Source organism: Pteropus medius, unplaced genomic scaffold (assembly GCF_902729225.1).
Source record: "Pteropus medius unplaced genomic scaffold, Ma_sr-lr_union100, whole genome shotgun sequence".
Lineage (NCBI taxonomy): Eukaryota > Metazoa > Chordata > Mammalia > Chiroptera > Pteropodidae > Pteropus > Pteropus medius.
The window spans coordinates 13585487-13657575 of record NW_024351543.1 but is presented as its reverse complement, the minus strand read 5'-3'; the positions used below and the strand labels follow the sequence as shown (position 1 = coordinate 13657575).

The following is a 72089-nucleotide window of genomic DNA, read 5'->3' as shown; positions in this document are numbered from 1 at the left end:
AGTGCTTTGGAGACATCCTGCCATATTCTCTTTCTGTTTCTCCTCAGCATGGAAATGTGTAGTCTTCAATTGTCTCACTATAGTCCTCAGTGCCCAGTTGTATAACCATCTTCCCCACTTCTGCTCACCACCATCTCCAAAAGACACAGATGGCCAAAGTATGCAAGATAATGCAATTCCAAGCTCAAACAAACAAAAAGACAGTGAATTCATTTGCTTAATTGTTTTTTCTTTGGGTTGTAAGAGTGAATTTTTATTTATTCAATAATTGTTGAGTGCCTGTATGTATACATAAATACTTTGCCTTTAGAAGCAGCTTCACTGTTAAGGCGTCTCTTCAGGTGTGTGGGATAGCCAGCTTTCAAGATGGCCTTCCAGTGATATTCACCTCATGGTATTCCCACCTTTATGTAGTTCCCTCCCATATTGTATCAGGGTTGGTTTGTAAATATGGCAGAAGTGATGGTATGTGACTACCAAGGCTAAGTTATAAAAAGCATTGTGGCTCTGCCTGGCAACCCACAGGAACTGTAAGATAATCAATGCTCATTGTTTTAAGCCGTTAAATTTTGGGGTAAATTGTCATGTAGCAATAGTTAACTATTCAATATGGTGTGTGAGGCCAGAATTAATTCATCTGAAGCTTTAAAATTGTTTAATGTACCAAAATGATTCACAACAATATAAATAACAAATTTATAGTTGTTTATCACAAAATTGGTTTAGCAAGCTACATAGCTATTGAAAGCATAATTTACTTTCTCTAATTGCCAAAGTTACTATGAGAATATGATTTCCTGCAATAATCAACACATAGGAAGTATACAATTAAGTAAAATATGCTAACTTTATAGGAAAAATTACTTAAAATTTTAAAAACGGTAATAAACAGAGCCTAGTAATAATAGACACTAAGAAGCTTCTTAAAGCAGTTAATGGTAAATATAAAAGAATCTCAAAAAACTGATTTTCAATTTTTCAAAATTTAAAAATCAATTTTCTTCTCTTAATAATAGCTATCATTTATTAAGTCCTTACAATAGATTTGTGAGGAAAATATTATTATTCCCAAATTTTAGCTTAGGAAACTGAGGCTTGGATAACTTAAATAACTTGTTTAAAGTCACTGGATAGTAGGTAACCAAGCTAACACTTGAACTCAGTTTTGCCTGTCTCCTTATCCTATACTTTTCCCATTATAACAGGACATTTTACTAAAATTAGTTTTAAATTTTGATATGTGTTGAATGTTATTTAGGCTGCCACTACACATGAAAAAATGAGTAGACTTATCAGATACTTATAATGTGGGTTTAAAAAAGTCCTACTCTTAATTGAAAAGAAAATGATGGGCTTCTAAATTACTCAAATTGTCCCTATCTCGTAACCATTCCTTTCGCTGGTTAACTGTTTATCTTCTTGTTTATCACACATAATCATAAAACTGATAAAAACAAAGGCTAAAACAAAGAGTAATTATTCCCTAGTTAACATTTAGTTGATAAAGATATTCTTATTATATAACATATATAACATATGACCCATAACATCACCTATACATAACAAGAAATCATTCCTCAGCTAATATTTAGTTGATATACTCTTGTTACCTGCCTTTTAAAAAAATAGCAGATATGATATTTTGATGCTTGGTAATCTATACACAAGGAAACTTCAGATTTGGCCATCTTATCCATGACATACTGATATGCATTAATATTTTCTCTTGCTTTAAAAAATTTTCAACTCAGAGTATAGTAAAACAACCAATGCCTCTTCTGTAAGTATTTTTGTGAGTAAAATTATCTATTTAATAAATACAGCATGTTCATAATATATATTTTGTGATTCTACTTCTACAAAGAATTTCTGTCTATATAAAATTGCTCTATATGACAAAAACACCTAGATGACGTGCTCTACTAAAATACTTTGTTTTTTGCTCATAAATTTGGCTTCCATTTTCTCTCAATGTATTGTACAGTCTTCTGTGTATCTTCCCACATTACTTCTTTTAGGACAAGCCCAAATTTCAGTTTTTTTTTACATCAATCACAAGTGAATACTCTGAAGCACAATTCTAAGCTGTGATATTAATGCAGTTTAGATAAACAAAAACATTTTCACAGTTTGAGACCATAAAATGCAACTTGAGAGTCTTTTTGTTGAATAATTAAAATGTACATATAACATGAAACTCCTTCTCTTCTTTCTGTCCTCTCTCCCTCCACATTTAGCACTATCTACACCAATCCATCCCTTACTTCCAGCCTCAGTAGCTGTTGTTCCTTTCTGTTCAACACATTGATCTGTGTACTTGGCCTCACCTGTCCCATCTCTGTGGACTTTCGTTCATCAATTATCCCTTTCATTCCTTTGGTCTCATTCTCTCCCTCTCTGTTAGCTTATAGCCTGTTGTTTATAATTAAGCTAAAATTCCTAAATTAATAGTAAAACCAAGTTATCCAACCTGAAAAAACCAAAGACCTTTCTGCAAAAATTAATTCAAGAAGCAGTAGAAAACATTAGTGGGTTAATTAATAGAATTTGAGAAAGATTATAAAGAAATAATCATTAATGATAGTAACTATATTGGCCTGCTAAATATCTAACTATATATTTAAGTTCCATGCTAAACCTTTTATAAATTATCTTATTAAATTCTCAACATGAGATAGGTATTATTATTAAAACTATTTTACAGAGAAGGAAATTAAGTATAAAGAAGTAAAATAAGTTGCCTGGGTTGTTATAGCTTTATTTATTTTACTTACTGTGAAAGAGCTGGGGTAAGGACCCAAGTTTGTTTGATCCTTTTAAGCGTGTTTCCTCACTTGACCCAGCCCATTAAATGAGTAATAACATACACACCTTTAAGGAATGAGAAATTCCTCTGTGTATCTTATGTACATAGGAAATAATAAATAGCTTCCCAATTTTCTTGGTAAAACTAGTTTAATCTTCCAAACCTATATATACGTGCAAATATCCTAAAATTTAGCAAATTGAATCCAGGATCATATTAAATGATTAATGCTGTCTGACTCAATAGAATTTATTCTGGGAAAAATGGATATAAATCACATACCTAGCCTATAAAGAAAGTGGTAATTTCCATCAACAAATATTTTCATTTGACACCATACACAGAGGCTCACACTTATATGCACAAAACCCCCTCTTGACATACTAACACCCATTCTCTCCCCTTACCAGAGAGTTGATATTCTTGTCATTTTTACTTTCCATCCTCACATATTCTCTAGATTCCACTTAGATCAGGCTTTTACTCCACCAAAATTGCTCTTGAAAGTTACCTTGACGATATCACATTTAATGGTCAATTTTCATTCTAAAGGCACTTGGCATGCTTGATCATTCTTTTCTTTTTAATACATTTTCTCCACTCGGCTTCCAATACACCACTCCCTTTTGGTTCTCCTCCAATGGTTCTGGCTCCCCCTTCTATCTCCTTTGCTGGATCCTCTTCATTTTCTTGATCTGTAAAGGTTTGGAGGGATCCTGCGCTCAGATATTAGAGTTCTTCTTTTCTCTGTCTACCTCATGATCTCATCTAGCCCTAGTTTTTTTTTATTTTAAAATTAGTTTTTATTTTATTGAAGTAATACACACACATTTTGAAAAGTAAAATAGTACTTGCTTGTGAGATAACAGAATATATATGTATATGTGTATATATATATATAATGTCTCTGTCCTGGTTCCTGGCACAGAGCTACTAAAACCTTTGTACTTTTCTAAGTGGTAAGAGCACAAAGAACATCTTTTTGTTCCTTGAGGTGACTGAGTGGGCTCCTAGATGGCTGCTGGTTCGGAGGTGGTCACCAGAAAGACCAAGTCATGATTAGAAGCTTGGAATTCTCAGCTTAATCCCTCATCCTCCAGGAAGGAGAGAGGAGCTAAAAACAGAGTTAATATTTGATGCCTATCAAGGGAAGTAAAAGCAAAAATAAATGAATGGGACTACATCAAACTAAAAAGTTCTGCAGAGCAAAAGAAACCATCAACGAGGTAAAGAGACAACCATCCAAATGGGAAAATATATTTGCGAGCAATGCCTCCGATAAGTGCCTAATATCCAAAATATACAAAGAACTCATACAACTCAATAACAACAAAAAAACAAACGATCCAGTAAAAAAATGGGCAGAGGACCTGAACAGACACTTCTCCCTAGAGGACATACAAATGGCCAACAAATATATGAAAAGATGCTCAATGTCGCTAGCTATTAGGGAAATGCAAATCAAAACCACAATGAGATATCATCTCATACCTGTTAGAATAGCTATAATCAACAGGACAAGTAATAACAGATGCTGGAGAGGACGCGGAGAAAAAGGAACCCTTATACACTGCTGGTAGGACTGCAAATTGGTACAGCCACTATGGAAAACAGTGTGGAGGTTCCTTAACAAACTAAGAATTGATCTATCATATGATCCAGCAATCCCTCTACTGGGTATCTACCCCAGAGACTTGAAAACCCATATCCGAAAAGATATTTGCATACTGATGTTCATAGCAGCATTATTCACAGTGGTAAGGACATGGAAGCAACCAAAGTGTCTTACGACAGATGATTGGCTAAAGAAGCTGTGGTACATATACACAATGGAATATTACTCAGCCATAAGAAGAGATGAAATACTGCCATTTGCGACAACATGGATGGACCTCGAGATAATCATGCTAAGCGAAATCAGCCAGACAGAAAAAGTTGAAAATCACATGGTATCACTTATATGTGGGATATAAACCTAAAAGCAACAAAGGAACAAGACAAACAGAGACTCATGGACATGGACAATGGACTAGTGGTTACCGGAGGCTGCGGGGAGAGGAGAGGGAGAAGCGGGGAGATAGATGGGGTAAAAGGGGTCAAATATGTGCTGACAGAAAGAAATCTAACTATGGGAAGTGAACACACAGTTTAAATATTATATGCCTTACTGTTAAAATGTACAGCTGAAACTTATTGGGTTTCGTTAACCAATGTTACCATAAAAATAAATAAACAAATTGATTCTTATGGGGGAAGACTCCTTAAAAATCCTAATGATTATGAGAGCTTCCAGGTTGTCAACCACATCTACACCAGGAGGGTAACACACTGGAATTCCACGGAGACAGAAGCACCCATATTTGGGCCCCTACCAGACCTTGCTATATGTATCTTCTCATGTGGCTGCTCATCTGTATCCATTGTCATCTTTTAATAAATTAATAAGTGTGTTTCCCTGATTTCTGTGAGCTGCTCTAGCAAATTAATCAAATCCAAGAAGGTGTCATTGGAACCTCTGATATATAGCACATTGGTCAGAAGCACAGGTGATAACTTGAGTTTGTGACTGAAGTCTGAAGTTAGGAGGAGGGGACAGTCTCATGGGACTGATACCATAATCTGTGAGGTCTGACACTATCTTCAGGTAGGTGGTACCAGTCTTAAGTTAAATTGTAGGACACCCAGCTGGTGTTGCAGACTTGTTGTTGTGGGGAAAATCCTTCACACATGTGGTGACTACAAGTGTCAGGAGTGAAGTGTTTCTGTGAAGGTAAATGAGACATACTGGAAAGAAAGACACAGTAGAGAAGTGGGGTTTTCCCTACAGAAAAAGGAAAAAAAAAACGAGGTTTTTTTTTTTCCTTTTTTTTGGTACTTAAAAGCCTGATGACAAAATACAGTATTTCTCTTTCCCATTCCTTCTTAATTTTTTCCTTTCCTCCCCTATAAAGGCAACTAATTTTCACTCTTTTAGCTATCTCCTCTGGCTTTTAAGTCAACAAAATGCACATGCTATATTTAGATATTATCTATCAACTTCATATTATGGTAGATGATAATTTATTCTTACAGTGCCATTCCCTTTCCTACTACCCATCATCTTCTGATTACACTTATATTACGAGATTTAGTCAAATCAATATTTGTATTATTGTATATGCAAATGTAATTCTCAGCTGAGCGTTGTGTTTTATGATTATGTTTTCAACCTATCTTCCAGTTTGTTATCTGCTTGTTAACCCATTCACTTACAAATTTGGTTTATAGTATTTTTCCGTTATTAGATCCTTGGTTCTTTTTTAAATGTTATGTTGCTTTTTATAGTTTCCAGTTTCTTTTTGAAATTTTCAAATGTGGCATTTGCATCCTTTAACATAATAAAAGTACTTGTTTTACTATTTGTTTGATAATTCCAACATCTGAAGCCCTCCAGGGCTGTGTCTGATGTCAGTTTTTTCTATTGATTCTTGCCCATGTTATCTTGACTCTTGTGTGTCTATTCACATTTGATTGTGTCAAACAATGCATTTCAAAAATTAGTTATATAAATTGTTTAAGACTCAGGATGATGATATCTCCCTCCAGAAGGATTTGTATTTGCTTCTGTCAGGCTCCTGGGTCTACTAGTAATCTAGGATCACTTTAATTTCAGAACTTTAGATTTTGGGCTAACTACATAATTCAAAGCTGGTGACAGTCTGTGTGAAGGCTGGTTTACTGTTAATTTACTCTTATGTCTAGAGTGTAGTTCTTTGAGATCCTAGTCCAAAGCAGAAAATTGTTTGCCCAGGTGCCCGACCCTCAGGGGCTCTGAACTTCAACTTTTGTTCTCTAGTTCTGGGAAGCTTTTAAAAGCACAATCTCTCAGCCACCTCTTTTAGACTAGTAAATGCCCAGGACAAAAGTGACCTGAATACTATGCTTACCTTTCAGACTCCATCCTCTCCTGCATCTTGCCTTAGTCTCATGTTAGGTCTTTCATGCTTTAAGAAATTTATTTAAATATTCTATCCAGCTGTTTTGTCTTTGGGGGTAGGGTTGGTTTGAATGACCCAGTTCTGCTACTGCCAGAAGCTAACGTCCTTATTTGGTTTCCTTTCTCAGTTTTTGTTTTCTTTTAATATGTCGATTGCCTTGAAATCTATTAGTTTCAATGTTTTGGGAAATATCTCTTTTCCACTCCTTCTTTCTCTGTTGGTTGCTCTCTAGGCCTTTTGTACAACCCAAATTCTCGGACTTTCTTTTGATATCACTTAAAATTTTTTCTTCTGCATTAAATTCCCTGGGTCCTGATCTGTATTTAAATATTTAAATATTCCCTATTTTCACAAAGCTACTCTACTAGCTTCATCAAGTTAAAAGTAAGTTACATTAGCAGAAACATGGTGAGGACAACACTTGACACGCCTGTCTCTTGAGTCACACTGCCTCAATCAGGACTGTCTTTCAGTTGTTATCTGGACATTGTGACTTCACCATCAACATGGACATTCTCTTACTTTGCTGTCTTGTGTTGAAATCTGCTATTTTCTGTAATCCATGTCTTCCTTTTTCTCAGAGTACTCCCTCATTTTAGTGAAAACAAAGTGATTGGGTGATGTACTAAATAGAATGTGCCCCCCCAAAGATTCAAATCTCTAAAATTTGTGAATGTTTCACATTCTAATCTCTGAAACTTGTGAATATTTCCTAAATGGCAAAAGAAACTGCAGAAGTGATTAAAAGGACCTCAAAATAGGGAGATTATTCTGGATTATCCTGCTGGGCCCAATGTAATCACAAGGATCCTTAAATGTGGAAGAGACAGAGTCAGAAGAGGAGTTCTGATGTGAGGAAGACTGACAGTCATTGCTATCTCTGAAGATGAAGGAAGGGGCCATGAGCCAAGGAATGCAAGCAGTCTCAGGAAGCCAGGAAAAGACGAGGAAACTGATTTTCCTCTAGTGCCTCTGGAAGGACACAGACCTACCAATGACTTGATTTAGGAATTCTGACCTCTAGAGCTGCAAGAGAATAAATTTGGATTGTTTTAAGCTACTAAGTTTGTGGTAATTTGTTATAGCAAATTATTTTTGGAAAACCAAAAGGTAGTGATTTTTTCAGATCTTACAAGTATTAAAGTGTTTAAATTCAATCTTCTCACTAATTGATATTTTGGCTGATTATACCATTCAAGGTGGGAAGACATTTCCCTTCAAAACATTGACAACACTGTTCCATGTTTTCTTCCTGCAAATGTTGAGAAGTACAGTAATTTTTATTATGATTCTTCATATGTAACCTTTTCTTTTTCTTCTCTGGAGACTAGAGCATCATCTTTTTCTCTAATGATCTGTTATTTCACAATACTTGGGTCTTTAAGAGTATAAAATTCTGTGCGTTAGAAAGCTGGTGCTTTAAAATTCCATAAATAAAATTGAAAAGCAAACAACAAACTAGAGTAAATATCTGCAACGTTTGCAATAAGGGGTTATTATCCTTATAATAGAAAACACTCCTACAAATCAATATGAAGAATAAGTTTTCCAAAAGAAAAATTAAAAACAGTAATTCACGAAATACAAAAATGGCTAAGAAACACATGAAAAAATCCATAGCCTCAGTAAAAGTAAAATAAATGCAAATTAAAATTGTGAGAAACTATTTTTCACTTTTCCAATTGGTGAAGATTAAAAAAACAAATAGCCAATGTTGGTTAAGGTTTTAGCACTTTTTACGTTGTTGATAGAAATGTAAAGTCATACATCTATTTCAGATGAGGTACAATTTTGTCAGATTGAAAACTTTAAAAAATGCTCATGCCCTTTAACATTCACTTTTGAAATTTATTCTAAGGAAATATGAATGTGAATAACGATTTAATACCATCTTGGCCATGTTGTAATATTGAGAAAATGGAAGCAGCCCACATACGCAACAATATAAAACATGAAAATCACTCCTATGGCAATAGGAAGTTTTAGCAGAACATAGTAGTAAAGTTATAGTATAAAAAGTGATCAGTATTGGTAAGAAGTTGACTCATGGGTAAGTGAAATGAGAATTACTACCATTTAAAACTGGCAGCTGCATCTCTGTTAGTGGAGGTCCCCCCAAAACCCTTTGTTCTTGAAGGAGGTTTCCTTTTAATTAGGTAAATGTTAAGGCAAGCAAGGGAAAGGTGTAGCCGGACACTTTGGGAGCTGTCAACACTGCTCTCTTCACCATGATCTTTGGTACACAAGTGATGGGAGAATAGTCAGCAAATTTTCCCAGACTAAGGAGCTTTCTGGGAAGAAAGTTATTGAGACCCTGACCACTTTCTTCAGGAGGGTCAGTGTTACTACATCGCCTCTGATGCACTGAAGCGGCCCTGACCTGAGATGGCAGCAAAATACACCAGGGCTGATGAGGGAGAAAGGAGAGAAGAGAGAAGAGCCTGGATTGTTTATCTGGGCTTAACATCACTGGTTGGGAGTATAAGTTTCTAACTCGGTCTTTATAAATTTCACTCTAGCATCACAGGTGTATTCTAGAAAAAATAGCCCTTGGCGTTTGTAACTTTGTAACTGCAGACTGCCCGAACATTTACGTTTTAATAGCTCCATCTTGTGAAGTCTTGATATAGCATATCTTCTGTGTTTTAACAGTGACATCTTGTGGGGGCAGAGGGAGAGACTAGGAGTCTATGAGGACTGTAAAAGTTTTCCATCTCCCATTTTTTCGTTTTTCATTTTTTTCATTTTTCCAGTTTTACTTATATAATTGACAAATGAAATTGTAATATAAGGTATACAACATGATACTTGATATACATATACATTATGAAAAGATTCCCACCATCCAGTTAACACACCCTTTTTTTGTCTTGTGAGAACACTTAAGTTCTATTCTCTTAGTTAATTTCAATTATACAATACAGTATTTTAAACTATAGTTACCATGTTATCATTAGATTCTCTATTCGTTTTGTAACTGAAAGTTTGTACTCTTTTACCAACTTCTCCCTAATTCCCCTACCCTAAGATCCTGGCAATCACCACTCTACTCTGTTTCTACTAGTTTGGCTTTTTTTCAGATTCCACATCTAAGTGATACCATGCAGGCAGTATTTGTCTTTTCCTGTCTGGCTTATATAATTCAGCATAAGGCCCTCTGGGTTCATCCATGTTGTTACAAATGGCAGAATTACCTTCTTTTTATGACTGAATAATAATCCATTATATAGCTATATCTCTATATAGATAATCACATTTTATTTATTCATTGGTCACTTAGGTCATTTCCATACCTTGGCTATTGCGAATAATCCTGCAATGAACATAGGGTTACAGATATCTCCTTGAGATGATTTCATTTTCATATGGTAGGTCCATTTTTAATTTCCTGAAGAACCTCCACCAGTTTACATTCCCACCAACAGTGTACAAGGGCTCCCTTTTCTCCATATTCTAGCATTTGATGTCTCTTCTTTTTGACAATAGTTATTATAACAAGTGTGAGGCAATATCTCATTTTGGTTTTGATTGTACTTCTCTGATGATTAGTGAGAACTTTTTCATGTATCTGTTGGCCATTTGTATGTCTTCTTTGGAAAAAATGTCTATTCAGGTTCTTTACTCATTTTCTAATGTTTTCTTTAGGGTGGGCTCTTGAGTTGTAAGAGTTCCTTACGTATTTTGGATAGTAACTCCTTATTGGATAAGTGTTTGCAAATATTTTCTCCCATTTCATAGGTTGCCATTTCAGTTTGTTGATGGTTTCTTTGCTGTGTTGAAGCTTTTAGTTTGATGTAGTCCACTTGTTTATTATTGCTTTTGTTGCCTTTGCTCTTGGTGTCAAATCCCCCCTCCCCTCCCAAAAGAAATCAAGGACAATGTGAAGGTTCTTACCCCCTATGTTTTCTTCTAGGAGTTTTGTGGTTTCAGGTCTTACATTAGTTTTGAATCCATTTTGACATGTTTGTGTATAGTGTAAGAAAGGAGTCCAGTTTCATTTTTTCACATGTGGATATCCGTTTTTCCCAGTACCATTTACTGAAGAGAGTATCTTTTCTCCATTATATATTCTTGGCTCTTTTGTCAAAAATTAATTTACCATTTATTCATGGGTTTATTTCTGGACTCTCTATTTAGTTCTATTGATCTATGTACCTGTTTTTGTGAAATACCACACTGTTTTGATTGCTATAGCTTTGTAATATAGTTTGAAATCAGGGAGAATAATATCTCCAGCTTTGTTCTTTCTCCAAATTGTTTTGGCTATTTAGAGTCTTTTGTGGTTCCAAACAAATATTATAATAGTTTTTTTCTATTTCTGTGAAAATTCCATTAGAATTTTGATAGGGATTGCATTGAATCTATAGATGGCTCTGGGTAGTATAAACATTTTCACGATACTAACTCTTCCAATCTTTGTAGCTTGTTCAATTTCTTTCATTAATGTTTTATAGTTTTCAGTGTTCTTTCACCTACTTGGTTAAATTTATTCCTAAGAAGTTTACTATTTTTGATGTTATTAAAAATGAGATTGTTTTCTTAATTTCTATGATAATTCATTGTTACTGTATAGAAATGCAACTGCTTTGGTATATTAATTTTGTATTTTGCAGCTTTACCGAATTCATCTATCTTCTCATTGTTAAAACCAGTTGTAAGCAAGATCGATCCTTTGGACTTTTCCTGAGCCTATGTGGAAGGACACAAATATACAGGACAAATGATGTATTGTATGACTTTCTCCTTAGTTTAATTTAAAAGTCCTCAAGAAATTCAACCCTTTTTATATTCCAGTTCCTAATTTTTCTCCCCTATTCCTAGGCAATTATTTCCATTGGTTCAATCAGTGAGGGTAATGATGGGTCCAAAAGAACTAAGGATTATCAGGGAGGAAAATCTATAGATTTAATATCCTTTAAAATATTACACTGAGAATAGAGTCTAAAAACATATTTTATGAAGTTTCAATACACAGATGGAAAATCGATGTTATTATAAGCAAGTTTGGAAGCAGTAAAACTCCTCCTTGGAATGTATCACTAGTGCTCTCCAATATTCAGTTCTTCCTTCCCAGGCATACAGAAAACTACGCTTCCCAGTTCCACTGCAGTTTGATGGGTTAGGTGAAAGGACTAGCCAGTGAAATGTGAGTAGATGTGAGAAGGTTAAGGTTGTGAAAACTTGCTGTGTGGTGCTACAGATTCTCTCTTCCCCTTTGAATGTGGAGTCTCAGGTTGAAATGGCTGAGGTACAAAATCAAACTAGTCTGGATCACTGAGACAGTGCTTAGAGGACAGCTACTCTGTCCCTTTAGACTTTGGGTGAGCAAGATACAAATGTTTATTATGTTAAGACACTGAGAGTTTGGAACTTTATCATCAGAGCACAAGCTAGCCTATCCTAATATACCATCCTCCTTTGGCCACTGTTATTTTGATAGTAGAAATCTAACTTTTTTTTTTACAAGTAATGAAATTCAATTACTTATTCAAATATATTTCCTGAGTTCTTATAATGTACCAAGTATTGGAGATATAACGGTATATAGAACACAATTTTTGTCTTCAAGGAATTTATATTCTAGAAGAGAATTCAGAAAAAAATTAAATCAATGAACAAATTACTTGCAAGTTAGGATAAGTATTATGAAGGAAATAAACAATGGCTGAGCTAGATATTAACACATGGGGAATCTACTGTAGATGGTATAATGGGGAGCAGATATTTCAACTGAGATATGAAGGGAGAAAGTATTCTAGGTCATATGAGGAAAGAAAGATCTTAGTGAGTTTGAAAAACTGAAATAAGACTGATGTGACTGTGCAGTAATAAATGAGGAAGTGGCAAAATATTAAGTTGAAGAGCTATGCAGAGATAGACCATGCTATGTTAAGTAGTTTTGATTTTTTTTAGGTTCTATCACATAGGATCACCTTAACCTTCTTTTGATTGATGCCACAAAACTAACCACATCTATGTTCATTTCCTTTTCCCCTCCATCTGCCTCAACAAATGACATATTTCTCATCTTTCTGACAGTTAAGCCCTCTCCTTGTACCCTTCCTGCTCTGGTTACCCCTTCCTTTCCTCTTACTATGCACTTTGCTTCTTTGGTTATCTTCAGATCTTCTGAATCTTCATTCTCTCTGCTACCTTCTGTCTTTGTAAATGCTGAATCTGATACTATATTTCTTGATAGCTTCTGACCTATTTCTTTTTGTATTCTTTTATAGTTCCAGGGCTTAAAAATAATTTGTAAGTCGACTATCAGTTCTCAAATAAGATCCCTTCTTGGAGCTCTAACCTCACACAACTGTCAATTTAATGACTCCACTTGAATGTTTGGGTATAAACAGTCTCCGTTCCCTGCTCCCATATGTGGATTATCCATCAGTTCTCTTTATAGTATCAGTAAACCACTCCGCCAACCACTCAGATGTTCAGGCTTGAATGCCAGGAGCATCCTTGATCACTCCCTTTTCTTCACCTTCCTATTGTTTTTCAGCATATTCTTCAATATTTAATTAAAAAATATATCAACTTGGCTCACTCCTGCTAATGTTAGCTTTCATGAACTCTTGCCTGGATTTCTGAAATGGTCTTATGATATGCCTCCCAGCTTCCATCTTGCTTTCTTCTAATGCATCTCTACACAGCAGCCAGAATAGCTATTTTATTTTAACCTAGAATATTTTAATTAAATTAAAATTTTAAAAAATTGTGGTAAAATAACATTTTATAACAAAAGTAATATGTATGCTGTAAAAAACTACATAAAAAGATGGGCAAAAATATAGAAAATAAAAATAAACATTTCTACTTCCAAAGATTACAATTGCTAACATCTTTGGGTGTAACCCTTCTAGATCTTTCTTCATAGTACATAAAAGCATGTAAGTGCATTTTTTTACCAAAATGAGATGTTGTAACAAATATACTGTTCAGTGACTTGCTTTTTTCACTTAATAATTTCTGCCTTCCATGGCAATACATTTTCTTCTTATAGTCAATCCATTTATATTCAAATTTCCTCAATTCTTGAAAATGCATTTTGTAGGTGGCCTATTCAAACCAGGATTCAATCATAGAGTAGTGGCTTTTTTCATAACAATAAATTGAAGAGATGGGGCTAGTTAGCTTGCAGGATGTTTCACCTTCTGGACATTTACTTGTGGCCTTGGATGCACAGGGTGGACTTTTAAAAGTAATTGTATAATACCGCTATTATCAAAATGCCACTTACATTTTCCTTTGTTTTATTCTACAATACCAATTCTTTAACATGGCATACAAGGTTCTGAATGATCTGATGTCTGCTTACTCTTCCAACTTTATTTCATTCCATTCTTTACTTGTTTTTAAGTTTTTGTCACACCATTTACTTCAAGTCTCTGAACATGGGAAGTGCTGCCTCCTAGGGCCTTTGCACCTGCCGCCTCTTGCTCTGGAAGGCTCTCCCTTGCCACTCTTCCCTTCTTCTAATGTTAAGCATTTTCTCTAACTGAAAGTCACTTTACGTTTACGTTCTCAGAAAAGACTTCTCTAATTATCCCGTTTAAATTAGGTTCTTGCAAGAAACTCTTAATATCTCACATTCCAAGAACTGTTTTTTCTATCATGATGCTTTTTATAGTATCTGCGTTCTTACCTGAAGTATAAAGTGCACAATGGTAGGGACCTTGCCTTCTAAGCTTTCTGTAAACTCAGTACTTGTACACAGCAGTCCTCTGAATAAACTACCACAGGTCACAATAACGCTGAGGTTGTAAGGTCTTGCACATGTCACCGCAAACTGTGGCGGCGGGCAGTAATAGGAGTACCTCACCGAGTTGTTCCGGTGGAGGAATGGTTATTTTTACAGGAAAGCGTCTGTCCATTCGTCGCAGCAGTAAGAAGGAAGGTGAATATTCCGCATGCCGAGGAAGCCAGGAGCTCACCGCTCGGCCCAGGCCCAGCTGGGCCCAGGTGTGCTGAGCCACCGCCCGGACTTCCTCACGTGACTGCGGGCTGCGCGCCGACGGCGCCTGCGCGGGAGCTCCCGGAAGTTGCCGGACCCGAAGCGCAGGCCGAGCGCGCGCGTCCGTCAGCCCGTAGGTCCGCCAGTCCGCCAACCCGGTTCTCCAAGCTCCTCGGCCTCTTCGCTGTCCCGCAGATTATTTGGCTGGAACGGCCACCGAGGTGCTTGCCATGGCGACGTTCATCTCGGTACAGTTGAAAAAGACCTCGGAAGTGGACCTAGCCAAGCCACTGGTGAAATTCATCCAGCAGACGTACCCGAGCGGCGGGGACGAGCAGGCCCAGTACTGCCGCGCGGCCGAGGAGCTCAGTAAGCTGCGCCGCGCCGCTCTCGGTCGCCCCCTGGACAAGCACGAGGGCGCGCTGGAGACGCTCTTGAGGTGGGCCTGGGGCCGGGCCCGGGGACGGTTTTTGCAGCCTGCTGCCTTACTTCCTTCCTTCGCCTTTCCGTTCCCTCCCTTACCCACTCGGCCCTGTCCCGGCCGCCCCGCCCTGGCCTGGCCAGGCGCGTAGGTGTGGTCTACTGCATTCCTTCCTAGTGAGCTGAGCCGCGCCTCTCACCACCGCTGACTGCCTGCTTGTCCTGCCGGCTCGCCACAGCCCTTGATCCGCCTGGGCTTGGTTGATCAGATACCTGGGAGGAACGGTCTGCCACGTACTGATCTCTCGTGCCACATTTGTGCAGAACTAGTTTTTTTCACTTTTTTTAGTGTGTGTGGGGGGTGGTCTCTGAGACTCTTTTACTCTGTTTTTACATTGCCGTCTTAAGACTTGCTTGACCAGATTTAGATTTCAAATTAGTAGTTGCTTGAGGGAAGTGGGAGAATCGGGACACTGGAACAAATATCTATTAATCACATTGTCTACTTGAAATGAGCCATCATCTTAAGTTCATAATCAAATGACATGGAGAATTCCAGAAGTTAATTGCTACAGTTATTTGAAATTAAGCTTGAGCGACGCGATCGAATGTTCAAGATAAATTGCTTACAGTCAGCTTGTTCACAAACAAGTATGCACAAAATGGGTAAATTTGTTATTTTAGCAAATGCTTATTGAGCTCATGCTGTATTTAATGAGCGTTCCTTTTCTGGTTCTTTCCACTTAGGATAGCAGAACATTTTATAGCACTTTATAGTATAAAAATTTCTTTCACCTACTTCGTTAATGATCTCATTTCTACGTGTAACATATTCTTGTTTCATAGGAGAAAAAGCTCTATTAGGATGTAAGTAAAGGAAGCCCAGGTTAAACCAGCTTGTTTGTTTTGGTAACTGAAAAGTCTAGGAATATTGCTTCCTTAGCCTTAGGGAGCATTAGAGATCATCTTGTCTCCATGTCGACTCCCTCTTAGGTGAGCTTTTGTTCCTGTATTGGGAAGGAGAGCCACTGGCAGCTCTACTGTAATTACAGTGCTCCATAACACTGAGGACCTTACATAAGAGAGTGCATTTTTCCTTAGCTCTGGTGGAAGTCCTTGAAAGGCCTCTGATTGGATTGGCTTGTGCCTATTTATAATGGTGGGAAGTGAGCTAATTTAATTCCCTTGTCTGAGTTACTCATCTGGTTTAATTTCTCCATTCCCCATGGATCAAAGCAATATGGACTGGAGAAAAGCTGGTTCCCCAAAAGGAGAATACTGAATAGATTGCTCAAAGAGATTATGACCTCTTGGTGTCAGTTTAGAAGTTAAGACTATTAGGTTGTAGAGATCATTAGTTTGATACTTAATATAAGCATTTTTAAAAAGTTAATGTAGGACTACCCACACATTCTTTATAATTAACATACTTTTAAAAAACTCAAGCAGTTTTTATATAGACATGAATTGTATTCAGTGAGGATTTTCCATTAGTAGTATTAAAAACACCGTGGGTGTAATGAACACTGTAACAGTCATGTTGAATAGATTAGGTTTGTTTTGGTCCCCACCCTTAAGGAACTTAGTCTTCAGAGACAGTTGCTGCATGGATTCGGGACTAACAGAGGAGAGAGAGAATAATGGATTGTAGTTCTGATAGGGTTCAGCCTTGAGCTTCAGAATTTCATTTATTCATTCCATTTTTCTTTTCCCAGGCATAAATGTGAGAACTGTTCCTAGATATTAGGGTTGTTGCAGAGATAGTCTCTTTGAAACTAATATTTTATTAGTCATCTTTATATTATTTTTCGAGTATTCATTAACAACTATGATTTTTTTCACTTCTGGCTCTTCTAGTGGGGTTAGGGTAAGCTAGTAGATATACTGCTGTCTATTAAATTTTATAATGGAGGTATGTACAAAAGTTCTTTGAGTATATATATATGCTGTAAAAAAATCAAACATTTGTGAGACATTTAGTGAAGCAAAATATTTTTTAATACGTTTGGATAGTTTTGTAAACTGAACACTAACTTACATATTTTTAACTTAATAAACTTTTTAAGTAAAATTTTCAGAAAAGGGGGGGTTAAGTTAATTTCCAAAGAATAGAGGTTAGTTTGGTATGTCCTGGTACACAGCTCCGTGAATAGGTACAGTGATGGACTTGCCTTTTTATTATTACTAATGTGTAGCTGCTCTATGAAAATTTTCTAAAATATACATTTATCTGTAAGATATGGAGAATGAACGTCATCTTTTATAAAGTGTCTTTAACTAAAAATTGATTAAAAGAGCCTTAGTAAATGGCGAACTTTATTCTAGGGTGATCAGATGGGAACCCTGCTGGTTGTTTTTTTGGGGAGACTCCAGATATCAGCGTCCTTGTTTTTTGTGGCAGTATTTTAGAGCGAAAGCTTCCAGTCTGCTTCCATGAAAAAGCTGGTTGTCAGCTTTCTGAAATATGATCAGGGGAACGAGGTTGGGGATTTTAACAGTCATGTATACAGTCTTTTTATATCATCTGTGGTGCCTGTATTAGGTTTGGATTCAGCTGCATGTGATCTCAAATTATCAGCGAGTTAAGTTATGATTTTATTGTTGTATAAAAAGTTGGTAGATAGGTAGTTCTGACAGTCCAAAGATGGTCTAGTGGTTCTGTGAAGTTCATCAAGCTCAGGCTCCTTCCTGCTAACTCCTCTGTAAAACCTAGAATCCTTGATCTCAGGGTTCAGATAACAGTCATACTCAAGTTTCAGACAGTGGGATAGAGGAAGGGAGAAAGGAGGCAGAGGGCCCAACCTCCAGAATGTTTCCTGGAAATTGCTCCACGATACCCTGCTTATAATTTTTATTGGCCATTATGTACGTCCACATCTCATAGAAGGGTAGGATAGGAAAAGGAATTAAAAAATTTATATTTTAATTTTTTTCAATTATAGTTGACATACAATATTTACATTAGGTCCAAGTGTACAACACAGTGATTAGACATTTCTATAACTTATGAACTGATCACCCCAATAAATTCAGTACCCATCTGACACTATACATAGTTATTACAATACTACTGAGTATATGCTATACTCTACATCCCCATGACTATTTTGCAACTACCAATTTGTACCTCTTAATTCCCTCTCCAATCCCCCTATCTCCCACCTGCAATCTGGCAACCATCAAAATGCTCAGTGAACTTGTTTCTGTTGTTTATCTAGTTTTCTGGATTCCACATATGTCATTGGTCTTTCCCTGACTTCCTCCACTTAGCACAGTACCCTCTAGCTCTATCCATGTTGCAGATGGCAAGATTTCATTCTTTTTTATGGATGAGTAATATTCCATTGTGTGTGTAACCTCGTCATCTATTGATGGACACCTAGGATGCCTCCATATCTTGGCTACTGTAAATAATGTTGCAGTTAACATATGGATTCACTTGTCCTTTCAAAGTGGTGTTTTGGGTTTCTTCAGATAAATTCCCAGAAGTGGGATAACTGGGTCCTTCTTTGTCTCTTGTTATAGCCTTTGATTTAAAGTCTGTTTTGTCTGGTATAAATATTGCTAACGCCAGCTTTTTTTTGTTTGTTTCCATTTTCATGAAAATGAATCTTTTTTCATCCTTTTAAGTCTGTCTTTTGATCTGAAGTGAGTCTCTTGCAGACAGCATTTGTAAGGATCTTGTTTTATATCCGTTCAGCCACTCTATGTCTTTTGATTCATGCATTTAATACATTTACATTTAAAGTAATTGTTGATAGATATGGCATTATTACTATTTTATTGTTCATATTTTTAATTTTTTCTTTTTTTTTTCTTCTTAAAGAAGTCCCTCTAACATTTCCTGTAATATTGGTTTGGTGACGATGACCTTTAGCTTTTTCTTACCTGGGAAGCTCTTTATCTTTTTGAAGCTCTTTATCCTTTGATTATAAATGATAACTTTGCTAGGTAGAGTAATCTTGATTGTAGGAACTCGCTTTTCATAGCTTTGAACATTTCTTGCCAGTCCTGGCCTGCAACGTTTCTCTTGAGAAATCAGCTCACAGTCTTATGGGAGCTCCTTGTAGGTAACTAACTGCTTTTTATCTTGCTGCTTTTAAGATTCCCTCTTTGTCTTTAACCCTTGGCATTTTAGTTATGATGCATCTTGGTGCAGGCCTCTTTGGATTCCTCTTGTTTGGGACTCTCTGCACTTCCTGGGCTTACATGTCTATTTCCTTCACCAGGTTAGCGAAGTTTTTGGTCATTATTTCTTGAAATATGTTTTCAGTCCTTTGCTCTCTCTCTTCTCCTTTTGATATCCCTATGATGTGAATATTGGTACACTTGATGTTGTCCCCGAGGCCCTTAAACCAGGGTTCCCCGACCCCTAGGCTGCAGCCCGGTATTGGTTCATGTCCTGTTAGGAACTGGGACACACAGCAGAAGGCAGGTGGTGGGAGAGCCAGCTAGGTTTCATCTGTATTTGCAGCCACTCCCCAGTGCTGACATCACCGTCTCAGCTCCACTTCAGATCATCAAGCATTAGATTCTCATAGGAGCACTGGTCCCTGCTGCCAAAAAGGTTGGGGACCACTACCTTAAACTATCCTAACTTTTTTGGATTTCTTTTTCTTGTTGCTGCTGTTCTGATTGGGTGTTTTCTGCTACCTTGTCTTCTAAATCGCTGATTTGTTCCTCTGTTTCATCTAATCTGTTGATTCCTCCTAGTGCATTCTTCATTTCAGTTATTGTATTCTTCATTTCCGACTGGTTCTTTTTTTATGTTTTCTGTCTTCACTTTTATGTTTTCTATCTCTTTGTTATGTTCTCACTGAGTTAATCCCATAAGTTCATTGAGCATCTTTATAACAAGTGTTTTGAACTCTGCATCTGGTAGATTACTCCATTTTGTTTAGTTCTTTTTCTGGAGCTTTGTTAATTTCTTTCGTTTGGGACATGTTTCTTTGTCTTTCCATTTTGGCTCCTACTTGTGTTTGTTTCTATGTAGTAGGTAGGGCTGCTCTTTTCCCCAGTATTAGTAGAGTGGCCTTGCCTTATGTAGTAGGTATGCTGTGGGTCCCAGTGGCACAGTCTTCTCTGGTTACCTGAACCAGGTGCTCTAGGTATGTCCCTTGTATGGGTTGTGTGTGCCCTCCTGTTGTACTTGAGCCTTCGTTGCTGTTTGCTTATCAGTGGGAGGGATTGACCCTCAGGCTGATTGGTTCTGATGACTGGCCATGACTAGTGGAGAAGCTGTTGTGCAGGGGCTGACCCTACTGAGCAGGATTTGCTTTAGCAGGCTCTAGTGACTGCCCTGTCTACCTTTTGGGTGTGTTGTCCTCAAATATGACCCTGGGTGGTGCTCTGGCTCTGACTGAAGCTGGGGCCTCCTGGGAGTGGCCCTGCCTCAGGCCAAGTTCAGCTGCAGCCTATGCCCTGCCTGGAGCAACCAAGCAATCTACAGATAGCCGCTACCCATGCTGGGCTTGGAAGTGCCTCCAGAGGCCAAGTCAGAAACCAAGGCCAGCTACTGGTAGCTCCGGGCTTAGGGCTGCTTAGCAAGAGGTTTGGGGCATACTGGGGCCAGATGCCACTTGTTTGGGGTTTGTGAACCTTTGAGAGATTTTAGGAAAGTCCACAGCATGAGCCAATGCAGGCCCTTTGTATGGAAAATCCACTGGAAGTAGACTGAGTGGGCTCACATGTTGGAAGGGGTGGGGTCTCAGGGGATCAGTGGGGCGACCTGTGTTAGCTACTTTAATGGAGCTTAGATATAGCACCCGCCTGGGTCTACAGTCCGGATGGGGACTTAGGGGTAGGTGTGGTGCGGGGGGGGGGAGGGGAGTTCACAAAGAACAAAGTGCCCTCTGTCAGCACTTCTCTCTTGGGAAAAAATTGCCCCTCTAGCCCTCGCCCTGAAGCCAGACAACTCAGTTCCTCCCCCAAATGTCCTTGGTGCTTTTCTAGCTACTGCCCCAGCACTGGAGCTCAGAGCAAGTGAGTCTTGTCAGTGAGTAAGTCTATGTGCAGGCCCCTTACAAGGACAGTCTGTGACCCCCTCAGCCCTTCCTTTCACTGAGCCACAATCTCCACTGGTTTTCACAGCCAGAAGTTGTGGGGACTTCTCTTCCTGGCTCTGGAACCCTGGGCTGGGGAGCCTGGTTTGGGACTGGAACGAGACCCCTTGCTCTCTGGGAGGAACTCCATAGCCAAGATATTTCTTCCGATTCTCAATGCCCCCTCGTGGATGTGGGGCGAGCCCGCTTCTCATCTCCGCTCCTCTTACCAGTCTCGAGGTGACCTCTTCTGTGTATCACCAATTAATTGTAGGATTTCTGTTCAGATAGACTTTGGGTGACTCCCAATGATGGCTATTCTGTAGTTTAGTTGTAATTTGATGTGGTTGTGAGAGGATGTAAGCACAGTGCCATCTTGACCAGAAGCTCAGGAATTTTTATTAAAGACAGACACGTACCCAGCTAAAAGCTGGGGTTAGGAGGAAGGGAAAAGAATGATGTAAGCAATTAGCACTTGAATCCATAGCCTCCTAGGTCCCATCCTGTCCCCTTAGCTCTGCTTGATCCCTACCTTAGCTTGATATCCCTAACATTTCCAGTGAGTAAAAGTACTCTCAGAGTAGAGGATCTGTTAGCCTGAAGGTTTCTTTCAAAGATTTTCCACCACACCTTTTCTTCCCAGCCTCACATTGAATTCCTGACTTCAGTGATACCTCATGCTTAATTCAGATCCTTTCTGGCTTCTCTGGTATGATTTGGCTTATACTTTGTTAGCCTAGGCAGCTCTATTTTTAGCTTTTTCTGCTTTCACTTTTTGGAAAATTTAATTGAAATCTCATACACTGTTGTGCTCTTTCCCATTCTTTTTATTCTTGTGCATTTTTATCTTTTTAATTTTAAAATTTTTAGTGGAATTTTGGGAGTGAGCAGAAAAGGGTGTTTATTCAGATCTTTGTTTAAGTGGAAGAGGGTATCTGCATTTTCAGCTTTCCACAGTGGTTGTATCAATTTATATTCCCATCAGCAGGCGTATGTGAGTTTTTTATTCCTCCATGTCCTTCCTAATACTTTCTGATTAATAATTCAAATTATTCCTTTTTGCTAAATTGGTGGATGAGATGTGGTACCTTATTTTAGGTTACGGTGCCCTGATTTCTCTGAGGTCCAGCATTTTACATTTACTGGTCAATTAGTTAATTTTTCTTTGTGTTGTCTGTTCTTTTTCTTTGCCCATTTTCTAGGTTGCTTGTTTTTTTCCTTAATAATTTTTAGGAGTATTTATTTACCTTTGTTGGCTGTTTATCCTTTTCCATTGTGTATATTGCAGATATCATCTCCAGATCTGTTACTTTTCTCTTAATTATGTTTATGGTATCTTTTTGACAGAAGTTCTTGCAAAATGTTTTATTCTCCTCATAATCTGTAGTTAGTTTTTTTCTTATTCCTAATGTTGTGCATGTATTATACGTGTGACTTTCCCCCTTGATCAGATTTCCTAAAGGTTCGCAGCCACCTTTTTCTTTTTTAAAACTAAGTCTATGATTTTTTGGTTTGTTTTCTGCTTTTGTCATTCACTTATTTTCTTTTTCCTCTTTTTTTTGTATTGAATGATTAGCTTTTTATCTTTTTTGTTCTTCTAATACATTTATTGTAGGACCGTATATTATTTCTGAGTCTGCTTTTGGCTGTATCCAACTGGTTTTGATATGTTGATATGTTGTGTTCTCACATTTATTTTTTAATAGTTTGTAATTTTAGTTTTGTTTAACTCGAGTAATTTATGTAGATTTCGTAAAATTTCTAAATAGATTTGTCTGTCATCCTTTCGTGGCTTAAAATTTAGTTTGTTGCATGATGGAATTTTTTTTTTTTCATCTGTAAAATAAAGTTGATGGAACTAGTCTCATAATTTTTCCAAGCACTAGTGTTTTATAACAGTACAACTTTCAAAATCAGGAAATTAACATTGATTGAATATTACCATTTAATTCATAGAATTCATTAAAATTTTGCTGATTCTCCCAGTAATATAGTTTACAGGTCCAAAAATGAATCTGGGATCCTCTGTTGCCTTTAATTGTTGTCTCTTTAGTCTCCTTCAATCTGGAACAGTTCCTCAGTTTTTCTCTGTCTTTCATGACCTTGACATTTTTGAAGAGTACAAGCTAGTTACTTTGTAGAATATCCCTCAATGAGGATTTGGCTAATATTTTCTTGTGATTTATGCATTTTCGGCCGTTAGTACCACCAAAGTGATGCTATGTTCCTTTAGTGCCGTTGGAAAGAACACCATGTTGATTTGTCCCGTTGCTGGTAATGTTAGCATTTATTCCTTGGTTAAGATGGTGTCTGACATGTTTCTAAACCTTATGATTAATAAGTGTGTTTTAATAATTAGTATTTGTGGGGAGATACTTTGAGACTATGTAATATACTGTTTCTGTCAAACTTTCATGTTTTAACATCCATTGATGAATCTTACCTGAATCAGATATCATATTCTGAAAGGTGCCAAATGCTGATTTTTCTAACTTGATTATTTCTTCCAGATTTATTAGTTGGCGTTATACAGTATGGTAGAGCTTTTCCTATTCACCTGTTTATTTACTTCTGAATGGTGTTCTTATTTTTCTCCATGGGCTATGATCTGTTTTTTATTTTACCTAAGTTGTTCTAGACTTGGCCAGTGGGAGCCCTCTAAAGCTAATTTGTGTGTTCTTTTGACACGTCTGCATTGTTTTTTGAGTACTTCCTCTGACATAGCAAGATATTTTAGGCTTGAATCTTCAATTTTCTTAGTCACAGCCATGGAGTCAGCCATATCTCTAAGGAGTACTGGCTCCTTTTAATGCAGAACATTATTTACCTGGGCACTAGGTATGCTTATTGCTACCTAAGTGTTACTGCTTGTAGACCCTCTCAGCATATATGTTTAAGAAATACACACACACACCCCCACACACACACTTGTTTTTGTATCTTTCACCTATATTAAAAAGTGAGTTTACACCGATACTTCCAATTCCAGTCCCAAGACAAAGAGTTTATTCTAGCCTTCTCGCTTCCCTTATTAGTAACTCCTTTCTCTGTTAGAAACTTGGCTCCCACTCTCTTCAGTTTATTTATTTGATTGCTTAGTTATTTCTGTAATCAAACTGATGACCATGCCAGCCAAGAACATGGTCTCAGATATGTTGTCCCTCTCTCCAAAATGCTAGCCTCAGAAATAATCATTGGACACACAGCCCTGTTGAAGGGTGTCTGGATGGGGATATAAAGGAAGGAGGATATATTAGAGGCCAGTTAGAAAACTTCGCCTTGGACACCCCCCTCATCCTCCTTGCAAGCTGTTGAGGGGGAAGACTGCTTCATGTTTGATGATATTTCTGGCTGTTCTCTGGAGACTAGATGGAAATGAATGAAGAAGGAGGAAACAAGACAGGGAGGTTGGCTAGGAAACTTTCGCAATTAGTCTGCTTTAAAGGGTGGATAGCAGCTTTGATGAATCGTGTGGCACTGGTGGGGATGGACATAGTGGACATGCCCAAAACATATTTGAAAGTTGGCAAAGCTGTTTTCAATGAGCAGTTTATCAGAGATATTAATTTGTCCAAAGGATAGAAACAGTTATCCTAATAAGAAATAGTATTTTAATAAATATTTTGGTTTCCTTGGCAGACATTAGTTTGCTTTTGGCTAGTAATAGTTGATAAATATTTTTATTTGGTGGTGAGTATGAGCTTTCACAGTTTTTTCAGTGTATGCATTTCAGCTTCTGGGTTACATGTTAAAAGATGATGTTTATTAACTTCAGAATGGCTGATTGAATTTTATTTGTGGTCACGCAAAATAAGCATGAATAATTTTAGTATATTCTTTAACCATTTGTATTTACATAAACGTATATAATATTTAGCTTTGGTAATTTTTAATTTTGCTCTTTTTTTTTAGATATTATGATCAGATCTGTTCCATTGAACCTAAGTTCCCATTTTCTGAAAACCAGGTAAGTCATTAATTTGTTTTAAAGTTACATGATAATGGCAAATCACCCATTTCCTCCCATCCATGGCATCATTTTATTAAAGTAAATGGTGCCTCTTCACTCTCTTTAGGTTTTTATGAGACTTTAAACATACACATTAGAAGCTCTTAGACCCATCTGGTATGACTTTGTGTCTTTTTGAAGAATGTTTCCTGGAATTCTATTCATGTCATTCTTCAGTCACTTCTGGGCTCATGCAGAGCATTGGGCTGCTTTTTTTTTTTTCCCTTTATTGCTTTTTATATTAATAGGACCTGTTGACTGATTAAACTATAGTGTTCTTCCCTTTGGATTTATAGAATTAAGAAGGAAACTAGGACTTATCATAGTGGTCACTTTTTTAGGGATATAAATGTTGAATAACTATGGTATACACCTGAAACTAATACAATATTGTATGTTAGCTATATTTTAATAAAAATCTTTGGGGGGAAAAAGAAGGTAACTATAATTCAGGAATTATTAGTCTCAGTTTATATACTTTAAAAATTGTTTGCATGTTATATTTGCATACAGTGTTGTAAATCTTGTTATGGTTAGATGTACTATAAGAATGCCAACTTTTTCTAAAAAGCTAAATATTGAAAATGCTGATGATTTACAGTTTTATTTGAGAGACTTGAAAGTTTTTAATTCTATGACATTTCTAAATTTTACAATAGTTTATGAAAAGTAAACATTCTGTTACTTCAGTTTTTATAGGTGAAATAATATGTTGAGATTTGCTTTATAATACTCCAGGAAAAAAGTATGTGTGAGTTTGGGGTGAGTGGTGGGTGGGCAGGGAAAGTGAGAGTGGGATAGATGAACCAAGAAGGGCAAAAGGAGGTTCATTATGTTATTTTTCTTTAGTTTTGTGTATTAAGTTTCTATTCTGTTCAATCCATTGTTTGTTTATAAAGAATGAGATCGTGTTTTTGGGAGAAGACAATATATGTACAATTACTGAAGCAGAGTGACCATTCGAAATAACAGTGCTAGTATTTTACTTAAAAAAATTTTATGTTCTAGCAAAAGGAAAAGAAATTGGTTGATTAAAGAAGATACTATATTAGGTTGAAACTTTTTTTTTTTGTCTTTTTCCCTCATTGTGGATTTTTCTTTGAAAAAGACTTAATATTTAATGAGGTTCAAGAAGAATCATAATTTTCTGTTTTCTATCTTTCTATCCAGATCTGCTTGACATTTACTTGGAAGGATGCTTTTGATAAAGGTTCACTTTTTGGAGGATCTGTAAAGTTGGGTATGTAATGTTTTAATAAAAATGATAGGAAACTTATTTTAGGTTTTTAAAATTGCTCTTCTAATGATTCTTTTAGAATAATAAAATTTTTTACATTTCATTTTCTTTTTAACTTCAACTTTTAATGTAATTTCCAAATATTTGTAGAGAGCCTATGCCTTGCCAGGCACTGTCCTAGTTATAAAAGTGAATAAGACAGTTGTACTCAGGCTGGTTGGTAAGACAGCTGATTAGTCTATGAATAGACTTAGGGGAGCATGGATGGGGAAGTTAATTCTGCCTGTTGAAAGTAGCAATGTTCGAATTAGGCCTTGAAGGATGAATTTGTTTTTTCCAGGTAGAAAATAACATTCTAGGTAAAACATTATATCCAAAAGTCAGAAGAGTGAAGGCTTTTTGATCTATTAGCTTGATAGATTAACCTGTCTGTGCCTTAATTTTCTCATCTGTGTGAAGTGGGGAAATCAGTGCTCAGTAAATATTAGCTGCAATTGATAATAATAATATACATAATTATATATATTATAGTACTTATGTATTATAGAATATATACTATATACAATTATATAATACTATTATGCTTTGCAAATTATATGTAGTACATGTTAATGTAATCTGAATGATTGTTAATACTTGAAACCATAGGTTGAATTGGGGATTATGGAAGGTGAAGACATTGGAAAGTAGATTGTGAAGAGTTGTAAATAGTATACTCATGAGTTTTGTACTCTTCCCGCATATGTTAATAGCTAACATTTATTGAGTACTTGTTCCATCCAGGCACTGTGAAGGGGCTTTACATATTATCTTACTGAATTTCCCAATAGCTCAATGAGGAAAGGCACTGTTATTACCAGTTGAACATACTGGTTTAGAAAGATTAAGTGAGTTTCTAAGGTCATCTCGTAAGGATTTAATGAAGCCGAATATGAATCCAGAAAGCCTAACTCCAGAGACTATGGAGAAACAGACCACTTAGGAAACTAATGAGAGATGGATGAAATTAGACAAGGACTATATGTGGCTCAGAGGAGAAGAGATAGGACTGAGAGATGTTTCAGAGGTGAAACTGACTGGGTCTGCCATTAGAGGGAAGAGTAAGAGTTGAGAGTTGACTCTAAGATTTATAACTTGATTTGACCTGTTGGATCTTTATCCCTTTCAATAGACAGGTCGAGTTTGACTTTTCTATATTATGTCTGGGTAGAAATTTTTCTTTGACATTTGGAAATAATGGATTTAAAGCTCAAAAGAGATAGAAACATAGTTTTGGGAACAGTTATCATTAAATGATAATTAATTTATCCTCTCTAGTAGAGTATAGATTAGGAAAAGTGTGAAAGCTAGAGCTAGAGAATATAACATTCAGGGGAAATAGTGGAAGAGATTTCTGGGAATGAGGCTGAGAAAAAGCTTTGAGATCTCAGAGGAACCAGGGGAAAATAGAGACATGGAATTGAATACCAGAAAAGTTTCAAAGAGCATGTAGTCCAGTGGTTCCTGAACCTGGGTGCACATTAGAATTACCTGGGGAAATGTTAAAGATATGTCTGTTATCTAAGTTACAGAATGTCAAGTGTGATAGGAAATTTCAAGGCAAGGCACTGGAATTAGTATCTTTGCAAATATCTCTAGGCGATTGATGTTCATCCAGTTTGGAATGTTATTGACAGAGGTCAAGTCATGTAAGGCTGGAGAAGTCATAGGATTTGGCAATGAAAGAAGTTTCACTAGGGGCATGCCGAAGACGCCAAATTGCATCAGGTTGAGGGGTGGACCAGAAGTGATGAAATGGAAACAGCAAATGGGGCTTGTTTATTTTGAAAAAATTGTAGTAAAGATTTGGCGAGAAAGGGAGTATTATACTGAGAGAGAGGCAAGGCCAAGGAAAGGATTTTTAGTGCTATTGTGACAAGCAAATTTATAGACTGAGAATAAGGAGCAGATGGCAGGAGAACTAGGAAATACTTAAGTGAAATAAGTTAAATGATGAACCAAGTTCCTGGAAAAAGTGGGAGGCAAAAAAAAGCAATGAAGCAGGAGATAGTTCATCAAGGCATTTCTAGTAGCGAATATTGAGAATTAAATGTCCTTCAATAATATCATAAATAAAGCATGGGCTACTCATTCATTAGAATATTATGTAATTTTAGAATACTGAGAGTGATAATGTAAATATATATCTGACATTCAAAGCTATGTCCATAGAATATTGAATACAAGGCCAGTTACAGGTCAGAGCTACTGTATTATTATCAGTGGGTGACACTGGGAGGTGTAGGATATTGGTGAGTTTTAATTTCTTTTATTTTGTTGTTTTTTTAAACAGTTCTTTGAATTTTAGAAAAACTTATTTACAATCCAGCTATTTTCATTTTGAAAAGCTTAGTATGAAAAAGAGGAGCACAGGTAAACATAGGAATTGGATATTAAGGTAAAAAGGCTTTTCAAAGCAAGGAGAATTGAATATTTTTAAAAAGACCTGATTTAAGTTTAGATTTGATAGAAGAAATCATAATGGAAAAATATTTAATTATAGGAAAAAAATTTTTCACAAAATCTCTTTTACATGAGAAATGTCAAGATAAAATTACTGTCTCCGGCCTGGTATGATAATGTTTGTGGGAAATATAATAGACTGGGATTATATATCTTGTATATAAAAGTTTACCCTTATCTGTCACTTGGGCTGTATTTCATTTTCCTTGAAGTTCACTGACTTTTTGTCATATAGTGAGACTAGTTGCTTCATATTTAGCCATGACTTTCTTATACTGCCCTGTGGTGTGCATGTGTTGCTCCATCACAATACACATTGTGTGTTTTTATCATATTTGCTAGATTTTTGATACTCTCAATCTTTGTATTTCTCTAGAGTCCCCCATTTCCCGAGAGTCTTATTTATGGCATCTTCTGTTTTCTTGCTTGACTCTGGACTGTTCTCTTCAAAGATGCTGCATAACTAGCATCCTGGACTGTTATTGCTCCCTTAGTTAGAGCCATTGTTTTCTGGATATTGTGTCTTCCTCTTTTGGTGGAGTATTTTCCTAAGTAACTTTCTGAGAAAAGGTCAACTTTGTGAATCCCTTCTTTCTAAAAATGTCAGCATTCTGCCCTCACATGAATTTGGTTTGAAATTCTGGCACCTGAGTGCTTAGGTCAAAAACTTTGGAGTCATTCTTGAAACTATTTGACTTTGTTCCCCACATCCAGCTAATTTACCAGCAAATCCTAGCCGATTTTTCTTAAAATGTATTCCAAATCCAGCCACCTCTTAGCACCTTTATTGCTGACATTTTCCTCAGAGCCACCATCACCTCTCAGCACCTTACTGCAGCAGTTTAGTCTCCTGCTTTCACCAGTGTTGCTTCCTGCAGTCTGTTGTCCATAGTGTGGGCTGAGTGATTTTCTGTTCTCTGTTGACTTCCTACCACATTCAGAGTTAAACCTAAAGGCTTGACAGCATAAGTTCTCCCTCTTTTACCTCCCTGACATGCTTGCCTACGCTTATTGTTCCCTGCTCTTTTTGCCAGCCATACTGGCCTTAATATATATTTGTTGAATTAATTAGAATTATCTTTCTTCAGAAGTTGAAGGTATTGTTTCTTTGCCTTTCACTATCCAGTGTTACTGATGAAAAGTCTTATTTTTGTTCTTTTGTATGTGAAGTGTTTCTTTTTTGGGGGGAAGAGTTTTACAATTTCTTTTCATCCTTTGTGTTTAGAAATCTCAAAAGATCTAATTGGTTTTCATTTTGTTTCTTATATATGGCAATTATAGTTGCCCCTTTCAGTTTGAAGAGTAATATCTCCCTTTTGCTCTGGAAAATTTCCTTATATTTCTTTGATAATTTGTTCTTCACTTTTTTTTTTCTTCTTTTTGGACTGCTTAGTTAGATGTGGGCTGTTCCGAGCTACTCATAACTCTTACATTTTCATTTCTTCGACTTTATGAGCTGCCTAGATATTATTTTTTAACATTCTTTTGAAAAGCTTTTAGCAAACAATTTCCAGGAGTCTTTTCTTATTCATGGATTGTTCTTTTTAAAATAACATCCTGTTCTTGTTTTATTGATGTACTATCTTTGAGTATGCTAATTAGTATTTTTGAAATGTTTTCTATTATCAGAATCATCTTTGTTTACTTTGGGCACAATATTTCAGTTGACCTTGATCTTTATTTTGTTGTAGGCTTTCACATCCTGGTTATTCTAGATTTTTCATATATTTATTTTACAAAAAGCAGGTTAGAGTAGCTGGTGTGTATGTCTGCTTCACTTCAGCGCAAGGAGGCTAGAACTGGGTTGGAGGCAAGCTGAAACCTGGCCACTGTTATGAGGGAGACTACTGAAATGATATAGCAAGGAAGGTATTACTTTAGGGCACTGCTCTGTGGCCATAAAGTTCTGATTCTTCTAGATGGTTTGTTCAGTGTTTTGTTTTCTAAGGAACCTTTTGATTTTGCATGGTGCTCAATGCTTGGCACATCATGTAGGATCTTGACTCATCACTGTGATTGAATTTGTCTTTTTTTTTTTGGTGAAAAGGTAGATAACATAGAATTTATTACCTTAGCCACTTTTACATCCAGCACTGTTGAGTGTGCTCACATCGCAGCGAAAGAGATCTCCAGACCTTTCGGTCCCGTGAGACTGAGCCTCTGCTCCCTTTGACAGCAGCTCCTCTTTGCGCCCTTTCCCCTCATCCCTGGTGACCACCATTCTTCTTCTTTTTTTCTGTGAATTTGGCTACTTGAGGTATGCAGCATAAGTGGAATCATATAGTATTTGTCTTTTTGTGATTGGCTTATTTCACTTAGCATAGTGTCCTCAAGGTTCATCTGTGTGGTAGCATGTGATAGGATTTCCTTCCTTTTTAAGACTGAATAATATTTCATTGTTTGTATATATCACATTTTATTTTAACTGTTCATAATTGTACTCTGTGTTTCTTCTACCTTTTGGCTGTTGTGAATAATACTATGAACAAGGGTGCACACATATTGCATGGAGACCCTGCTTTCACTTTTGGGACGATACTTAGAAGTGAAATTATTGGATCATATGGTAATTTTATTTCTAATTTTTTGAGGAACTGCCATACTCTTTCCTTTGTTGGCTGCACTATTTTACAATCCCACCAGCATTGTACAACAATTCCTATTTCTCCATGTGCTTGCTAACAATTGTTATTTTCTGCCTTTTTTTTTTTATAGTAGCTCTTCAAATAGATATGAGGTGTAGATTCTTGATCAGAGTTGCATTTTAAGCAAATAATTTGCTTGCCTTCTGAGGGAGATGTATTGGCATAGAGAGCGAGGCATGAAAGGTCACCTAGGAGGTTCTGGCATTGGCTTAGGTTTGTAGTAGTGAGAAATTGTTTTAAATATGGTGGGAAGATACAATTTTGAGAGAAGTGATGGAAAAATGAAACAAATGTATTTGGATTTAAGTGAGAAATGACATGAGAATGACTTTTCATTTTGAACCTAGTAACAGTGTCAGATGTAAAGGGAAGGAAAGAATAATATACTGATCTTTTGAATTTTAGATGACAGGAATATTATTGTGGAATTAAATGCCTGACAGGGCAGCTAGAAATACAGGAGAGTATTATGGGTGAGAAAACAGGTTTAGAAATTTGTTTTTATGAGAAGTACTGGGGCAGAGGTCATACATAGTCTTTCTTTTGGAAACATTAATTTTCTTTAGAAGAAATAATCTGATAAATCTTTCCTTCTCAATTTTTTACAGCTCTTGCAAGCTTAGGATATGAAAAGAGCTGTGTGTTGTTCAATTGTGCAGCCTTAGCTAGCCAGATTGCAGCAGAACAGAACCTGGATAATGATGAAGGATTGAAAATCGCTGCTAAGCATTATCAGGTATGCAGAACAGTAGTTACTATGTAATGATCAACACTAAGTTGGATTAAATTGAAAATAATTTGCATATAGGTTTATAGATGTTTCTTTACACACAGATGTTTTCTTGAAAAGTAATATACCTTTTAAATGAATTGATTCATATTTTTGAAGCACCTATAAACCAGCTCTCTTTTTCCTCACCATTTTAAACCCAGCACCTAGCACAGTGCCTGGCACATAATAAAGGCTCAATAAATGTCAGGAGAACAAATGATTAAATGTGTGAGATGAAATCCTTGGTAAATCCCTTTTAAATAAATGACATCATTAAAAAAACTTGTATATTAATTTCATAAATATTTTTTCTTATGAGACACATGTAAAATTTTACCAGGGTCGTAAAAATTAAGACCTCTTGGCAAGAAAAGTTTAACTCTAAGACTCGTGAAGAGGCAAATATTTAAATGTGGTCAGATATGTAATGTTCTTAAGCTAGCTAAATTTATATTAGATACTGTCATATCGTGTGGCATATTACTTTATGGCAATTGTTTTTTTTTTATTTACTCAGCTTTTATTTTTTTGTTTCACTTTAAAGAACAATAAATAGTTATTGTTAAGTGATATCTGTAGTCATGTTTTCATATTTTATATTGCCTTTTAATTTATAGAGTGTTTTCATGTACATTATTTAACTCTCAGATAAACCTGTGATACATGTTATATCATGTCATTCTTTTTTTTATAAACAAGCAGACTAAAGGCAGAAGTGTTAGTAAAGTGGTCCATTGGGGTTTCAAGTGTTCTGATTCCAAATTTAATGAAATTCCAAGTGGTTCTGCTGTCTGTCTTTCCTGGCTCAGAGGTAGAATCTGATTTTTCTCACTGTTTAAGTTTAGGGGAGAGGTGAGGAATGCCCTTCTAGGACTGTGATAAGAAAACGAACTTTAAGCAAACCATGTGCTCCAAATTGTGGCTTGCCATACAGATGACAGACATCATGCATATGTAATGTACCTTTTGTTTTTCAGGCCGTAAATGGCAAATATTTTAAAATATGATAATGAAGTAAAATTTTATTTAGTTTTCTGTTAACTGTAACTTAATTAATTGGCATGCGCGATCTCAGAGAGCATTCTGAGTTATTGAGGACACATTTCATTCTGTGAGTCACCTCTGTGATTCATAGCAGGTCATCTAGTGTTACAGAAAGAGTACTGGTGGTATTAGAAGATCTAGTTCCTTCTCTAGGCTGTTTGCCACCAAGAAGCTACCTGCCTCTGTGTAAGTTCTTAAACCACTACAGGCCTCCAGTTCCGGAGTATCTGTGAATGAGAGACTGGATTCTTTGCTGTTCTAGTCTGTGATTCTGTTAGTTTACTAAGCAAAGTCAACTGATCACTCCCTACAGGTACTCTAGTTTTAGGGTACTTCATGACTGCAGAAAACACGATGTTCACTTTAAACAATTAACCTTGGTTTATCTCTGTATAGCTTATGTGTATAACACCTTTTAATCTCTGACTGACTTCTTTTTCCCAGTGCCATTCGTTTGATAAAAGCAAAGTTATTTTAGTGCTTACCTCGATAAAATATAATTGGGAAGGAAAATCTGATGGGTAACGTTTTCACCAAAGAGCTCTGAAATAGAAATCATTAGCAATGGATGATAATGGTGTTTTTCAGAGGATTGTACTGAGGTTTCCTCAAGTATGACATGTTTATTTGAGAGATGAATTTGGGACTAAAGTAAGAGCATTTCAGTACTAAACACATTTTAATGTTTTATCCCTGCCTCTATTTTCATGTTAGTTTTGAGGATGTATACCTGAAACTAAGCTTAATCAATTTGTCCCATGAATTTACTTTTTTGTTGTTGTTGCAATTGACTTTTAATTTTCGTTAAATTTCATGTTACTCTTTAGTGTTTTAGAAAGATACTCTTATTGTTTGTAGGTCAGATGTTTTAGGTCTGTTTCGCATGATGTAAAAATTTAAATGTAGTGACTGTTCAATTGAGTTAACATTTGAAACGATTTTGAGTGTAACAGTAGCAAATTGAGTTATGCTGAGTTCCTATAAATTTTAAATTCTTTTTTTCCCCCCTCTAGTTTGCTAGTGGTGCCTTTTTACATATTAAAGAGACGGTTTTATCTGCCTTAAATCGAGAGCCTACTGTGGACATATCTCCAGATACTGTTGGGACCCTCAGTCTTATTATGCTGGCACAGGCCCAAGAAGTATTTTTTTTAAAAGCCACAAGAGGTAATTCTAATTTTGTCCTCCATTTTGCTGCCTGTGAAAAGAAGTGATAGGCTTTTAAAATTAAAAGGTGATTATAACATGTTCAGTGTAGAACTTTCCTTTTTGAACTTGACACATGGATTATTGAAAATTTTCAGCTTTCCTTTTCTGAACTTAAAGTGGTACTGGTATACATTTAAGAATGTAAACTGTCTTTGAAGTCTTTTGTAAAGTGTCTAGTTAGCTATAGTCTCAGACACTGAACTTTAGTATTTTTTTCCCCCTCTTTAATCCTCGCCCCCCTCCACCCTTCTACCCTTGACGTATAGATGTTGCCATTTCCCTTTAAAAACTGGATCTCTGAAGGTGAGGCGTCTCCTCCCACAGGCTCATGGCATGCACCTCGGGTCTGGTGCCCGCAGCACACTCGAGGGGATGGGGCTGAGGGGCCGGGCAGGCCTTGGGGGCCTGACACGCTTGGGGTATGGTCCGTGACTCCACCTGGGGCGCAAAACCAGGACCTTCTGTGTGTAAAGCAGAAGTGCTAACCACTGCACTATGGAGCCATCCCCATAGAGTAGTATTTATGTAAGTTTATAAGATGTCAAAAATTCATTCATTCAGCAAATATTTATTGGGTACCTTCTGTGTTCCAGTCAATGTCCTTGCCTCTAGATAAATAGAATCAGCAAATAAGATTGCTTGTTTTAGGAGGCTTACATTTTAGTGTAGGAGAGATGATAAACAAGAACTTAAGTAGCTAAGGTAATTATATAGAGTGATAATTGCTGTAAATCAAATAAGATGGATTATGTGATAATGGCTGATGGCCTACCTGTGGATCAGGATGTGGGGGTTGGGGGGGTCATGCTAATTTTAGATTCATTAGTCAAAAAGAGTTTCTTTGAGGAGGTCTCATTTCACCCAGACCTTATAGACAAGAAGGAGCCATCTAGACAGAGGCCCTGGCCCTGTGAATGCGGGAATAATGCCGATTCTTATAAGGCATGCAAATTAGTATGACAGATTGGAATGTGGGCTGAATATTTAAATGCAGAGAAATTGAAAATAAGAGCAGTCATCCTGTGGAAGCAATATGAACTGTAATAATTTTTTCTTTCAAAATAACATCTATTGATGGAATTCATATACAAGAAAATAAACCCTTTTAAAGTACACACTTCATTGGTTTTTACTATAGTCAGAGTTTTGTGGCCATCACCACTATCTAATTTTAGAACATTATCATCTCACTCCAAAAAGGAACTTCATTACCCACTGACAGTGACTAAATCCTTTTTCCCCTAACTCCTGGCAACCACTAAACTATTTTCTGACTCTGTATTTCCTATAGAATAATTAAGTTTTATATAGATGAATTGATTCCATCAATAAGGATGTTTTTAGATAAATGTACAAACTTGTGATCTCAGTGTCTATATTGAGTCATCATGATAGACTGTTTTATATTTTAATTATAATGGTCAATTTAACATTTTATTCCAGATAAAATGAAAGATGCCATCATAGCCAAATTGGCTAACCAGGCTGCAGATTATTTTGGTGATGCTTTCAAACAGTGTCAGTATAAAGATACTCTCCCCAAGGTCAGTTATTGTTTTATATACACTTGGTTATTTTGCTTGTGGAAATATTTGGATATTTTTGTATATAAGCAAGTTGAAAATTATGTTTCATAGAGATATTCAAAATTTTAGGAAAGGACTTTGAAGAATATATTTATAGAAATAGTTTTTTATTTAAGATGCATGAGAATTTATATTTAGGGGATGCCTTTGCCTTTGCTCTTTACTAAACTTGTTTTTCCAAGCTAAGTCTCTTTCTGGAAAATTATGAATACCTGTCTTCAATAATTTTATGAAATTGAGGCATTGTATAGTTCTGAATCATTGGTGATTTGGTACAAGCATGAATACTTGAGCATGTTGATTATTCACACTTTTAATTATTGTCCTGTTTTCTTAAAGATGAGTCTTAAAGCGCAAAAACAGACATAAAGAAAAAAGGAAAAGAAAACAGATTCCTCCAGTACTTTTATTAGAATTAAGTTTTGCCAACAGGGATAGAAAATTGGGCTGCTATTGGACAGCTAAGGAAACAACCATCTTTAAACCACATATCGCAGGAAGTATTAATTGTTTTAATGTAAACTTCTCTGGAGTGGCATTTGAAATGATGATCATTTGTAAATGACAAAGATGATTAGACTAAAGTAGATTTAGAATGGTTAGAAAGGGAAATTTAGAGCTTGAAATGTAGTATAGTTCAGCTACTCTTTCAGAAATTTCAAGGAATTAGTTTCATCTGTATGTTTATGATATTTGTAACATGATCTTCTTTAGGAGAGTTTATTGATTAGTAAGTCATTCAGGGATTTTTGTAGATTATAAAATTGCAGACAGTTTTGTGGTGGAGTAAAACATGTAAGTACATCAACAGTACACATTAGTTTAGTCAGAAAATGAACAATAAAGAATTAATGTGAAGATTCCTGGAGACTTAAAATACACCAAGAGATCAGTTGAAATTTGCCAAGACCTTTGGGTATTAATGGTGTTACTCTTAAAAAAAAAGAGACTGGGGATCTCCTCTCACCATTTTTTCATCTGAAAGACCTCATGTTCAGCTGCACAGTGTACCGTTACATCCTGTTGGGACATTAGTTCATTCCTGTCATGGAGAGAAGAATGTCACCTCCACAGACTTGGAAACTACCTCTGCAGCATTTCTGGTATTCCTTGAAAATCTCCTGTTTAAGTACCAAGTTGCTCCAGTCTTACCTTGAGAACTGGAATGAGTGCATTTTGAGATTTAGATGTCTTATTTTTACCTTTTTTCTCATAAAGCTCATAAGATATTTTCATGTTCTAGTTATAAAACTGCAGTATCTGCAAGTAGTGATCCAGGAAGCTAGGATATTATTTACTGGGAGGTAGGAAAGCACACAGGTATTAATTTAGTTTTTGATTTTCTCTCTCTTTTTTTAATCTGGACAATGATTGTCTAGTATATTTCTTGGATTTTATATGACATGTACTTTCTAAAAACAGTGAGGTTACAGGCTAGGATTTGACATTTTGGAAGAGCCTCTACCCATATAACTGCTTTTCTGGTTTATGTTTTTGCATCTTTTAAAATTAATTTTGACTGGAATTTTTTTCCAAACTGATTAGGGCAAAATAACATTGAATCGTATTAGTCATTAACTTAGTGTATTTGTCTGTTTGCTATGTGTTTTTGAGTATATGATAATGAAATGTTAGTTTTTATACGATACTAAACTTTTATATGGCTAAAAGTCATCTTTATTAAAAAGTCAGGCTATGAATATAACTGGGAACTTACTTTACTGTCTTTTGTCTTTTAAACATGATGAAACAGCTATAGAGCAATTTCATTAGTGTATGTGAGTAATGGTGGTTTAGTTAACTAAGGGCTGGGTAAGGGCTCATAAGAAAGCTTCTAAACCCTGTGCTTGATATTCCTCTGTGAATGTCCATTCTACTTCTCTTTCTAATGCATGCTTTCCTTTCTTCTCTGTAAACAAAATGTTGACTTCATGGCTCGATTAAAGAGCATTATAAAAATTTTAATTGGCTTCACCTAATAGTTTTTTTTTTTTTTAACCTTAATTTTAATTGGAAGAAAAAATTTGAAATTATTGAATTCAATCCATGCAAAATTATATGGTCTTCTCTGTTGACACCTAATGACTAACCTACCTCTAAATAATTAATTGGGTAATTCTAATTTCTGTCTCCTTTTCCTTTTTCTTCCTGCATCCCATGTTGTCTGTGGTGGTTTGTGTGGTTGGACTCTCCCCTGGTCAGTATTTTTATTTCCAGGAGGTGTTCCCTGTCTTGGCTGCCAAGCACTGTATCATGCAGGCCAATGCTGAGTACCACCAGTCTATCCTGGCAAAACAGCAAAAGAAATTTGGAGAAGAGATTGCAAGGTTACAGGTGAGTCTCTTAGGAATAAATATTAAGTAACTTGGATCTCCATTTATTTTTTCCTCAGTGAATTTCCCAAGTTTGCTTATGAAAATCTTTCCCACTTGTTGCCTGTATCAGCGGAAACAAGTGATTGCTTTTATCTTTAGGCTTTACTTACTGTGTGCTTTTTGAAGTGTCATATTTTGTTTAAAAAATTCACACAAAGTGTTCATTTAGTTCTCTTTTATTTACCCACCTTTATTTTAATATAAAATATTCTAAATTAACAGGCTCCAGAAAGGATGTATACTTCTTAATTTGTGGTCTAGCCTTGGTCTAAATTGCAGCATTTAAGTCCACAGTTTGAGGACAGTGGTAATATAAATACATCTGTAAACAGCAGAGTAACTTCTGTACTATAGGCATTGGTGTTGTCATAAACTTCGGTGACATCTAGGTCAACTTTGTGGCAGAGGCAAGGGCTATTTATATGAGTTGTTTGTATTTTGAGCCTTGGTAAGCAGAGGATAGCAAGAGAACTGTTAAGGAATTTTAAATATGGATTAGATATTAGAAGATACTATGCAAGTATCATTTAGGAAGTTCGGATTAATTAGTTTGAAACTCATGAGAAAAGAAGCCCAGGTTTCATGAAAAATAAAAGGTATACTTATACCCCACACTGACAAAAATGAGAGAAAAGCATACTTTTTTTTTTTAAACAAATCCCAGATTATCAAACATTCCTCTTTTGTCTAGGGATTCACTTTGATTACAGTAACTTCTATTCTCATATGGAAATGCTTCTGAGAAAGAGGTTTCTGTAGGAAAGATTTTTTTAGGCTAGTTTATTTAAAGTATTAGTTTCTTAATTTTCTGAGAATTCCAAGACTATTAGATTCAAGCAGGCCCTTATTTGGTCTCTATAAATCAGTCAGAGAAGAAGAGCTCCTTTGGAAATTTTACTGTAATTTTAAAAATCCATTCTGGAAAAAGGAAACTACTTCAGACTCACACAATGAGAGGATACATAAGGGTTTGTAGCTTCAGTTTTACAGCTTTACTCATAGGTTAAATGTTTACTCAGAACATAAATGCTGATTCATATCTCAAAGGGCTATTCTTTGCAGTAGGCATGAAATTTTTTTTACTTGACTTAGAAACTGATTAGAAATAGGTAAACAGACCAAAAAAGATGACCAACGAATCATACTCTCTGTAGTCTCTCACTTAGTAGTAAAATGACTTTCCAGTCATTGTTGTCAGCAATGGGAAAACACTTATTAGTTATGAGCAAACCAGAAAAAAAATCAGAGTCAGGAAAATGAAAACAATAGGTAAAATAGCAAAGTTATAATTGCTGCTTGGAATTCACTTCTGGGGGCCAAGAAAAACTGTACCTGGGCTTATAAAGCTCATGAGGTGCGCTTCTGGGATAATGCAGTTCATTTGGCTACAGAAGTTATGTCCACTTGATCATCTTGGTGGAATCACTGAAGCCAGAGTACAATTATCAAAAAGACCTAAAAATATGTATGTATAAAAATGTTACTCTAGAATGAGTACATGTCAGAGATTTAGTTAACTCATCGAGTGACACAGTAAGGTGGTAAAACTGATTTTGTGAAAATATTGTTTGTTTTCTTAGTCATGATAGTAGCTTGTTGATATTACAGAGGTTGTCCTTATTAGGAGATATATGCTGAGTTATTTAGGGATGAAGGGTCATGACGTCTGAATTTTAGTTTCAGATGGTCTTACAAAAAAAAACAAAAACAAATCCCAAACCAGAAACATGTATGTGTATATATGGGAAAGAGAGAAAGCAAATATGGCATAATGTTAACAATTGTTGAAACTAAGTAGAGGGTCTGTTGTTACTCATTGTTCTGTTTCTTAAATTTTCTGTGTACTGGAAAATTTTCAAAATAAAAATTGGGAAACATAAGTATATATAAAAGTATACATTTCAACCCGTCTCTCTGCCTTTTCCTTTCTATACTGTTTCTTCCATTCTTTTTTCCCATTGCCTTATAGGTAATTTCCATCAGTTTCTTCTTTAATCTTTTCAGGGTCATTTTTCTTTGATATGTAAGCAAATATATACACCTGAATACACATACAAACAAAGAACATTCTTAACTCTTCCTATTCTTATATAAGAGGGAAGTATGTTGTACATCTTGCTTTTCTCATGTAACAACATTGCTCTTTTCATTTTAATAAAGCAATGGAGAGACACCCAGCCTTCCTCAGTGTCTGTATATACTTATCGGCCCATGGATTTTTTTTTTTTTACTTTCTTAGGAATTCATACGTGTTTAAAGGGATATTTGCTATATTAGTCTTCATTTTTGGGGTGTGATGGAAGAATTTCTGGGTTATTCTGTTGACCACACTGCTGGAAATGCAAATCCTCAAATTTAAGATTAAAAAAAACAATGCTAGTATGTTTGGTTGAGAAGAAAACATTTTTTTAAACATTTTCTTTTTTAGCATGCAGCAGAATTGATTAAAACAGTGGCATCTCGCTATGATGAATATGTCAACGTGAAGGATTTTTCTGACAAAATCAGCCGTGCCCTTACTGCAGCAAAGAAGGATAATGACTTCATATATCATGATCGAGTTCCAGACCTCAAAGATCTAGACTCTATTGGTAAAGCCACACTTGTGAAATCTACCCCAGTTAATGTGCCCATCAGCCAAAAATTCACTGGTATGTCAAGTATTTAGATACACTTTAATCTTATTCTTTTTTCCAGTGTAATCTGTTTTTTTTTTGTAGCCAAAACTACACAGTTGATATCAATGTGCTTTGAACATAATTTGCATTCATGTTCAAAATGAATATGAGAATAAAAATTGTGTTGTATCTACAGTGAAATTTTAAGATGGAAAGTAGATGATAAAGTATATGTAAAGTGTACATAGTCAGAAAACTTAAAACTATGTTTGAGTAATGACAAAGACTTTAAACAAGTACTTATGTTAATATTTGTTATGTTATTTAATATTTTGCCATTAAAAAGAAACATACATAACTATGACGTAAACGTGTGGAGTCATGGTTAGATAAATATATATTTTAATATCCTTGGATATTGTAGATATAAACAATGTATGAACCTGTAGCTGAAATTTCAAGGATAATATTCTAAGTTACTGGGAAAGGGTGATTATTTAACTCATTTCTATTTAGCAAGCACAAAGTGTTTACCATGTGCCTAAGACTCTTTTAAGCACTTTACAAATATTAGCTCATTTATTTCTCACAACAACCCCATGAGATAGGTACTGTTACTATCCCCACTTGACTGATGAGGATACTGATGTACGGGTGGTTAAGTAATTTATTTGCCCAAGGTTATGTAGTTGGGAAGTAGTAGAACTAGACATCGAACCATGGCACTGTAGCCCAGTCAGTTTAATCAGCAATTGAATAGTGTTTTCTTATGTTTAACTCATCTTTACCAAAGAGCCCTTAAACTCAATGACAGATACATCAAAATGTTAAGAAATTTAAGTTCAGAGAAAAAGCTCTCATTTTCATTGTCCACGAGTATAACTATTTAAAAACTCTCTTCATTGTACTTTCAGTAGTGTTTTGGTTTTAAGTATTTGTAGACTTTCTATATAAATATTGAAAAGGAAATGTGAAGTCATTTTCCAAGTCGAGTTTATGGTTTTGTTGAATTTCCTTTCCTAATTATAGATCTGTTTGAGAAGATGGTTCCTGTGTCAGTGCAGCAGTCTTTGGCTGCCTATAATCAGAGGAAAGCTGATTTAGTTAACAGATCAATTGCTCAAATGAGAGAAGCCACCACTTTGGCAAATGGGTAGGTAGAGGTTACCTTTCATAAATTTAACTCTAAAGTTCTAATGTGTTTCTCTTTGTTCTTTAATTTAGTAGTTTATGAACATTTTACTTTCTGATCTTGGAGCTGAGTGTCAAAGATATGTGAAATAGCAAATGTAGACACACATGCATACACACATTTCTTGGGGACACTAATTAAGCCCTAACAAATATATTATAGTTGGAAGAAAATTACTGAAACAATGAAAATATTTGACCATTGATTTGCATTTTAGAGAATAGTTATTTGAGGCACATGAGAAGTAGAAATGAACTTTTTAAATTAAGATACACGGTACATTTAGTATTCTGAACCTGTTTTGTTTCTGGTGGATTCATTGGTTTTTAAAAAATCTTAAGTATAATTTTCATACAATAAAATACACCCATTCTAAGTATATAGTTCAGTTCTATTGATAAACATGAATACCCATGTATCCACCACCACCATGATCAAGACAGAGAACATTTCCATCACCCTAAAATACTCCCTCATGCCGCTTTCCCTTCACAGTTTTTCTTCCCCTGGCCTACAGCCACTACCGATGTGCTCCCTGTCACTATAGGTTAATTTACTTTTTATACAATTTAATGTATATTTAATCATTATAACACGTGAGTAGGTATATTACACAGTACAGTGTAGTATTGCTATAGTATGCAGTACTTAAGTATGTACAATCATGTACAGTATATAGTCAAAATGTGTTGGGTGTCTTGCCCTTAGCATAATGTTTTTGAGGTTCGTATGTTGTGGGTATCAGTTTGATACTTTTTATTACTGGGAAGTATTCAATTTTATGGTCAAATAGCAGTTTTTTTATTCTTTTACCTGTCGTTGGACATTTCAGTTGCTGTGAACATTCATGTACAAATCTTTGTGTTGACATGTTTTATTTCTCTTGGGTAAATACCTAGGATTAGAATTGCTGAGTTATGTGGTTAGTATATGTTTAATTTGCATTTCCCAGATTAACAGTAATGTTGAGCAACTCTTCATATGCTTATTATTAGCCATTCATATATCTTTTGTAAAGTGTCTGTTGAAATCTCTTGCTCATTTTTAAAAATTGAATTTTTTTCTTCTTAATCTTTGAAGAACTCTGCATATTTTAGAGGCAAGTCCTTTGCCATATATGTGTAATTGAGAATATTTTCTCTTGATCTGGTTTGCTTTTTCATATTTTTAATTTTGATGAATACATGGATATTGACCTCATTTTCTTTTTCTAGCAAGAAAGCAACATAAGTTTAACATCCCCTTTATTATATAAATGAAATAATAGAATAATTGTTACTGTGTCACAAACAGATGAAGATTCTGTAATTAATACTTAGATCAACTATGTTCTCTTGATGTTTTGCCTAGATGGTATCAAATTATAACTTTTATGTATTTCTGATTTATCAGTGACAGTATAACAATCAGGAGTATAATAAAAAGATTGCATTTTTTAAGGCACACTTTTTGACTTTTATTTACTTAGACTGAAAGGAGTTAAGTTTGAATTGTGAGCGAAAGGTATTTATTATATTTTAATGTATATTTATGGCTTTTTGGCTTTTAATTCTAAACTGTGAACTTAGTTCTTTAAGAGTTTTGTTTTTATCAATCATTCACTTTCTGTTTTTTCCTTTTTCTTTGCTTTATTTTTCTGTTCTTAGGGCTTATACACTTTTGGGGTGCTAACTTCTTTGCTGTTGATTCGGATACAGGAGATTAATGTTTCAAAGGTGGTTTAAACCTCTAGATGACATAGTATTTCATTTTTTCAGGGTGTTAGCTTCCCTTAATCTTCCAGCAGCAATTGAAGATGTATCTGGAGATACTGTACCTCAGTCTATATTGACTAAATCCACATCTGTGATTGAACAGGGAGGCATCCAGACTGTTGATCAGTTGATCAAAGAGCTACCTGAACTGCTACAAAGGAATAGAGAAATCCTAGATGAGGTATGTTTTAAGAGATTTGCTTTTCAGATAAAAGCATTTGGACGCCTGTTGTCCATCAGGGATTAGGACTGGAAGCTTTCTCCAGTTGGGTTTTATAGGGTAGTACTCATCATCTTGGTGACCCAGAGCCTGACCTTCAGCCTCATGAAGACGTTTTATTGTCTGAGAATGGCTTCATACATGTCTATAAGGGTAATAAATGCACATTAATGAAACTCATATGACCACTGTGTAATACTAGTATACTTGAGAAAATACCATCACACAAAAGTCTTAATAATTAGTGATAGCTTTTATATTACAGATTGGGTTTCTTGGTGAACATGAAATCAGACAAAGGAAGTTGGGCCATCAAATGGTTTATAAGCCCACCTCATCCATCTTCCAGTAGAGAGGACATTTTATCAATAGGAATGGAACACTAAAAGTTTTTTGGCTAAAGCCAACTGTTTGCTAGTGTTATTCTCTTTTTACTTTGTTTTCAACTCTTTCACTTAGTTGATAACATTTCTTTCTTTAGCCGTAAATATGTTCAAGCTGGATATACTGGCTTTTGCCAGTTTAGGAGTCAGTATCTCTCAGGTGATTTTTGTTATCAGCGCTTTCATCCTTAATGTTTTGATTTTTCAGTTAACTTTCAGAAGATATTGTATTTACATCATTTCTAAGTACTTTGGGGTGAGGCAGAGTACTTAAGTACTTATGATGGTATGAACCTTGGGGATGATAATATTTACCTCCCAGGTTTATTTAAAGAATGAACTAAACTGCACCAGTGAAATGCCTAGCCTATGGGATATACAGTATGTGCTTAATAAGTTACAGCTATTACTACTGTTATATTACTATGGCGATAATATTGCAATTATTATAACTGATATGATGGTGGTGTTCGTTATTCACCTTTCAATGCATTTCAGCTATTGGAAAAGGTTAAGAAACTTAAATGGAAACTTACTGCATTATCGGCCTGGAAAATCTGATTTATGAGGGATTCTACATTAATTATACAGTCAACATTACCAGTCTTACCTATGTAGATGTAATCAGTAATTAGAAAAAGTAAAGCAAACAGAATTGGTATTACATTGTTCAGTACCAAAGCCTTCAAAAGCAGAATCTCAGACTCCACCCAGACTTACTGAATCAGGATCTGCATTTTACAAGATCCCAGGGTGATTTGTGTGCATGCTAAAATTTGACAGATACTGCTCTTAAGGTCGTAGATTTCATTAATGAGGATGCCATATAGTCCTTCACAATTTGTTGGTTTGTGGGTCAAACAAGCTTGTTGTCTGGTGTTGCAATTGAAAGGACATTGGAATAGTAGATAGACATAGAGAGAAAAAAGTAGAGAGAGCTGTTCAAGATTGTATCTAAGTGAAAGCAGCAGGAAGTAATTAATACTGGGGAAGAAGACAGACACTGGAAAATGCAGGCATAGCAAGTCAAATGGAAAGTGGTCTGGAGCATTTAGTAAGTAGAGATTATAATAATAAATCATTATTTAATATTTTATTGTTTAAACATAATTCAGTTGTTAAGGTCTCAGAACATGGAGTTATATTTGGACTTCAGTCCCAGTTCTTACTCCTGTGACCCTGGGTGGATCACTTAACATCTTCATGTCTCAGTTCATGCATCTAAAAAATGGGGCTAATAGTACTTAGCATATAAGGTAGCTGTGACATGGGATCATACATGTGCCTGTTAGTTGTTAAATATTAATTATTACTGTATTTCCTTGGTTTTAAAGTGTGATTAGAAGATGCATATTTGATTTGAAACAAGTTTTATGGAAAAAATTGCCTAATGAAATAATATCAGTTGTGAAGAGCATCTTCATTAGAAATCACAATGTGAAAAAACTCATCTATCTTATAATTAGGAAAAACTGGCAGTGTTTATGTTTGTTGTCTGCCTATCTTAATATAAGGTACTTTTATTTATCTCATTTGATATTTCTGTAACAGCCTGTAAGTTAGAGTCACTATTACTCTGTCAGTTGCACTTGGAGAATCTCATTTTAAGTAAGTTGTAAGTTATGAAATAAGTAGATTGTGCAGCTGGTACTCTTTGAGTGTCTCTTTGGTAGCTTTTGGAAACTTAGATTCTGTAATTTAGAATACTTTGATTTTCAAAAGTTTTGAAGTATCAAACTAATTTATTTTTAAAATAATAAATCCATCCTGTTTTGGATCTCTTGGGCCCTTTCAATCTTAGATCCCTGTCCATGGATTCTATTTCTTCAGTTATTCCTCTTTTTTCTTTTCTTTCCATTGTGTCTTAATGAATTTCTGTTAGATTGGTGATGGTGCTTCTGGAAGAGTTCTTCATATCTCAACATTTCTTTTTCTTTTTTGTCCTCTTATTCTTCTGGGAGACTCTCAGGCTAGCCATCTGCCTCATTAATTGGCTATTTATCTGCCTTTTGTGTTCTTCAGCCATTCAATTACATTAAAAAATTTTTTTAAAAATATTTTTTATTTCCCAGATGTCTGCTTCTTTAAAAAGTCACCTATGTGTATCTTATAACTAAACTACATGTGTGTTCTTTTTTTGAGGTAAAATTCACATAACATAAAATTAACCATTTTAACCTCTTTAAAGAGTCCAAATTCAGTGGCTTTTGTACATTCACAATGTTGTATGAGCATCAACACTCTTCTAATTTCAGAACATTTTTGTCACTCCCAAAAGAACCTTGTACCATTAGCAGTCACTCCACTAATGGCAATCACTCTGGCAATCACTAATCTGATTTCTCTTTCTATGGATTTGCTTATTCTGGACATTTCGTATAAATTGATTCATAAACAGTAAGTGGCCTTTTGAGTGTGCCTTTTTTTAGTTAGCGTAATGTTTTCAAGGTTTATCCATGTTGTAGCATGTATCTATACTTCATTTTCTTTTATGGTTAAATAATATTCCATTATTTGGATCTACCACATTTTGTTTATCCATGAATGATAGATATTTGGGATGTTTTCACTTTATGATTTTTCTGAATAATACTGCTATTTGTGTACTGTTGAGTATATATACATAGGAGTAGAGTTGCTGGGTCATACAGTAATTCTTTGTTTAACTTTTCGAGGAACAGCCAAACTTTTCCAAAGCAACTGCAACGTTTTAATTCTAACCATCAATATATGAAGATTCCAGTTTCTCTACATCCTTGCCAACTCTTATAAATTTTTTTTTTTGCCACAGCCATTCATATGCATATGAAGTGATATCTCATTGGTTTTGATTTGACCTTATATATAGAAAATTCTACAGTTAGAAGTTTGATAGGGATTGCATTAAATATTTAGATCAGTATGGGGAATATTGCTGCTCTTAACAATATCTTACATCTTCCAATCCATGAATATGGGCTGTCATTCCATTTAGTTAAATCTGCTTTAATTTCTTTCAACAGTGTTTTGTAGTTTTCAGTGTACTAGTCTTTGCTTAAATTTATGTGGTTAAATTAAAAGAATTTATGTGGTTAAATGAAAAGAATCCTTTTAATTTAACCAAATAAGCATTTTATTCTTTTTGATGCAATTATAAATAGAATTGTTAATTTTCTTTTTGTATTGTTCATTGCTAGAGTATAGAAATACAGCTGATTTTGTATGTTGATTTCGTATTCTGCAACTTTACTGAATTTATTCACTTTTATCAGTTAATTTGTAGATTCCTCAGGATTTTCTATATATAAAGTCATGTTATCTTCAAGTAAAGATAGTTTTACTCCTTCCTTTCTAGGAAACCTTAAATTTGGAATAATTTTAGGTTTACAGAAAGTTGTAAATTTAGTGCAGAGAGTTTCTTCACTCAGCTTCTCCCAAAATTAAAACCTTGTGTAGTCATGGTATATTTATTTAAACAAAGAAGTAAACATTTGTATAATACTTTACTCAGATTTTATCAGTTATTCTATTAATGGCCTTCTTCTGTTTCAAGATCCAGTCCAGAGTACATTTAATGCATTTAATGTTCAGTGATTTTTAAATTTTGAATTCACATTTCCTGGAACTTTATTTGTGGGAAATCTTTGAGGTCTGGGTTTAAAGTGAATTCTTTTAGAGAGGGTTTTTGTTTGTTTTTGCTATGAAAAGACGTTATGTACTTGACACCTCTTTAAACTTATGTTTTTTTTTGTTTGTTTGTTTTTATGGTTAGTCTTTTAATCATTTCATCTTAGGACTTTGTATCTCACAGATAGTGAGTATGATTTCCAGTCCTAAGTTCAGGCTTTAGATTAGACATCTTAGGTGATACTTTTCTATTTACAGCCAAGGTTCAAACAGATTAAGTTTCCTTCTGTTAGGCAGTTTTTCTTTTAAAAAGTCATCTCCTTAGTGTCACCCATTCGGAAGTATCCTGTTGTGAGGAAGGATAGTGCCTTTGAGCTCATCTACTCTCCTTAGTCCCACCTGTGTTTCTTTTCTCTTACTCATGTTCTGATAAATTCATACTCTAAGCCAGTAGTGAATTACGTAGTTGGTGAACTGACGGTGGGCTAGTTCTGGCTTGTAGCCTATTTTTGTATGGTTCACTAGTAAAGGATGATTTTGATCATTTTTAGAGAGTTGTAAAAAAAGAAAAAGAAGAACAGTGACAGAGACTGTGGCCCACAAAGCCTAAAATATTTACCCTATTGTTTTACAGAAAAGTTTGCAGAACTCTGCTCTAGACTATTGGATTAGCAGCTACCATTGGCTTTAGCACTTGTTTGTACCTGTAGATTAGTACTTACTTCTGTTTCTGGCCCCTACTATCCTGTTTTCTCAGCTAAGCATTAAAAAGGCATTTTTATATGCTAATTTTCAGTTTGATATATTGGGATAGAAGTCCAATTCTTTTATTTTCATGTAGTTAAATTATTCGGTTTTCTCTTTGCTTTATTTATGGCTTATATACTCCAAAGGCTCTGTATTTATTTTTATCTTAAAAAAAATCTTTGTTTAAAATAGTCTTGTATATGGTTGTACGTAATCTCTTAATTATTCTTTTTAATTTCACTGAATAAGGTAATGGTTAACTTAGCCTTAAATTTTAAATGACTTTTTGTTTATATACATTATAACATAGATTTCTGCAACAAAAATTATGCCAATTTATATTCTAACCAGTAACAGAATTCCCACTTCACTAATTCTCATCTATTTTGAGTATGAGCACTTAAAACAAATGTTTAAAATTTTTGCACCAGAAACGATATTTCATTGTTTCTTTGCTTCCTTTTTTAAAAGTCTCTAAGGTTGTTGGATGAAGAAGAAGCAACTGACAATGAGTTAAGAGCAAAATTCAAGGAACGCTGGCAAAGGACACCATCTAATGAACTTTATAAGCCTTTAAGAGCAGGTAAAAATGTGCATAAATGACTTTCACATGGAATAAAGTCTCAATTTGGATCCATAATTTTTTGCTTGATTAAATTAGGCACAATAATAAACCTATTTTTGCTGCAGTTGTGTGCTATTAGAAAAATCTAGGTGTTTTTCCTCAGTTCAGTGTAAGTTAAATAACAAAAAGGTAATCCGTGTTCCTTATAAGAAGTTCAGCTTCTTAAGAAGGGTATAAAGTGAAAATTAAAATGATTCTATAACTCTCTTTTTCTGTTCCAAGCCCTGTGCATATTTTAAAAACATAAATGAGATCATATTATATGTATGGTTTTATAATTTCATTTCACTTAATAGTGAATCTTTAGTGGTAAAAGATGAGTTTTAACATTAAGTTAACTTGAAGCCAAAATATTATTTTTTAAACTTTGGTTAAGATTTTGTGCTTGTTAAGATAATTTATGTCTTCATGGTAGCTCGTTTTATTTATCTCTGTGAAGAGCATTAATACTATTGAGATTTTTCTAAAAATGTATCTGCTGTTAAGTCTAGCTGAAGCAATAATCCTTTGAGAGAGGAATACTTTTTAAATAAGTTGTAACAGTTTTGGGGGGAATGATTTTCTATATTCATGAGTTGTTGGAAAAGATGAGATGAATGGCAATTAGCTTTTATTTGGTGGTCAGTCACCACAAATGTAATTTAAAGTATAACTGTGCTTTTGCTTTATAATTGGTTTTTCAAAAACAAAAATGCAAAGACTGACAGGAGCTGAGTTTCTGTTACCTAGTGAATTGGGGCCTGTAGAAAGGGAATAAGGTAGGAATCCTCCTAAGAGACGAACTCCAAAATGCTGAAATTTAAGTATGAAAAATTGGAGCATGTAGGAGGAGAACAGAACTAAAAGTACACTAGCCCGTAAACATAACTGTTAACATCAATGCTGTACTCTGCTAACATTCTTTTTTCCCCACAGAGGGAGCTAACTTCAGAGCAGTTTTGGATAAAGCTGTGCAAGCAGATGGACAAGTGAAAGAACGTTATCAGTCTCACCGTGACACCATTGCACTTCTGTGTAAGCCAGAACTTGAGCTGAATGCTGCCATCCCTTCTGCTAACCCAGCAAAGACTTTGCAGGGCAGTGAGGTGAGAAGATGCATTTTGATGTGGCTGGTCATCTGTTTATGAAAACTATGTTCATGCCATTATGTACAATGAATTGCTGATTTCTTTCTTACTAGCATCTTTTTAAAAATGCAAATGTACATTGAGGTTATATTTAAAGTAGCATGATATCTATATCGAATAATAGGTAATTATACTAATATTATTACTGTCTTATATTAATAATTTTCATTTATTGAATGCCTCCTATGAACTGGGTTCTATATTCAACATACTTCATGTGTTCACAGTATTTAATTAAGGTTTTATAAAAGGGAGAAAATTCCCTGAAGTGGAAGGTCTGGGTTTGGCCAGATACTCTTCTGACTAAATTCATTGTTTCTTACATTAATCTATACTGCCTTCCACCATCTTCCATTGGGATTACCTCTGAAAGGAAAGTTGACAAGATAGGCCTGTTAATAAATGGATAACATCATGGCATTTCTACTAGTGATAAGAAGGAGAAAATCAGTAGTGAGACATCTGATTTGGAGAGTCCTAAAAGAGGAGGAAGTCCAAGTATGATTTAATCACCATGAAGGTAATATGGTAGAATAGAGGCCCTGAAGTGCATAGGAAAATAAACCAAAGGGCAAGAAATACTGCTGAAAACTTCTTTAAAAAGAGTAGTTTCCTGGGATAGTAGATTTCCTTATTTCTCTTTCCACAAGAGCATTTATGTATGTATGTATGTATGTATGTATGTATGTATGTATGTATGCAACAAAGACTTATTAGGTATCTACTCTGTATAAGATATTGTGCTAGGTACTTGAAAAATTGACAAATGAGCCATATACAGCCTTTACCCTCAATTTACTGTCTGGTGTGGAAGATTATATATATAAGGATAACTCTAATACAGTGTAGAAACTTAAAAGTGTCATAACCAAGTAAAGTATGCTGTGAGGATTTAGATGTCAGAGTACTTAAATTCCAGCATTTTGGAGCTCCTTTCTTAGGAGGCTTCTTAAGAAGTTAGCACATTATGAGACCAGAGTAGGCAGGCAGAAAAAGTGAACACATATAGCATCCAGGAAGGCCTAAGTGAGTAGGTGTGTCCAGAGAAGCTGCTAGAGCTTCAGTGGTAACCAGCCCCCAAAGTGAAGAGAAGATTGCGTGGTTGAATGTGTGCAGAACCTGAATCTCTAAAGGGAGGGGGAGCCTGATGGAACAAAGAATATTAATTACAGTAGTCCCTGTTTATCTGAGGGGGATACGTTCTAAGACCTCCAGTTGATGCCTGAAGCTGGTATTATTGAACTCTCTATATACTGTGTTTTCCCCATACATGCATACCCATGATAGTTTAATTTATAAATTAGGCACAGTAATATACTAACAACAATAACTAGTAATGAAAGAACAATTATATACTGTAATAAAAGTTATGAATGTGGTCCCTCTGAAAATACCTGATTGTGCTGTACTCACCTTAAAGGGAGCACTTTATGGTTTCTCTTTGGCATATCCAAATTGTCAGCATTATTGGTCTTGGCTTTGGGGCCATTATTAAGTAAAATAAAGGTTACTAGAACAAAAGCACTACAATACTGCAACTGATGGCTGGCTACTAAGTGACTAAAAGGTAGGTAACATGTACAGCTTGGAGACCGGACAAAGGGATGATTCACGTTTGGGCAGGATGGAGTGGGCAGTGAGAGAGTTCAGTACGCCACTCAGAACAGTATACAATTTACAATGTGAGTTGTATATTTCTGGAATTTTTCATTTAATATTTTGGTCTGCAATTGACTGTGGATAACAAATTGCAGAAAGTGAAAACACGGATAAGTGAGGACTGCTATAGCTGCTTTGAAGAAATGAGGGAGAAAAGGGAAGTACTTAGGAGATTAATTTGTGAAGAACAGAAATTACAGACCACAGAACAGCAACAAATGGCCCTTTTTTATTTTAGAAAAAAGTCTGTTTAGTATCCTCCCCCATTTTCTTTTTGATGTCATGTATATGACTCAAATTATATGGCTTTTGTCCTTTGATTCGCCTGTTTTCAATAGAAAAGCAAAAACAGTTTGTGCTGAGAAAAATCAGAATTAGTATGTAGTTATTTATTATTCACTTGTAGTAATAGCTGCTTTTAAAAAATCTATAGTGGTATTATATAGGGGAAGGACACTTTTATAGTCAATATGAAGTTATTTTACTGAAGCTAGATTTTCTAGATAGAGGTGACCAAAAATTTTTCAGTGCCCTATATAGTCACTCATTATGTACATTTATCAAAAAAGGCAAACATGTTTATAGAAGCTATTTCAGATAGTTGTCATAGTAGTTGATGACACAATTGAGCCATAGTTTTAATGATAAAAACTCAGTCATTTGAATTGCTGATTATAAAAGTGATACAAAGTGTATGTTTTATTAAGAGGTTAGCTTAATGGTATGGCTGTTTTTTCTTTCATTATGAAGAGGCCTACTTTCTAGTCATTCATCTTTGTCTATTTAGGCATCTGGTTTTAGATATTAAGATACTCTGAAAAATTTTGGAGACTGTCATTAACTTGTATTTAAAGCTCCTTTTTAAAAATACTTAGGGACCACTGCTTGTGATTGTGGGTCTCTGACCATTGGGTCTGGAATCTAGTCCACACTCAGCTAGCCAAGTTTTGGCTCTAGTTAGTGTACGGTCTGAGTCCTTACAGAGGATGGGGCATCTTCTTTGCACAAAGGTGATATTCACTTATACTCACAGTGTTGCATCTGCCTGGGGTGATTGAGGGGTTTTTAAAAAAAAATCTTCATCTCCTCAGAGGTAGTGCATAAAGTAGCATTGTCTAAAGCTGTGTGCACTCCCAGCAGGTGCTTTTTTTGTGGTTCACACAAAGGCAACTTATAGACTAGTGGATGATCTACAGACAGCTTTTACTCTTAGATTTTCATAACAAAAAGTTTGTAGAGAACTGTTGAGATTGGCTGACATCTATTCATTCATTTGTTCAGCAAACGTTACTTGAGGGCCTACTGTAACTCAGGAACTGTGCTGGGCTTTGTGGTCCCTAACTAACAGAGAGATGAAAAACTCCTCTAGGTTAGCTTTAGAGTTAGGGTAAATGCGGTCAGGTTCCTGCTGTTCTCTTGTTCTAGACATATTCTTGTGTCTGCCTTTTCTGAAAATAAAATGACAAGGTCTGAAAAGTGAAGTTGAAAATTTCATTGAGAGCATTTCTTATGTGCTGAATTTATTTAGTGCTGTTAAATACTACAGAGTTTTATAATCTGAACAGGCAGATCCAGCCTACTTGCTGTTTTTGTATGACCTGTGAGCCAGGAATGCTTTTTACATTTTCAAATGGTTAAAAATAAGTAAAAAAAACAGTATTTCATGACATGTGAACGTTATGTGAAATTCAGATTTCATTGTCCATAAAAAATTTTTGTTCAGACATAGCTGTATTCATTCTTTTATTTTCTTAATGGTTGCTTGTGTACTATAAAGGCAGATTTGGATAGTTGCAACAGAGACTGTGGTTCACAAAGCCAAAAATATTTTCTATCTGGTCCTTTACAGGAAAAGTTTGCTAGCCCCTAATTTGAATTATGAAGAACAGATAGTCTAGGTCAGGGGTCCCCAAACCCCAAGCCGTGGACTGGTACTGGTCCGTGGTCTGTTAGGAACCAGGACACACAGCGAGAGGTGAGCAGTGGGCAAGTGAGCGAAGCTTCATCTGTATTTGCAGCCACTACCTAGCGCTAGCATCACCCCTCTCTACTGCAGCTCAGATCCTTAGGCCTTAGATTCTCATAGGAGCAACCGGTCCCTCATGCCAAAAAAGCTGGGGACCGCTGGTCTAGGTGATCTCATTCCTGCCTTTCCGTTTGACCTCATCTCCCTCCAGTCTGTCTTTTGTTTACTATGCTTCAGCCAGACTGGCTTTTTTTCCCCTTTCCCTTTAAACAGGCTAAGCTCGTTCCTGCCTTGGGACTTTTACACTTGCTTTTCCCTCTGTAAGAGACTCTTTCCCTTTGCTTCGCTTTCCTTCCTCATTTTTTTGTCATTGTCTATCATATGACTCTCTTTGTCTATTTATTTAATCATCCCCCTCCCCCAGGGGACTCTAATTTAGCGCCTAGAACAATACCTAACACATAAGGATTCAGAAAGTATTTGAATGATAACCACTGTCACTCTCACTTAATAAAGGAATGTAATTGCTTGCAGTTGAAAGCTAATTGGAGCCATTTATAAAACATACAGATAAATACCACAGGATTCTAATTATTTATATACTTTAACATGATAACATGTTAAGCCTCAGACTTGAGTTTATTTAGGCAGTGATTTCTTTTTCTTTATTATCTGGGTCATTCACTTGTGGAAGTGATCTAATTCATTTTCTACATTATTTACTCTGTTAAAATGTGGCCAGCTATCTGAAATGGTTAAACTAGTTCTGTGACAGTTAAAACAAAAGGATGTTTGTCATAGAATGAATCTCTATGTGGTAGTTTAAAAGTTCATTTATAAATTGGTTGTTTCAAATGGCATATTTTTTAGAGACTTAGAATCATAGCATTATGATATGGAATAAGACTTAATAAATAGTTCTTTGGTCCTTCTTTACCATTCTGGTTAGAACACCGACTACCATAAAAGTTAGGAAGTTAGCTTTTCTTGATAATGCAGCTGGTATTACAACTTTTGCTTCTTAAAATCTTGAAGGGGTTCTCTTCCCACATCACTCTGCTTCCTTGTGTACAGTTCTTCACTGAAGAGGAATTTGTGTCCATGTGAACCGTGTCTTTCTTCTCAGAATACTTACTAGCTAACTTGGCAGTATTATCACCACAATTTTGACTCACTATTTGGTGAGAGGATCTTAGGATCTTAGTTTCTATACTATATAAGAGACGTTGAGTCTGTTTCAGGATAATACTGTTAGTGTTCCTGACTCAACTTTGTTTGTTAGACAATTTTTTAAACCACTTCTGCATATTCCTATTTCTCTCCCAGATTATTTTGCTTGGCTGATTTTTTTTCTTCCTAGCTTTTGTTGGACATAACTTATAGAGAGATTAAAATATCATTTCTTATTTTTCTAATAGCTAAACAGACTTCATATAGAGTAAAGTCTTAAGTCAAAGTCATGGCTAAAGTTCCGTTGTCAATTTAAATATGCCAACAGTTAATACTGTTGCAGCCTTTTTAAATTTATATCCATTTGCATCCCCCAATACAAAATATGTCACATAATTACAGAAATAGTTATAATTCAGCAAAATAAAGGATGCTTTAAGTCTTAATTCTCTTGTTCCTTCTTTCCCTGTCCCTGTCTAAATGCTTAGATGCCTGAGCCTCTTCAGTCCATCATGTACCCAAAGTGTAGCATTAAACCATACAACTTAAGTACCAGTTAATAATAATGGCTACTGATTGAACACTTGGCCTGTTAGAAATTATGCTGAGCATTTTATATGGATTTTTGTAGTCTTCACAACAGTCCTGAGCTAGGTATCAGTATTATTCTCATTTTTCAGGTGAGAAAATTGAGTTTTCCAGACAGCAAACTGCCCTTGGTTACATACTAGCTAAGTCTATTACAACTACTAAGGGAGTATAGTCAGAGTTGAAATTTTTTTTCTGTGTAATTATGTTTCACTTTCATGGATAACTACTTCATTTGTTTTTATCTTCAAGTTTTGATTTAATTTTAATTGTGTTTTGAATGGGTAAAAAATATACATGATTCAAAAGGCCATGCAGAGAAATCTCATTCCTTTTCTTTCCACTTTGTTCCCATCCACTTTCTATAAGTAACCATATTCATTAGTTTGTGGTTTGTCCTTAATGTTTTTCTTTTTTTGCAAAAAACGCACTAGCATACATATATGCATAAAATATTATGTGTATGTATATCTTTACATTTTGATTTCTCTCACTAAAAATGCAGCATACTGTATATATATGCTTTTGCACATTTTTTTTCTTCATTTACTAGTATATCCTGTGAGATTTTTATCCATGTTATTAACATCAAATTGTACTTAGGTTCCTTGAACAGATTTTGTCATGTTTACCCAAGTATGAATGATTCTTTCTCCTCTTCCTTTTAGAGTACCTGATTTGATGCTTCTTGGACCTCAAGGAGTCGTAGTTCTTTCTACTGCCCACGCCCTCATTTTTTCTTTTTCTTTTTAAATTGACTCAGCATTAAGATTAGGACACTTAAAAGATATAGTTGGTAAACATAGGCCAAAAGGAAGGTCACCTAGATTTAAAAGAAACTTTTGACTTGTGACTATGTATCAGCTACTAATTTGTACTTTTTTAACCCTTCACCCCATTCTCCCAGCCCCCCGGCCTGCTCCCCTTTGGCCGGCACCAGATTGTCCTCTATATTTGTGAATCTGTTTTTGATTAGTTTGTTCTTTTTGTTTCTTAGATTCCACTTATAAGTGAACCTTTGTTTATAAGTCCCTTCTTGAAATTGGCTTCTGTGTTTTTGGCAATTAAATTAAGGTTTTTGTTTTTGTTATTGTTTAGGTTGTAAATGTCTTAAAATCCTTATTGACAAATCTTGATGAAGTAAAGAAGGAAAGAGAGGGTCTGGAGAATGACCTGAAATCAGTGAATTTTGACATGACAAGCAAATTTTTGACTGCTTTGGCTCAAGATGGTGTGATAAATGAAGAAGCTCTTTCTGTTACTGAACTGGATCGAGTCTATGGAGGTCTCACCACTAAAGTCCAAGAATCTCTAAAGAAACAGGAAGGACTTCTTAAAAATATTCAGGTGAAGTTTATATACTTTAATAAGATTTATGTTTTAAAAAATTAGAAAAGATAATTCTGGACTAAATGTGTATTCATTTAAGATTGTGTTTTTTTTAACTTACATATTAATAGGAATCTGTAATCATTTTTGATTGTTTTGACATGTACTGAATTTGTGGTATTTTACTTAAAGATTTAAAGTACTGTGCTACTCCAAAAGAAATATTAGGTAAATTTCTAGTAATTCCTGCATGTAATCATACATGATTTTCATAGTTAGAAAAATAGCAATAAAAATATTAGGAGCTATTTTAATTTGATAAATGTAATTCATAAATCTTTCTTTTAACAAGGTCTCACACCAGGAATTTTCTAAAATGAAACAATCTAACAATGAAGCTAACTTAAGAGAAGAAGTTTTGAAGAATTTAGCTACTGCATATGACAACTTTGTTGAACTTGTAGCTAATTTGAAGGAGGGCACAAAGGTATGATGTACAAAGAAACAACTGCTAACCAGTATAGATGTGAAAGTATAGTTTGGGAAGTTGTTTTTCCAGATGGACCAAATTATTCTTTCCTTCAAATTTGTTAGCTTTAATGTCTTTTGTCTCTGAGAGTTTTGTTATAAGAGCTTAATGAAGTTGGCAACATTTCCTGGGAACTTTGATGCATTTTGTATTTTGCCAGGCAGAAAGGGGTGTGGGCATTTGCTGTAGCAGGAATTAGCACAGAGATATCAAAAACCAATGACACTTTTTTGCAGGGTGGAAAGTTCACCAATTTGAGTGAATTATGAGGAAACAATAGTCAAAACTGAATCTGTGGCGGGGAAGGTGGGTGGGAATGGCTTTTATAATCTGTGCTAATGGTTTGGATAATGATACACTTGTAATTGCCTGAGTATCAGAGTGCTTACTAAATATGTTTTAAGTATTTTATTGTTTTTCCCTTTAAAAAGTTAAGAGAAGTGCTTATATTTGTTTTTACCAATTACTTTGCTTATGAGTGAACAAGTGATTTTTAAGCTTTTCAGATATGCCACCCCTTTGATACTTTAACTCCATAATGTTCATTGAATAAAGTTATCTTGATGTAAATATAGTACATACAATGTAAAGCCCTATGAAGAGAGGGTAGAAATAATGCAGAGCTTTTTGGAATAGGGAGGGTAGTGAAATATTTTAATTTGGTTTAAAATGCTTTATTGAAATAGATAAGCTGAGAAAACAATCCAGAGACTCTTGGGAAATTCTTTTAAGGAATTTCTGCATTTCTGAAGTGAAAGTACAAATCTAGTTCTTCCAATTAAATAGGTTTAGTGTCTTTATTAAATAGTTGACTTTAGGAATTGGGAAAATCTTAATGATTGTGAAACTTACCATTTAATTTTTGGTGACATTGTTCTCTAAAAGTGATTTTATTATTTTATTTTCTTTGGGAAACTTAGGTCATATTTAATATTAAGTTGTTGGACTTAAGTGATATGACTATGTCTTATGAACAAGATTTTGGTTCTTTAGTTTTAACCATTATTGACAAATGAGCTTTAGATTTTGTTTCTCCGTATATAAAAAATTGTTCATGTTTATTGTATTTGTTTTTTGCTTATAGTTTTATAATGAGCTGACTGAAATCCTGGTCAGGTTCCAGAACAAATGCAGTGATATAGTTTTTGCACGGAAGACAGAAAGAGATGAACTCTTAAAGTAAGTTTGTTTCGTGTATCAAATTGTACTTAAAGTATTTTTCTTTTAAAAATTCCACGTGGAGGAGACATTTGGGGTGAACTTGGCAGTATGAAATAGCAATTTCCTTTCTTTTTCCCTGGATATTTTACACATCAACAAGCAAACAACTGTACGATCTGGGAACAAAAAGATAAAAAGAGCAGAAACTCTCGATATGGGAAGTACAGTGATGTCACAAATAACAAAACAGCTCACGGTGGCAGATCTCAGGAAATGCCAGTAAACATAAGCAGTTTACTACAAAGTGACAGATAGGTCCCTTACATACACTAGAGGCACAGAACATGGGAAAGACAGGGTGAATAGCTCAGAGAGTATCAGCAAAATCACTTTCTGAAGGAGCCTACTCAGAAAGCTGGGCCAGCATTGATAGGAAGAGAGTATATTTATGAAGGTGAAAAGGTGAACAGAATTTAACAACTTAATAGATAAAGAACATTCACCAGAATAATATTGTCACAGAACAGATGAAAATGCTGGGTTAACATTTCACCATGAATTAAGAAACAAAAATGAAACAAAGGTTAGTAAGCAATTTCTCTAAGGTACACCAAAAACAGAAATATTAGAACTCAAGGCGATGATTAAATAAGAAGTGATAAAATGTGTCAGAATTCAGGAAAGAAGAAGAGAATAAAACCATCACAGATATAAGATGAAATGGGAAGAAACACAAAAGGAGAATATAGGCAGTGAAGAAAACACAGGAATACAGAGTAGAAATGCGGAAATCAAAGAAAATGAAACCAAAACAGAATTAGAGAGAGCTAGGCAAAGAAGATTCAGTATGTGTAAGATTGAATTCCCCTCTAAGAAGAAAAGCCAAAATTGTGAATAAAACAAATATTTAAATGATAATACTGAAGAACCATTTCCTAAAACAAGGAAAGGCTTGTTGAAAGGATTTTATGGTTGGAAAAATTAGCAAGAACTGCCAACACCAAGGCATATAAATTATTAGCCTTAAAAAGATAGTGGCAGGATCCTTTAGATAGCCAAGTGTCACAAAAGACTTGAGCATGTCAAAATATACAGTGTTTTTGGTTGACTCAAATTCATGACTATGTTAATTCTGAATAAACTTACGCATTCAACATAATTTTGATTTTAAAAAAATCAACAGATTTTCATTTGAAACTGGACAAGTTTATCCTAAAGCTCAGGTAGAAAAACAGTCAAATGAGATTAGCCAGGAAAACTGAATAAAAAGAACAGTAAGGGGAAACTAATTCTATGAGATATTAAAATATATAATATTTTCTCTAATTAAAAACACAATGGTACTGGTACATGATTAGATCAAAGACAGACTAGAAAATAGAAAAAGATTCAAATATATACATGAATTTAGTGTAAGAAAGATCCTAAACTAATTAGAAGAAGTTAGGGACAACTGCCTAGTCATTTAGAAAACAAAAGTGATTTTTATACTTGAATAAATTCCAAGTAGATCAAACTTAAAGTGTGTAAGATGAAATGTAAAGTATAAAAGAGAATATGGGATAACTCCTTAATAAAGTTGAAATGGAGAGGGTCTTTATAATTTATAACTCTGACTAAAATTCAGAGGCCATTAAAAAAAGGATAAGTTCATCATAACATGATAAGCAGAGTCAAATTGTAGCAAATTGGGGAAACATTATCAGGCAGAAGCCTTATTTACTAGGAAATCCTAGATTTTAATGAGGATTAAAAAAAACCCAAATTGGCAATGGATGCAAACAATTTTGCAGAGGAAAAACAAGTAGTTCTTAAGCATATGAAAAAATACCTAACCTCATTTAACATAAAATATACAAATTAAAATTACTCAGAAAAGACATTTTTTTAGATTTAGCAGAAATCTAGAAGTTGTATAACATGCTTTGTTGGCAAATATGTGGGAACAGGTCTCATACATTGCTGTGAGAGTGCAGATTGGTGCAGTCCTTATGTGGGGCAATTTAGCTGTCAAGGTCAGGATTATAAATTCATATATCCTTTAAGCCAGCTATTCTGTACTTGAGAATTTATTCTGAGGGTATATTAGCTTATGCTAGAAATGACATATTTATGAGCTGATTGATCCTACATTACTTGTAGCAGGAAAAGAATAGAAACAAATCAAATGTCTAGAATTGGTGAAATAAATGAAGCGACATCTGTACAGTGAAATACGATGCAGCTATTTAAAAAAGAAAGAATGTGAATTGGTATGGAAAGATATCTAAAATAAGTAGTTAATGTAAAAAAAAAGTAAGGGACTGAACAATTTGTAAAGTATGCTTTTTATGTAAAAAGGGAGAAAAATACACATTTACATAAGGAAAACTGGATGGGCTTATAAGAAAAAGAATAGTGGCTATCTGGGGGAGTGAATAGTGGAGTGGGAACTTGGCAGATAGGGGTCTTTCGCTCACTTTTTGGTTTTTGAGTCATGTGAATGAATACATTATTACTCTTTCAGAAAATTAATGGGATTTCATGCTTTTATAGTCAAAATCAAGTACTATCTATGGCTTTTATCTTTCTGATTGTGTGCATCTCCCCTCTCCCTTTTATTTTTGAACTGTAGAACCCTTTGTTCAAACTAATCTTACAGAAAAACCCCGTTTGTAAAATCTAAAAATAGATCTAGCTCAGATCCAAGCAGGGGCAGGGGCTTGGAGTGGGACCTTTTTCCCCCTCTTTCCTTTGCTTTCAAGCAGTAGCCATTGAGACATCCGTTCAGATCCCCAGAATTCTGTAGCTCAGGACCAAGTGAGAGCTGAAAAAGGCTGAAAAAGATTTCTAAGTTTAAATTGCTGGTTGGCAAAATATGGCAACTCAGGCTAAGTCCAGCTTGCCGCTTATTTTTTAAGTATTTATTGCAACACAGCCACTCTCTTCATTTTCATTTTCATTTTCATTAACAATAGCATTGAGTAGTTGTGACAAGACACCTTGTATCCTGCAAAGCATAAAATACTTACTGTCTGGCTCTTTACACACAAAATTTTTGCCAACCTTCAGTTTAAATCATTTTCTTGTAATGATAATTGATTTCCTAGTTGGATTGTTAGTTTCTTTATTTAAATTTTCAGTATAAAAAGGGCTAAAATAACTATTTTTAGAGTTTTATAGCATAATAGAAGTTCATGGCTTAGGAAGAAAATTCTAGATAGTCTCATTTTCAAATACTCTGTATTTCAGATCTCTAGTTTGAAAGTTAGGCTCATCACTATTTGCATGTGTATTTCTATATTGATAAATGAAATCAGTTCTGAGACAGTTTATAAGCTTGTCAAGCGGTTTCAGCTCAGTGATTGAAAGGTGAATGAATGGTGGAAAAGTAGGCCAAATAGTTAAAATATTAGCTTTTAAAAATCGGCATGTTTATTTTGTTAAAATCACTGTTAATATTCAGGGCCTAAATTCTTTAAAACATTTTTTAATATAAAATAAAATATAAAAAAAGAAAAGTATATATTAGTGTATGTCTTGTTGAATTTTCACAAACTAAATATACCCATGCATTAATTGTATTAACATACAATTAATGAATTTTCACAAACTGAATATACCCATGCATTAATTGTATTAATATACAATTAATATAATATTAATGTGTATATTAATATACAGGACATTCTAAACACCCCAGAAGCATAACTCATGCATCTACGCAGTCATTACCAACTTCCCCATGGCAACCACTATCTTGACTGTTAGAGTATAGACTAGTTTATCCTGTTTTTGCACTGTACGTAAGTGGATTCATATCTACACTTTCGTGACTGGCTTTCAGTCAACATTATATTTGAGATTCAGCAATATAGTTGTGTGCAGTTGTATATCTTTTATTTTTGTTTTTGTATATACTTCATTGTATGAATGTACTACAGGTTTATTTATCTGCTGTTATTATTTGAATAGCTTTTAGTTTTGGGCTATTGTAAGTAGCGTGGGCATGAATGTTCTCAAACACAACTGTGTAGTATTGCTGGAAGCAGTAACAGAAACAATGTCTAGGGTTGGTGAAGTAAAGCTCCGTCTGTACAGTGAAATACTATGCAGTCACCTATATAATTGAAAGTGTAAAATTCCTAGTAGCCACTTTAAAATGAAAAGAAACAGGTAAAATTAATTAAAATAATATGTTTTGTTTAACCCAGTATATTCAAAATTGTATCATTTCAATATATAATCAATACAAAAATTATGAAGATGGTATTACTTCCCCCTCCTCCAGACTAAATTTTAGAAATCTGGTGTATAATTTCCACTTATAGCACATCTGTTTTGTTTATTGAGATTTAAGGATGGATTTCAATTTATTTTTGGGGATTTTAAAATATTTTTATGGTTTTTAATACTGTATTTTAATGGTCATTTCAGCAATCTAAGATGAATTTACCTTAATAATAGGTTTTGATGTATCTGTTAACATGAAATATCTCAGTGTCACATTTTGTTGAATATCTTCAGAAAGTCTTCATTCAGAAGTTTGCAAAATGGTTTGAGTACGTTAGCTTTCTCACCTGTTCTGTAAATACTAATATAATACAATGATTAAAATTACATAGGTGACTGTGAGCAGTTTGGTTTTCTGATAACTGTTAGGTAGGTTATTGTGTTAGGAGTTTCTCATCTAGGGGATGATCTCTTATTAAGAGTGGGCAGTCTTTTAGGACCACTTGCCCAGTTTGACATGTTTCTTACTCTAGCTATTACTATGGTCTCTGAAAAAGTTTATTTTCCTAGTGTTCAGAAGTAGAATAAGAATTAACTTCATTTTATTAAATAGTAAAGAGAAAGGAGATTTAAGCTAGTTATGGTCCAGAACAGAAATATAGCATGTTTTAAAATACCATCATTATTTTGAGTCTATTTTCTGTGTTTCAGGTACGAAGAAAAGTAAGAAAAAGACCTGGTATTTTATGTTTTTTTAAATTGTTCTAATTTATAACACTTTTGTCTTTAATAAGGGACTTACAACAAAGCATTGCCAGAGAACCTAGTGCTCCTTCAATTCCTACACCCGCATATCAGTCCTCTCCAGCTCCTCCAACTCCAGCACCAAGAACCATGACGGTCAGTAAGCACACACATTTTAAATGGAAGTTTTACGTTAGTGACAGCTTGCTTGCTGTAAAAGATAAAAGACTTTAAATTGCAGAAATCTGATGTCACCACTTTTATCAGGTGACCATCTTTCTGATGTTTTGCAATATGAAGAATACAGCATCACGCGTGAATTCTTGCCAAAAAATCTAATCAAGCCTTTAGAACGAACTTGCAGCTTATAGTAAATACAGTGATAAAACAAGTAGTTAAATTGTGCCATTAGGAAACAGTTGGACAAATTTATAACTGAGACATTCTATGAGGTACCTGGCTTGGTCTTTTTAAAAAAGTAAATGTCATAGAAAGAAAAAAATAGGTGGAGGGCATGTTCTAGATTAAAAGAGAGGAAAGAGTCATAATAATCAAATGCATACATGAACTTTGATTGGATCTTATTTCATAAAAATACATTTTAAGAACTTTTTTGTGATGAGGGAAACTTGAATGTGAAATGGATACTTGATGACATTAAGGAATACTTGTTAATTTTCTTAGGTTGAAATGGTATTGTGATTATATAGGAGAATATGAGGACTTACATGCTGAAGTCTTTAGGGCTAGTGTCATGAAATTTACAATTTTCAAATGATTCTGCAATTGTGTAGATAAATACATGGACATATCTATAGATTAAGCAAATATGGCTGAATGTTAATAATTACCAAATTAATTGCTAAATATGTGATTGTTTATTATACTATTCTTTTAAGTTTTCTAGTATTTGAAAATTTTCATTTAAAATATGTTGAGGCCAGGAAGAGATTACAGCAAGACCTGCTCCTACCTCCCACCTCAAATGTCTGACCATTGGTGTGAGCAGTATGAGCAGTAAGTGATTAAATACTAGACATCAGGACCAGGGCAGTGGCTGTGGCATATCCACAAATTGGAGAATTATTCCTCAACCATGGTACATTTCTAGAATAATAAGCCATCATTTAAGAATGGGAATTAGAGATATATCTGGTTGGATTCTAGAGTTTCTCATATGCTTTCATTTGTTTTAGTTGATAGCAGTTTGAGAGAAACATGAAACATTTTGTAGTCAATGCTGACTTTTTCTTATAGCCTGCTAAGCCCCAGCCCCCAGCCCGGCCTCCACCTCCTGTACTTCCAGCAAATAGAGCTCCTTCTGCTACTGCTTCAGCTCCAGTGGGGACTGGGACGACTGCACCAGCTCCATCACAAACTCCTGCTTCAGGTCCCCTTCCACAGGCCCAAGGACCTCCCTATCCCACCTATCCAGGATTTCCCGGGTAAGGCTGAAACTTTACATATGCCTATGAATTGGCTAATGTTTCTAGCTCTGGTTAGCCTTTTAAAAAATAGTGTCATCCCTTGAAAGGAGGTGTCATGAATGAGTAAGCTACATTATCAGCTGGTACAGAAATAAAAATAATGTTATAGTCACTTATTTGAGTAGTTGGATAATCATTTCCTAAGCTTATTGAATTTACATATTTAATTTTTACATAATGGGTTTATGTTAAATACATCTCTTCTGGATGGAAGTCAGAATGGGTTTCCATGGTCTTGTTTATTTAGGTGATAAACAGGGCCTTCTTGGAACTTAGCATAGCAAGACTGATAGGGCCTTATTTACATACCTATACTTTGAAATCTTGACATTCTGATAAACTGTTGAACAGAAGTCTAAATGTGGAATGTGCTTTCTTAAAGATCAGCTTGCTTTGTGATAATTTGTTAATCTTAAAAAGGAAGACATTTGTCTACCTTTTAACATGTGCTTCAGATAGTACTTTCTGTTGTCTAAATATTAGAAATTTATAAACAGTAAATTTATGCTCATTGTAGTGAACTTGATATTCTTTCATTAATTAATAACAGGATAGGAACACTTTTCTCTAACAAGTACCTTGAAATAGCCGTTTTTTCTCTTCACTGTTTAATAAGACTGAGAAATGGGGAAAAATGACTTTCTTGATAAAAATTGGTTTTAGAATAATTGTTATATGTTTCATCTTTTTAGTATTTCATTTACCAATCCAGTTCTTTTGTTTTCTTTTTCCCATCAGGTATTGCCAAATGCCCATGCCCATGGGCTATAATCCTTATGCATACGGCCAGTATAATATGCCATACCCACCAATGTATCATCAGAGCCCTGGACAGGCTCCATACCCAGGACCCCAGCAGCCTTCATACCCTTTCCCTCAGCCCCCACAGCAGTCTTACTATCCACAGCCGTAATATGTCAGCTCAGAAGTTCAGCTGGTTCAGTTCAAAGGGAAAGAAATACCAATCCTGCAATAAGTGTACTAAACTCTACGCTCTGGTTAATACAACGTATTCTATTGTACTGAATGCAGTGTATAATTTTTGTCTGCGGCTAAAAGCTAAAAGCTGTGCCCCAGTTCCACATTTGATTGCACATGTAAGATTTGCTGCGGTTGCAGTATAAACACTAGGTATGATAGGATTTGAAATAAATCATATTACAGTTCATAAAAGTTGAAAATGAGAAATTAAACCCACAAGTGAAACGTTTGAAATGATTATTCTTATGTCTACATAAGACGTGATTGGGACATCAGATACTTACAATGATGGTTTAAGTACTGTTATTAAAGAAAACAAAGTTTTCTTTCTCTTTTGGTTTATTGATTTGGTTTAATTTCCATTATGCTATTTTGCATAATCAAAACATTGTAATCTTATAATTTAAAAATAAATTACTTAAGAACAGTTGTTATTGTTATGTTTTGTCATTGATTCTCATTACTGTCTTAATTTCTTCCTGGTATTAGTCTCTCATTTATATGTACATGAGTTAAACAGATAACTGTTTAAGTGCATGATTAGTGCAAGTTATGGGAAAACGAAAAGAATAATATCATAATTTATCTTTCATATGCTGATTAGTAAATTAATTTTGATGTTTATTTTGAAAAGTCCTATAATGTGGAAGAAACACAGTTGCTACCAAAGATTCTTCAAATAAATATTCAAATGAATATGTATGTTTAATGTTTTATTAGCTTCTCCAAGAAATTGGTACAAATTCTGGTAATCTTTTTTTCATACCTGATTAAAATAGATCATTCACAATACTGTCCAATATAATGGGATTGTTTAAAGAAAATTACTGTGCCCTTCTATTCCATTTTTCTATCTTACTGTCTTAGTAACATTTAATGTGCAATGTATCTGAATAGATTTAACCCCTTTCATTTTTACTCTCCTAAAGATTGGACTATTTTATAATTCAGGGAGCACACAAAACAGTTTTTGAGAGCATATGCCAATTCTGGAATAGGCTTTGTATTTAATATTAATCTCTGCTGTTAGGATAACTAATCACTGTGTGAACCTCAGTAAAAATAGTGAGACAGTCTTCTTGGAATGAAAAAGGAATGAGTTGTCTGGTATCACAGCGGGGTCTCTTTTCTGTGTGAGGTTCACTTTTGAACACATCAGGCATATGAGCAGTTTTCCAGTGAATCAGTTTTGTTTATTATCTAAGTTTTAATGCTGACCTTTTCTTGCATTATTGTTTCATTTAAATGATGCTGTCACTTGGTCCACTGTTGTTTTCATTGACAGTTTGGGTTCATCTTTTAAATATTGGACTGAAGGTGTGATTGTAAAAGTGAATTGGTTTAAAAATATATGTATATTTTAAAAAATCTTTAACTTTGTTGTATGTAGAAAACATGAAGGATTGTTACTGCAATATAAATGGCCTTACATGGAATATCGAAAGTGGTTTAAAATCCAATAGTTAAAACCTTGGCAAAAAGTTTTTACAAACCGTAGCTGAGTTTTATTAATATAGAATTATAAAAGTATGACATGGGCTTATTTGACTTGTGTAAATGACATTTAAGTTCTACATTCTTATTATTCAAGGTATCACATACTAACGTAAGATACTCAGAGATATTCCAAATTGCTAATTTATAATTCTTACTAATGCAGAAAAAAACAAACCCCCAAACTAAATGGCCTGAATATTCTCTTGGGGAAAGACAGCACTAAAGAAAGGAGTTAAGTGCATCAGAGGACCAAAGAGAAGCTAGAAGGTCATTTAGCCCGTTCCCTGTGCTAAGCTCGGCCTGCTCCGAGACAGCGCAGGATCATCGTTCAGAAACTAGGAGGGGAGGCTCCACAGCCCCTTCTGGCCCCCTCTTCCAGCATGCCTGACTCGCTCAACTCTTGTCAGCAAAGCCTTTTTATGCAGCAACCCAGACCCATTCCCTCTTGTTTGTTCACTCGTTGTAAATTTTACGTAATTGAGGATACTTTGGTCATCTGTTTTTAAGGTACAGATGACCAAGTTCCTGCAGCCCTTCATTGCTGGGTCTGTCTTTACAGGCCTCTAGTTTCATTATGGTAGCTCATGGAAAGAAGTTTCTCTTAGGACCATTTTGCATTCTAGCAAACAAGATGGAAGCCCTTGTGATTGTTACTGTTTCCAAACTTTTTTTCCTTTGCTTAGCATCCTATAATTTTACAGAATACCCTAAAAAGTTGTTCTGGTTGATGCTGTTTTAGAGGTGAGGTTAGAGTGTCACTCTGGTTCAGGTGTATTGTACCTATGTTTATAATCAGGCCTTTCGATTATCTTCCTAATCTAAAGAAAGGAGTCCATTTCCAGACCGTTTAAGTTGGGCTATGGAATACTGGTTTAAAATGTGTTATACTTCAAGTAATAAAGCTCTGCATAGGGGAGCTACTCAGAAGTGGAGTAAATACTATTATTTCTTGTTCCTAGCTGGAGACAGCTGACCTGACTTCTCAGTCTATTGCAAAGTATTGTGGCTACTCCTATGCCCCTTAGTCTTTATTCTCAGTTAAGAAAAATAGTCATATATCACTGCAAACCGTTTTGTCTTTGTGGGGTACCCATGTACCTGTACCCCCATCTTATTTGCAATTTATCAACCCCTTCCCCAAATCAAAATAGTTAACAGAAAAAAGATTTCACAGCCTTCTGTCCCTGACGTTCTTTTCAGCAGTCTTTCTAGTCCAAAACATTTAAAAAAATTTTTCCATTAGAGCTTTATAATTTGTAAAAGTGCTTCTTTGTACAATGCAATTTGTGAAATAAGTTTCAATTTGTTCACGGGGAATTTTTTTTTTAATGATTATTATGTCCTGAAGAATCTTGTTACAACCTAGTGTCATTTTTTAAAAAACACTCTGCAATTGTTAGTTGACTTACAGAACAGAATACGAAGTAGGAAAAAACTGCTATAGTGTTATAATTACTAGTTTAAAACTAGAACTAAATGGTGATTATAAGATTTACATGGAAGAGTAAAGAAGGAAAAATTATATTTTTAAAGAAAAAGAGAATATTCAGGCTTTATTTCTGGTATGAAGTTTATATTTTTTAAAAAAATCCTATATTACACCAGAGATTTTGGATTCTTTCCTGGTTACAAACATTGCTGGTAGTTGGATTATATTTTTATTGTATTTATTTCTCTTAGGGGGAAAATTGTAAAGAAACAAAAAGGTTCCAGATGAATGTATCCTAGAAATAAAAGTTGAAAGATTCTTACTTCCTTGGAGTATGAATTCTTATTTAAGGTGCTTATCCTTCAGCTTTATAGTTTCTGTAATTTCTTTGATAAATGGTGGGTTGGGAAATAAAAATACCCACTTTGATTAAATGCATGAGACTATAAAAGGAAGGCAGTGTTCAAATGTTTTCTATCTGTCAACCCTATAATTTATGATGGATGGACCATATTATTCATAATTTATGAATTGCCCCAGTTCTTTCAGATGGGTAATCTCTTCAAGTGTCATTTTTGGGGTCAAATTTTGGAAATGTTTGGCAAGACAACCATGTAATTCAGTTGATCAGGGGAGGGGTTTGGTGAAATGTGTTTATCTTTTTAAAACATTTATATTTCCTTATTTTCTTTCTAGTTCTCTCATGCGTTAACATCAGATTCAACTGTTTTATTACGTAGCTGAGAATACACAATTTATTCAAAAGTGCATCGATTTTGTATGCCTTTCAAGTTCGTTGAAGGTGAGGTGAACAAGCTAGCTCCAGGAAAGGATCAATAGTCTGAATCCCTATTATGTGTACTTTAAATATGTAATAATTGGGCATAATTCCATCTTTTTTGTTTTTGCTTACCTGGCATCTGGGTTGGAGAGGACAGAGTTCACACTGAGGACTTAAGAACCTAGGTGTGTCGGGTGAGAGGACAATTGTGATCTAAGGGACCCTCTTTGGAGCTTGGAGTGTGCTGCAGCGGAAAGGAAGGTGACTGAGAAGCTCTGTAAACTTGGACTGCTTTAGCATTTACTACCCCAGGGCAGAATTAGTTCAACCTGTGAGCAGACTTTTAAGTTTAGAGCCACTGACAACCGGTATTCCCACCTACTGACCAGTCTTGCCTTTGTAGATATCTGGGGGCACTTTATCAAGCTGTCTGCATTAGCACTCCAGTCTGCAAGAAACTCTTGGCTTATGTCAGTTTGGTGAATCCTGATACCCTTCCTTTTTGCTTAAAAGTTAGTTAAGTCCTTTTCAACTAGGGAATACCAAATGATACAGGTGAATAGGTTGAAATCTATTACCATTGCATTTATAATAAGTTTTTCTGTATTTTCAACCATTTGAAGCTTTGCACACTTTTATTTACACTAAACAGGAGAATCAGCTTATTGCACAGAAGTTGAGCAACTTGTCCAAGGTCACATGGCTGCTGAGTAGCTGAGCTGGGGCTCAGGTCTCTTTCACCTGTCACCTCTAATCTGAATGACTGGAAGGACAAACGTATCTTCCTCTTGTGTGCTCCCGCTGCTAAAAAACCTATTTATTGAGTGCCTGTCATGTTCCAGGTCCTCTTCTAAGCATTAAAAATGCATTAAGTTATTTTAGCAGAAGCAGCCACCAGTGAAGCGACCACTAATTTCATCCCATCTTACAGGAGAGGAGGAAACAAGGCAAAGAGAGGGTGAGTACCTGGGGCTGGCAGGTGATGGAGCTGGGATCTCATTGAGATTAAAGACTTTCTAAAGTTTTTCCCATTTCCTGGAATATTTGTATATGAGGGCATTTGCTCTCAATTCTCACATCCATCTATCCATCTATTTTTTTCCTCTCAATAATTCAAAATTATATGTTGAGAGACTACTTACTCTAGGTGCTTGGTGATACAACTGCCCTCAAATTTATGTTCTAAGAAAGAGTGAAATTTAGGAATTACTGATTTAAAGGTGGCTGTTATATTGAGGTGTGAATTTGTGGTAGTTCATGTCTTTCTCTCATTGTTCCCCTCCAGTCAAGCAGCTAACCTTGCATGTTCCTGCCCCAGGGGTTGTTTGCTGGGTGTGGAGCAGAAGCTAGAGTCCCTGGGGTCAGGAGTTGAAGGAAGTGGCAAAGTCTCAGAGGGTATAGCTTTTTGGTGTAGAGGGATCACAGCATTCTCAGAGGGTGTTACGTTCCTAGCAACGTGGGGCTTCCATAGCTGAAGGGACCATCAGGCTGGACAGCCTGAAATGGTGACTCAGGGCCTGATACCACCTTGGGTATTTGTGCGGGGAGCCAAGAGAGACTTAGATTGAATTTTTCATCACCCTATGTGGGATGGGCTTTGGAGTCAGAAACGAATGATTTCAATAAAGAAATGGATATTTCTTCTGTGTCTTGGTTAGTCAGTTTCAATTCACAGCCACCTACTACGTTTGCGCTATCTCTAGG

The 72089-nt window shown here is 35.2% G+C and overlaps 1 protein-coding gene across 1 annotated transcript; it reads left to right on the top strand.

The window, feature by feature from the left end:
- Window positions 1-14827: 14827 nt before the first annotated feature.
- Window positions 14828-67374, top strand: PDCD6IP (programmed cell death 6 interacting protein). The gene is made up of 18 exons (XM_039843432.1): window positions 14828-15179; window positions 25114-25168; window positions 26381-26450; window positions 32203-32330; window positions 34424-34577; window positions 36063-36163; window positions 38423-38539; window positions 41009-41231; window positions 42228-42351; window positions 44148-44325; window positions 49572-49683; window positions 50641-50810; window positions 57334-57582; window positions 57917-58051; window positions 59178-59272; window positions 64261-64366; window positions 65468-65655; window positions 66436-67374. The coding sequence occupies exons 1-18, from the start codon at window positions 14971-14973 to the stop codon at window positions 66608-66610; spliced, it is 2589 nt and encodes an 862-aa protein (XP_039699366.1). The 5' UTR covers window positions 14828-14970; the 3' UTR covers window positions 66611-67374.
- Window positions 67375-72089: the final 4715 nt, after the last annotated feature.

Bases quoted from the DNA above. Each gene is read 5' to 3' on its own strand.
- PDCD6IP (XM_039843432.1), top strand. From the start codon at position 14,971: ATGGCGACGTTCATCTCGGTACAGTTGAAAAAGACCTCGGAAGTGGAC. The intron at 32,331-34,423 runs GTATGCAGAACA...TCCCCCCTCTAG, and splicing joins TCGCTGCTAAGCATTATCAG to TTTGCTAGTGGTGCCTTTTT. The intron at 59,273-64,260 runs GTAAGTTTGTTT...GTCTTTAATAAG, and splicing joins GAAAGAGATGAACTCTTAAA to GGACTTACAACAAAGCATTG.